Source organism: Schistocerca americana, chromosome 5 (assembly GCF_021461395.2).
Source record: "Schistocerca americana isolate TAMUIC-IGC-003095 chromosome 5, iqSchAmer2.1, whole genome shotgun sequence".
Taxonomy (NCBI): Eukaryota; Metazoa; Arthropoda; class Insecta; order Orthoptera; family Acrididae; genus Schistocerca; species Schistocerca americana.
In genome coordinates, this window is record NC_060123.1 from 241264547 (window position 1) to 241336635 (window position 72089).

Below are 72089 nucleotides of genomic sequence, written 5' to 3' on the forward strand. Positions count from 1 at the left end.
CACTGTTCGTGATAATTGACGCCAGAACACTGTCTCTCGATTTCATGCAGCGAATCTGAAACTTCAGGTGGAAAGTTTTCGAATACTGTTCTCTCGTATTTAGTGCGTCTCAGGACGTTAATTGTTTCTCGAAATTGCTTGCAGAGTAGTGAAAATCAGTCCTGGCCTTTCTGAAACCCGCTGGGAGGCATTCTGCGCAGATGGTTTAAAAATTCTAGTCTGTCAGCTTTAACAGTGTTTGGGAAACATTGGCGATCGTATTAAGAAAACGTAATTGAAAGTGTACACTTGTGTACAGCATAATAAATGTTTAATCCACATCTTTCGTGATATTTTCTTTACGCTGGGGCTTTCCGTTTGAGCAGCGCCTCGTAGTTTTAATTCCAGTAGACGCAACAGAAGAAGGAGTAGTACGGGAAGTTCTTACAAAGTAAAATAAAAGTTGAGATAGCTTGGGTCTGTGTCGTAATTGAGAGTGGAACAGCTAGTTGTTGCTAATCAAAAAATGCAATCAGACTACAGAGTCTTTATGAACGTCTCTCAAGCTGCTAAAAATGAGCGAATAAATAAATAAAAAGTAGCAATTCTAGTGATCAAGACTATGTAGCCATAATATTAGAACAGTTCAAATTCAAATTAGTGATGATGGACATGAAGAGTGTCCTTAACAGAGTCTTGATAACATATGTTCTTTTACTCCTTCAGACAAACCAGTTTACTCGCTCGATATATAAGAACTTGGCAATGAAATGATTGTAAAAGATTCATTTCTTAAGAAGCTGTAGCGGCTTCAGTAATTATCTTAGTACCTAACTAATTAACTGAGATGGTATGCAAGGAATGTTCCTGCGGTGACACGCTACTACGTCGGACTTGCTACGAGCGCAAGTTATTCCTCATAAATTGTTGCATGTAGAGGGCTACGTTGACCAGTTCGTATCAAGAAGGTCTAGCAAATTTCTTGCAGTTCCCCTTGTCCATAAGGAGGATGTTTTCTTACCTCGTGTCTTGTAAAGCTGTCCTCAATGGTTTTCTTATCTGCTGGTCGCAGATTCGAACATGCATACAAACAACTGTGAATGATGGATTGGCAAGTGGGAAAGTATCAATGCTGCTTCCATGGCAGCTTCGAAATAAAGGGACGCCAGTTTTTTTTAATAAAAATAAGGAAAAAATCTGTCTTTAGAGCCAGTCTGACAGCAATAGTTGAATCTAAGCCACGAAGGAATTAAAGACATTAGCTGCCAATTGGTACTGATTTATATCGATGGGGCAAGTTGAAACTTTTTGCCAGAGCGGTATTGGGATCCGGGTCTCTGCTTACTAGGCAGATGCGCCGAGCACTACACCATTCAGACTTAGTGGTCACCACAACTGCACGGACTATCTCGACACGCCTTCCGTAGGACCCAAAAATGGTTCAAATGGCTCTGAGCACTATGGGAGATAACATCTGAGGTCTTAAGTCCCCTAGCCTTAGAACTACTTAAAGCTAACTAACCTAAGGACATCACACACATCCATGTCCGAGGCAGGATTCGAACCTGCGACTGAAGCAGCAGAGTGGTTCCGGACTGAAGCGCCTAGAATCGCTCGGCCACAGCGGCCGGCCCTAAGACCCACACCGCACACTAATAATGTAGTGACCCTGCCCGTTAGCCTCATCACTCTTGGCATCAAGAGTTCAAGCTTTGTGTTTATCTGTGCTGAACCGTAATAATACAGGGTGATTCAAAAAGAATACCACAACTTTAGGAATTTAAAACTCTGCAACGATAAAAGGCAGAGCTAAGCACTGTCTGTCGGCGAATTAAGGGAGCTATAAAGTTTCATTTAGTTGTACATTTGTTCGCTTGAGGCGCTGTTGACTAGGCGTCAGCGTCAGTTGATGCCAAGATGGCGACCGCTCAACGGGAAAGTCAACCGTCACAATGTCTGTATATGGGGCACTGACAGTCCGCGGGAAACAACTCAGTATGAACGTGACTCGCCTAAGGTGAACGTTTTCTGTGCCATTTCAGCCAATAAAGTTTTTGGTCCCTTTTTCTTCGAAGGTGCTACTGTAACTGGACTACAGTATCTGGAGATGTTAGAGAATTGGCTGTTCCCTCAGCTCGAACAAGAAGCACAACAATTCATATTTCAGCAGGATGGAGCACCACCACATTGGCACTTATCTGTCCGTAACTACCTGAACGTCAACTACCCGAGGCGATGGATCGGCCGCCAGGCAGCCCGTGACAGAGCACTTCATCACTGGCCTCCAAGAAGCCCTGATCTTACCCCCTGCGATTTTTTTTAATGGGGGTATGTTAAGGATATGGTGTTTCGGCCACCTCTCCCAGCCACCATTGATGATTTGAAACGAGAAATAACAGCAGCTATCCAAACTGTTACGCCTGATATGCTACAGAGAGTGTGGAACGAGTTGGAGTATCGGGTTGATATTGCTCGAGTGTCTAGAGGGGGCCATATTGAACATCTCTGAACTTGTTTTTGAGAGAGAAAAAACCTTTTTAAATACTCTTTGTAATGATGTATAACAGAAGGTTATATTATGTTTCTTTCATTAAATACACATTTTTAAAGTTGTGGTATTCTTTTTGAATCACCCTGTATATCTGGTGTCTGTTCTTTCGGACATGTCTTAAAGAACAGGCACTACATATGTAGTTGAATTTAAGTTTGCGGATCCTAACCTTTGCTTATCAAGTACCATTGGGGGTTCATAAAATTATCTCCATTCGACTAATGATCAGACGAAGTCACACACACGCGACATTGTATATATACGTTCTCCGAGGCACTTCCAATCGTTAAATCACTTTTTCGTGAAGTACGATTCGTCCACGACAAGTAAGTGTTGCGTCTCCAAAAACTGAGTGCTAAACGTTTCCTGAGGCTAATACTTCAACTTAATTTGAACAATATAAAATACCCACTCACGTTAACTGCGTTGTGTCCGGATGAAAGTTAGTTCTAGACTGAATAGTGAGCTAGCTTCAGTGTTTGGCGGCTGCCTGCGCAGGGCTTTGTCAGCCAGTTATTGCCAACGTTATTACATAAAATTCTAATTGAAATGTGAGCTTTATTTTGGAGTTACTGTTATCATGGTTAGGTAACTGCCAGTGTGGATAATGTCGAGATTCTAGTTTGAGGCGTATATAAACATTCAATCTCTGTTCACTCCAGTACGACTCGCATCTTCGTTCTCACGCTTCGTGGCCATCCGTCGTTTTGTGGAAAATGGAATACTATCCATCACAACTGCTTGCGAACTTAAAGCAGTGTTTGTTTTGCTATACTGTCGGATGGAATCTAATAAAATGTGGACCGACCTGGAAATCAAATGCCACAAAGCGATCAAAAAGACATACCTTAAAATCCTAGTAATAAAATAACAATCTTGGTAATACGTATCACCAAAACTTGGCCAAAAGAGCAGCCTCAGGTGCTGAAGAGGAAAGGAACATTTCAGCACGTGAGACCATTACCTCGCGGAGGCCCGACTTTCATCTGTATTCAAGTCGTTCCCCGCATTGCCTTTTGAAATCAGTATTCTGCAGGGCAGTCGCGGCTTGCGACGTCGTGTACCCTTGCACGTCGGTGTCTGCGTCCACCATCGCTTGGTAGACACGGGCAGAGTCACTGGAGAACTCCAGTATAGGTATTTGTGGCAAAGATTTCACACCATATCACAGCTTTTTACGCATTTTAGTCCCTCTGTTGCCCTATAAAGATGGGTATTGCTTTATCACTCTTAACAGCACTGATTAGTCATAGGCATATATTTTACGTGTGTGCTACTTTTTGACGGAACGTCCATTAAGGAACTAGGCCCGCCCGGAAAGCTGACGTTTTAGCACGCCGCTTCCGGGATTCACGGATGCGCGACGGTCCTGAATTAAATCCGCCCCTTCGGATTAACGACGAAGGAACAAAGATTAGGGTTTAACGTCCCGTCGATGTCGAGGTCATTAGAGACTGAGCACAAGCTCGGATTTTTAAAGAATGTTCCCATGTCATTTGAAAAACCTATCCCAATATTTACTTGGAGCTACGGTCGCAGGTTCGAATCCTGCCTTTGGCATGGATGTGTGTGATGTCCTTAGGTTAGTTAGGTTTAAGTAGTTCTAAGTTCTAGGGGACTGACGACCTCAGATGTTAAGTCCCATAGTGCTCAGAGCCATTTGAACCATTTTTAGAATCCAGTGTGCTAACAACTGCGTCACCCCGCTCAGTCTGGTGTGCCGGCCAGCCTAGATGTGATTTTTAGGCGGTTTACCTCATCCGATTATTTGAATAACGGGCTGGTACCCACGTCCCAAGAAGGGCATTTGGCCACCATCTGCCGCTACCATTGTCAAATCCAGTAATTAACATGTCGACTTCATGGAGATTTGTGGTAAGTTCTATGGGACCAAACTGCTGAGGTCATCGGTGCCTAAGCTCAGTCATTACTTAATCTAACCTAAACTAACCTACGCTAAGGACAACACACACACCCCTGCCCGAGGGAGGACTCGAGCCTCCGACGGGAGGAGCCGCTCGAACAGCGACAGATGTATCGTGGGGATAAATACAAAGGTGAGGAGAAAGAAGTAGATTGATTAACGAACCATGTGGATGAACATATCACAGAGCTGTGACTCACGTTTGGTTCGAAAATCTATACGCTTTCTGTTGTTCATTGTCCCAAATGTTCTGGGTGGACCGGAGAACTCCCTGACTTGTTCGTGACTATTCATTGTACATCTTCACGTAAATGTACACCATTTGATCAAAACTACCCAGACAGCCATTAGTGGACATTAATATGTAGTGTGCCCGTTCCTCGCATTCATGATGGATTGAACTCTGCTGGGGACGCTTCAATGAGGAGTCATGGCAGTACATTCTTCCTAAAGAGGAAAGTAGTGATGCTGGAGACGACATTCTGACCCATCCCAAAGGTGTCCAATTGGGTTCAGGCCGTGACCCTGGTCAGTCCAGTACTTCCCAGAAACAGTTTTGCCCACAAACCATTATCACTGATGCTGCTTTGCGAAAGGGTGCATTGTCGTGCTGTTGCAAGCAGCCAACTTCTCCCAGATGTTCCTCTACTGTACACAATACACAGTGTTGTAAAATGTGTTGACGTTCGTCATCATTTAGGGTGCAACAAGGGGACCACAACCTAACCTCGAAAAATATCCCCATACTGTAGCACCACTTTCACCCTGCTTCACCGAGCGAGGTGGCGCAGTGGTTAGCACACTGGACTCACATTCGGGAGGACGACGGTTCAATCCCGCGTCCGGCCATCCTGATTTAGGTTTTCCGTGATTTCCCTAAATCGCTCCAGGCAAATGCCGGGATGGTTCCTTTGAAAGGGCACGGCCGGCTTCCTTCCCCGTCCTTCCCTAATTCAATGACACCGATGACCTCGGAGTTTGGTCTCTTCCCACAAACAACCCAATCCTACTTCACTTTTGACACCACACGCGATAGCAGGTGACATTCTCCACTCATTCGTCACACCCAAATACCTCCATCATGTGGCCACGTGGTATAACGTGATTCATCACTCCAAACCGCTGCTTTCCATTCATCCACTGTCCAGTGGCGTCATTCTTCTCTCCGCCTCAAGCATCGACTAACATTGTCTATAGAAGTGTGTGACTTACAAGGAGCTGCTCGACCATTGTGCCCATTCCTTCTTACCCCCTACGCGCCGTCATTGTGGTAGCTGTACTGCTGGTAACACATCAGAACTCATGAATGATTCCACTCACTGATTCCACGCGATTTTTACAACCACCCTCCTGAATGTTAGATGGTGATCCCTGTCTGTCAGTACATAATGTTCGCTTCGTCTTGGTTTAGCTGCAGTCGTTACTTTGTGTTTCCACCTCGCAATCACACCACCAACTTGGGGAGCCTTAGAGAGGTTTAAATGTCCCTGATGGATTTGCTGCTCAGTGACGTCCAATGATTAGTCCACACACCAACACTCCAAGTCACGGAGCTCTCTTACCAACCTGTCGTGCAGTTACTGCTCCTCTACTGCCAACACAATACTCCCTCTGTCCTTTTACAATGGCGGCTCCACCTCTCGTTTCATCTAATGGTGAATGTCGCATTATACAGAGTGATTCAGTTGTCCCTACCGATAGGTTTTCATATTCTCCTGCTAATTATGTTCACCTTATTAGTCCTACAGAAAAAAATGAACGACAACTTTCTGTAGAAAAAATAATGTAATTAAATTTTGTGCTGGGCTTCGTTTTTGCTGAAGTGCACAGTTTTCTACACTACTGGCCATTAAAATTGCTACACCAAGAAGAAATGCAGATGATAAATGGGTATTCATTGGACAAATATATTATACTAGAACTGACATGTGATTACATTTCCACGCAATTTGGGTGCATAGATCCTGACAAATTAGTACCCAGAACAACCACCTCTGGCCGCAATAACGGCCTTGATACACCTGGGCATTAAGTCAAACAGAGCTTGGATGGCGTGTACAGGTACACCTGCCCGTGCAGCTTCAACACGATAACACAGTTCATCGAGAGTAGTGACTGGCGTATTGTGACGAGCCAGTTGCTCGGCCACCGTTGACCAGACTTTTCAATTGGTGAGAGATCTGGAGAATGAGCTGGCCAGGGCAGCAGTCGAACATTTTCTGTATCGGGAAAGGCCCATACAGGACCTGAAACATGCGGTCGTGCATCATCCTGCTGAAATGCAAGTTTCCGCAGGGATCAAATGGAGGGTAGAGCCACGGGTCGCAACACATCTCAAATTTAACGTCCACTGTTCAAAGTGCCATCAGTGCGAACAAGAGGTGACCGAGACGTGTAACCAATGGCACCCCATACCATCACGCCGGGTGATACGTCAGTATGACGATGACGAATACACGCTTCCAATGCGCGTTCACCATGATGCTGTAAACAGAACCTGGATTCATCCGAAAAAATGACGTTTTGCCATTCGTGCGCTCAGGTTCGTAGTTGAGAACACCATCGCAGGCGCTCCTGTCCGTGATGCAACGTCAGGGGTAACCGCAGCCATGGTCTCCGAGCTGATAGTCCGTGCTGCTGCAAACGTCGTCGAACTGTTCGTGCAGATGGTTGTTGTCTTGCAAACGTCCCCATCTGTTGACTCAGGGATCGAGACGTGGCTGCACGATCCGTTACAGCCATGCGAATAAGATGCCTGTCATCTCAACTGCTCGTGATAGGAGGCCGTTGGGGTCCAGCACGGTGTTCCGTATTACCCTCCTGAGCCCAACGATTTCATATTCAGCTAACAGTCATTGGATCTCGACCAACGCGAGCAGCAGTGTCACGATACGATAAACCGCAATCGCGATAGACTACAATCCGACCTTTATAAAAGTCGGAAACGTGATGGTACGCATTTCCTCCTTACACGAGGCACCACAACAGCGTTTCGTCAGGCAACGCCGGTGAACTGCCGTTTGTGTATGAGAAATCGGTTGGAAACTTTCCTCATATCAGCACCTTGTAGGTGTCGCCACCGGCGCCAACCTTGTTGTGAATGCTCTGAAAAGCTAATCATTTGCATATCACAGCATCTTCCTCCTGTCGGTTAAATTTCGCGTCTGTAGCACGTCACCTTCGTGGTGTAGCAATTTTAATGGCTTGTAGTGTAAATTCTGTGCTGGGATACGTTTTCGTTTAAGTGAACAGTTTCCTAGTTATACAAGAAAAACGCATTTGAATGTCATTTTTATATGCTTTCTTGAATATTTACAAAACAATGCCCTCTAGGGAAGATGTACCCTAGCACAAAATTTAATAACATTACATTTCCTCCTGAAATGTGGTGTTCATTTTTTCAGTTGGGCTAAAAGTTTGTACGTTGCAAGAGCGAGTGTCCGAAAGTCTTGCTCGTGGTATTTGAATGTGTTGCTGGTTGCATGAAACCCATGGGTAGGGGCAGCTGAATCGCCCGGTATAAGGGTGTGTGATAGCGCAGGTGTTAGTCGCTGGCCGTTATAAATTCATTGGACCTTGAACTTCTCCTCGGTGTTTGGACCAGAGCTCAATCCATTGCAGTAACAAATGTTCAGGGGGATGCGACAAGAGCATTGATGCGCAGGTGACCGGGTCTCGTGCCGAGCTGGAGGCCGGTAGGCGGATGCAACGGACCAGTGAGATGAGGTGAGCTGAGCTGAGGTGAGGCGAGGCGGCGGTTACGGCGACAGGCAGACTGAGACTCCGGTCGGCAAGGCCGCGCGGAACTGGGCCACGGCGAGCCGGCCTGCCCGCTCGGCTGGGTCAGCCTTGGCTGCCGTCGCGGGATGGCTGGCGCTTCACATCCAGCCCAGCAGCTGCAACTTGCGGCGTTCCGTGTCACAGTGGTCTGGTCGACAGCTCCCCATCACCGTGGCCTCCACAGCCGAGGCTGGTAGCTCTCGCCTAGTCGCCGGCTCCCACCTCGGAGGTAGCCAGTTCGAATACTGGAGGTGGAACAGATTTTCGCTGCCATTACCAAGCCATCAAGGAAAGACGAGGCGGAGACGTAAACCAGCTGATACCATAATTTGCGGCAATCTTCTTGACTTCCTAACCTCTCCTCAATGTTTCATGAAAGTAGGGCTTACGACATTCTGGCGGCTATCCAATCGTCTGACCCAATAGGGTCTATCCGAAAGCAGTACTATATATAGCAGCACTGAGAGATATGACCAGCAGATTCGTACCTGTGTCAGTTACAAGAGTTACTTCAAGCAATGTACACTGAGATGACAAAAGCCAAGGGGTAGCGATATGTACACTACTGGCCATTAAAATTGCTGCACCACGAAGATGACGTGATACAGATGCGAAATTTAACCGACGAGAGGAAGATGCTATGATATGAAAATAATTAGCTTTTCAGAGCATTCCACAAGGCTGACGTGATACAGATGCGAAATTTAACCGACGAGAGGAAGATGCTATGATATGAAAATAATTAGCTTTTCAGAGCATTCCACAAGGCTGGCGACGGTGGAGACACATACAACGAGCTGACGTGAGGAAAGTTTCCAACCGATTTCTCATACACAAACAGCAGTTGACCGGTGTTGTCTGCTGAAACGTTGTTGTGATGCCTCGTGTAAGGAGGAGAAATCCGTACCATCATGTTTCCGACTTTGATAAAGGTCGGATTGTAGCCTATGGCGATTGCGGTTTATCGTATCGCGACATTGCTGCTCGCGTTGGTCGAGATCCAATGACTGTTAGCAGAATATGGAATTGATGGGTTCAGGAGGGTAATACGGAACGCCGTGCTGGATCCCAACGGCCTCTTGTCACTAGCAGTCGATATGACAGGCATCTTATCCGCATGGCTGTAACGGATCGTGCAGCCACGTCTCGATCCCTGAGTCAACAGATGGGGACGTTTGCAAGACAACAACCATATGCACGAACAGTTCGACGACGTTTGCAGCAGCATGGACTATCAGCTCGGAGAACACAGCTGCGGTTACCCTTGACGCTGCATCACAGACAGGAGCGCCTGTGACCTGCGACGGTGTACTCAACGACAAACCTGGGTGCCCGAATGGCAAAACGTCATTTTTTCGGATGAATCCAGGTTCTATTTACAGCATCATGATGGTCGCATCCGTGTTTGGCGACATCGCGGTGAACGCACATTGGAAGCGTGTATTCGTCATCGCCATTCTGGCCTATCACCCGGCGTGATGGTATGGGGTGCCATTGGTTACACGTCTCGGTCACCTATTGTTCCCATTGACGGCACTTTGAACAGTGGACGTTACATTTCGAATGTGTTACGACTCGTGGCTCTACGCTTCATTTGATCCCTGTGAAACCCTACATTTCAGCAGGATAATGCACGACGGCATGTTGCAGGTCCTGTAGGACCCTTTCTGGATACAGAAAACGTTCGACTGCTGCCCTGGCCAACACATTTTCCTGATCTCTCACCAATTGAAAATGTCTGGTCAATGGTGGCCGAGGAACTGGCTCGTCACAATACGCCAGTCACTACTCTTGACGAACTGTGGTATCGTGTTGAAGCTGCATGGGCAGGTGTACCTGTACATGCCATCGAAGCTCTGTTTGATTCCATGCCCAGGCTATCAAGGCCGTTATTACGGCCAGAGGTGGTTGTTCTGGGTACTGATTTCTCAGGATCTATGCACCCAAATTGCGTGAAAATGTTATCACATGTCAGTTCTAGTATAATATATTTGTCCAATGAATACCCCTTTATCATCTGCATTTCTTCTTGGTGTAGTAATTTTAATGGCCAGTAGTGTATTTTTAACAGGAAGTTTTTGGTCGTCCCCTCTTTCTATTCCCTATGGTCATGTCTTCGAAAATGTTTTGTAACAGAACGCTATGTCAAATTAATAGTCCAGAGAGTTTTGCTTTTCCTTCGCGTGCAACTTCCAACAGTATTTCATTGTCTCTTATTTCTAGAAGAACCATCCCATTTGTTTTTGTTGCGATCCAGCTAGTTCTTGTAATTCTCCTCTAGTATTGCATTTTCGCAGCTTCGAGGCGAGCTTTCTCCCGCTTTTGCTAACGTCCATGTATTACTTCCGTATATTAGGTTACTCCACACAATGGTCTTTATAAATGTTTTCTTGGGGTGGAAGCTGATGTGCTTCTCCAGCGTATTTTGGAAGACGGTTTTGGTCAGTGCTATTCATCTCTTGATTTACTTGAGACATCCTATTGTATTCCTCCACATTGTTACCGAGATGCCAAAATTCGGTCACTTCCTCGACTTGTTCACTACCTATTCTTACCTCGACCTCCTTTCCTGTCTGTAAAGGTGACTTTTGGCTTCTTGGTATTTCTCTTTACTTTTAGCTTTTTTATCTCTTTATTTAAGACCCTAAGCGTTTTCTTTAGTTCCATTTCTGAGTATACCACTACTGAAATGTCATCAGCAAATCTGATTAAGCCGCTGTTTCTCCTTTGTCTCTTTCTATGTAAAACAACAAATATAAGAAATTGCCCCTCACCTATTATGATTTAACTTCCCTTAGTACTATATTCTTCTCCATAGAATCTGTAACTGAGCTTGAAGACTTTACATAAACAGAGGCCATACTATCGAATAACTGCTATGGTATGCAAAGGAAGTTGTTAATGTTGTGGGAAGTCTCGGTAGAGAGGAAAGCTGAAATCCACCTGCTGCTTTCCCCAAATACCCGGTAGAAATGAAGGCAACAGAACATTACAGCCTCTAAGGAAATCACACAATCACTTGATCATGTCATAATATTTAAAACAAGAGTTAATTTGTAGAGTGGATGTAAAAAGTATTCTATCACTCAAAGATTTCAGTATTCTGTAACATTATTACGGTTACTGCGTTAAGAAACTTACAGGCTAGCAATTTTAAACGTTGTAATGTTCATTTTTTACAACAAATATTAAAGTTTATACACCAGCGGCAAGTAAAGTGAAAATATGAATAAATCTCCGTTTGCCCGCATCTCGTGGTCGTGCGGTAGCGTTCTCGCTTCCCACGCCCGGGTTCCCGGGTTCGATTCCCGGCGGGGTCAGGGATTTTCCCTACCTCGTGATGGCTGGGTGTTGTGTGATGTCCTTAGGTTGGTTAGGTTTAAGTAGTTCTAAGTTATAGGGGGACTGATGACCATAGAAGTTACGTCCCATAGTGCTCAGAGCCATTTTGAACCAAATCTCCGTTTCTGGTGCTCAAGATATATTCACCACATTCAAAAAGCATGCGGACACGTAAAATAACTAACCAACATTCTAATTTAGTTTTACTTCGAAGCACGAACAGGCATAAATTGTTGAGTTCACACGAATAAATTGTATTCACACACAGACAAAAAGGGTAATACAAACTGTTTTGTTTTGAAGTTATATGGAGACCAAATAATAAACTGTAACTAGTGTAGCAGTTACTCCCTTAGGTAGATGCAAACATATTTAAATAAAACAATATTGTAACACGTAAAGGTTAAGTACAAACGGTCCAGTTCCCTATTTCCTGCGATTCATATCTGCCTAACAGCTCCAGCAGCACGAAGCCATTACGTGCCAACTACGGTGGTCCGACCGTTTCAGACAAGGCAGGCGGTCGCTGTGAACTCGGACGGAATTAAGCCATGGCACGGGCGAGCAAACCGGGGAACGACTTCCTCCGCCAGTGATGTAGTTAGACCAATTAAGAAATTACGGCGGTTGAGTAACAGCTGATGAGGTGCCCGCCATGTGAGGGAGCTGGCGTTCTCTTGGGCCATTGGCGCACGTGCAGGGGTACTGGTGTCTCCAACACAAAGAGAACTGGTAGGCGAAGTAGAGTCCCCGTTCTCCTGCAGAAACACTTACCCGCAAAAACACGGATACGATTGTTAATCTGAGTAAGAGAAGCTGTCTTCATCGTTTTGACATATGTACAGGAGTCTAGGTCCATGAGAAATCTCTCCCCACTTCTGTTAAACATGATGTGTTACAAAAATTCATCAGAGAAAGGGGGAAAGAAATCGAGGACATAAAAGTAAAGTGATTAGCTTTTGCTAATAACCGAGCTACCTTCACTACGACTATAGAAACTACGTCTACCATTGAAAGGTCACACGAGACAGCATCAAAGACAGCCCTCCAAATATCAGGCTAGAACACCCATTTGATGGAAATGTACATCAAAATATCAGAAGATCTCCACTGCAAACAAAATATGCGGCAGTTTCACATGTGTCTTCACTTAAATATCTCGGATAAATTATAGTATCCTCCGAACTAGCCAATACATACAGTAAACTCAAGAAAGGGCACAGAATAACATGGAATCACTGAAATAAACGAGTGATATCCCGTAATATCAAACTTCGGCACTACAAGACAGCGGTTTTGCGTAGAGCCTCAGAAACTACATCTGTAGGAGGCCACTCAGTAATTATAAAATTGGAAAGGAAGGGCGAAAAATTCTCAGAAAATATAAATGGCGTATGGTGTAAAATAAAAGCTACAGATCTGTACACAGCAGTACACAAGTTCACTGATCCGTTACGTAGGTGATGCTTGAAGTTCTATGGGCACATCTACATAATGGACCACACTAGATTAACAAAATGAACTACTTGATGTAATAAATTCAAAAGCGGTAAAAATACTTGTTTGGTAGAAATTTAACAGAACTTAGGCGAAATGAACGCTACGGAAGATACCATCAGAGAACGTAAAGCCTCAGGAATCCTAGTTGCAAATCATATATTTATAGAGAAACCTAAAAGATCCACTGTAAAATATTGGACAGAGAAAGGCAAGAAATAACACAACAAATTCATAGAGAGATTTTGGGAAGAAAATGTGGAAAGGAAGGTGTCATACCAAGCTACAGTGGAGTATAAAACGCAAAGAATTCATCAAGAGATTGTGGGAAGAAAAGATGGAAACGATAAGATAACAAGTTCAAACACTCGCCTTAGCTGGGAATAAGAAATAAGGGAAAAAGCTATTCCAGAGATAAAAGAAGCAATAAATAACAAAACACTATACGAGGACCAACGTAGACTGCAGTCCTAACCTTTGCATTTGTACTCTGACACAGTATCCGCCGCGGTCCCTGCCTTGGACTTCGCCAGGCAGTGTATCGGTTGTAGACGAACTATTCGAGCTGATTAGTTTTTGTGTTGTTTACACTTCAAATAAACTGAAATAATGCTCAGTGTATTGTATTTATTAAAATTTACATAAAAGGCATGAAATGAAAAGTCGAAGGAAAATTTGAGATTGCAGATACACTGAAGCGCCAGAGAAACTGGTATAGGCATGCATATTCAAATACAGAGATATGTGAACAGGCAGAATACGGCGCTGCGGTCCGCAACGCCTATATATAACACAAGTGTCTAGCGCAGTTGTTAGATCTGTTACTGCTGCTACAATGTTATAGTCGGTGCAGGAGCGATGAGACACAGCATCTACGAGGTAGCGATGAAGTGAGGATTTTCCCGTACGGCCATTTCACGAGTGTACCGTGAATATCAGGAATCCGGTAAAGCCGGCCGCGGTGGCCGAGCGGTTCTAGGGGCTTCAGTCCGGAACCGCGCGACTGCTACGGTCGCGGGTTCGAATCCTGCCTCGGGCATGGATGTGTGTGATGTCCATAGGTTAGTTAGGTTTAAGTAGTTCTAAGTTCTAGGGGACTGATGACCTCAGATGTTAATTCCCATAGTCTCCAGAGCCATTTAAACCATTTGAATCCGGCATAACATCAAATCTCCGACATCGCTGCGGCCGAAAAAGATCCTGCAAAAACGGGTCCAATGACGACTGAAGAGAATCGTTCATCGTGGCAGAAGTGCAACCCTTAGACAAATTGCTGCGGATTTCAGTGCTGGACCATTAACAAGTGTCAGCGTGCGAACCATTTAAAGAAACATCATCGATATGGCCTTTCGGAGCCGAAGGCCCACTCGTGTACCCTTGATAACTGCACGACACAAAGTTTTACGCCTCACCTGGGCCCGTAAACACCGACATTGGACTGTTGATGGGTGGAAAGATGTTTCCTGGTCGGACGATCCTCGCGTCAAATTGTATCGAGCAGATGGGCGTGACGGGTATAGAGAAAACCTCTTAAATCCACGGACCCTAAGAATCCATGGGGAATGTTCAAGTTGGTGGGCGCTCTGTAATGGTGTGGGGCGTGTGCAATTTTAGTGACACGTCTAGATACGACTCTGACGTACATAGCCATCCTGTCTGATCGCCTGCATCAGTTCATGCCCATTTTGATTTCCAACGGACTTGGCCAATTTCAGCAGGACAGTGCGCCACCCCACACGTCCTGAATTGGTGTAGAGTGGCTCCAGGAACACTCTTCTGAGTTTAAACACTTTTGCTGACCACCAGAATCCCCAGATATGAACTTTACTGAACATATCTTGAATGCCTTGCGACGTGCTGTTCAGAAGAGATGTCCACCCCCTCGTACTCTTACGGATTTATGGAGAGCCCTGCAGGATTTGTGGTGTCAATTTCCTCCAGCACTACATCAGACATTAGTCGAGTTCATGCCACGTCGTGTTGCAGCACTTCAGCGTGCACGCGGGGGCCCCTACACGATAGTAGGCAGGTATACCAGTTTCTTTGGCTCTTCAGTGTAATTTTTCAGGAAGGGACTGTACTCACAGCGTTGAACAAGGACCCTGCAAATAACTTTCGAAGAAGGGATAGTAATGAAAGCGTACAGGACTTCGTACTCCGTTACTTTGATTGTGACCTTCACGGGACTGGCAGCTGTATGAGAACAATAGGTTCCCGGCGCGGGTAAAATCGGTCCATCGCCCGCTGCGGACAACACATGGAAATTTCTTTGCAGTCCTAAATTTGCCTTTGCTTTTCCTTTTCGTGCCCTTTATCAAAATATTAGTAGATGCAATATATTAAGCATCATTTCTGTTTATTTGCGCTTTAAGTAACGTAAAAATTGAAAAAAATTCAAAGAAATAAATTTTCCTCGTAGGAACTCGAACCCGCCACCCTCTGATTACCGTTCTGCTGTTTTCCTGCTGTGCCAGCCGCTGCCTGGACACTATGCTAACATAAATAGCTCATGCCTCTCCCGACCCGCGTCAAAAATGCTACTTTCTCTAAACGCTCTGCTATCTGGAGGTCCCACTTCAGTAACATTTCTGGCCAAATCCTTCATATGCTATAAATTTGGACGAAACCGGCGACGACGAAAAGGCACGGTTCCCTTTTAAGATTAAGTGTATTTGCTCTTGGCCCTACTTTATACGACATAGCTGAAAGGTGGAAGGAGTATATAGAGGGTCTATATAAGGGAGATGAATTTAAAGACAATATTATAGAACTAGAAGAGGACTAGATGAAGATGAGATGGGAAATATGACGCTGCGAGAAGAATTTGACAGAGCACTGAAAGGGCCCTGGAGTAGACGACATTCATCCAGAACTGCTGATAGACTTGGGAGAATCAGTCATGACAAAACTCTTCCATCTGGCGTGCAAGTTGTATGAGACAGGTGAAATACCCTCAGACTTCAAGAATAATATAATAATTGCAATTTCAAAGAAAGGAGGTGCTGATAGGTGTGAATATTACCGAACTACCAATATAAAAGTCATGATTGCAAAATACTAACATGTTTTCTTTACAGAAGGAAGGAAATGCTGGTAGAAGCCGATCTTGGGGAAGATCAGTTTGGATTCCGGAGAAAAATAGTAACACACGAGGTACTGCTAACCCAACGACCTCTCACAGAATATAGGTTAAGGAAAGACAAACCTAAGTTTATAGTATTTGTAGACTTAGAGAAAGTTTTTTACAGTGTTGACTAGAATGTACTCTGAAATTCTAAAGGTAACAAGTGTCAACTAAAGGGAGCGAAAGGCTATTTACGACTTGTAATGAAACCAGATGGCAGTTATAAAGAGTCCAGGGGCAAAAAAGAGAAAGAGTGGTGGAGAAGGGGTGAGACGGGGTTGCAGCTTATCCCCGACATTTCTCAATTTGTACACTGAGCAAGTAGTAAAGGAAACCAAAGAAAAATTTGGAGTAGGAATTAAAGTTCAGGTAAGAGATAAAATTTTAAGGTTTGCCGATGACATTGTATTCTGTCAGAGACAGCAAAGTACGTGAAAGAGCTGGTAAATGGAATGGACGGTGCCTTGAAAGGAGCGTGTAAGATGAACATCAACAAAAGCAAAGCAAGGATAATGGAATGTAGTACAATTAAAGCAGGTGATACTGAGGGAACGAGACTAGGAAACGAGACATTTAAAAGTAGTAGATGAGTTTTGACACTTCGGCAGCAAAATAAATGATTATGGCCGAAATATAAAGGTTATAAAATATAGACTGTCAATGGCAAGAAGAGCTTTTCTGAAGAATATAAATTTGTTAACATCTAATATAGACTGAAATGTTAGAAGTCTTTTCTGAAGATATATGTCTGGAATGTAGCCCTGTACGGAAGTGAAACATGAACGATAACTAGTTTAGACAAGAAGGGAACAGAAACTTTTGAAATGTGGTGGTACTGAAGAATACTGAAGATTTGGTAGGTATATCACGTAGCCAATGGGGAGGAGCTGAGTACAATTGGGAGACAAGAAATCTGTGGTACAACTTGACTAAAAGAAGAGATTGGTTGAACACAGTATGAGACATCAAGGGATCACCACTTTAGTTAAGAGGGAAGTGTGTGTGTGTGGCGGGGGAGGGGGGGGGGGGGTAAGAATCGCACAGTAAGCAGATCCGGAAGGTTGAAGGTTGTAGTAATTAACCGGAGATGAAAAGACTTGCGCAGAATAGAATAGCGTGAAGAGCTGCATAAAACCAGTCTTTGGACTGAAGGCAACGACAACAGATACATCGTTGTTTACAAGTGTTGTAAATGGAACTATACGATAATTTCTTGCGTATTGTTACGGCACGGTATAGTAACGGGTTGAAAATTGGAAAATTTTATTAAAACTCATTCAGCTAGCTACAAGCAAAGTGTGGTCACTCCAGAGGCAGAGACAGAACCAGGAAGTAAGCAAGGTGGTCAGACCGCGGCACGTTACAACACCGTGTCGAGAGAGAGCGAGAGGGATAGCGAGAGGGAGGGAGGGAGAGAGAGAGAGAGAGAGAGAGAGAGAGAGAGAGAGAGAGAGAGAGAGAGAGAGAGAGAGGGGGGGGGGGGGGGGAGAACGAGCTCAGTAGAAAATAGCTCGGGACAGAAGACCAACGGAAACGTGACACGCATATTCGTTAGCTCGTACGCAATGTTGAAGGAAACTACTTATTTTATAAGAACGGGTATCAATGAATCCATACAGCAGTTAAGAGTCTGTTTAGCGAATATAACAGAATAAGGAGGACACATGCGGACATACGAACCGAGCATCGCGTCATAGCCTCACGTTGACTCTCTTTAAATACTCGAGCTCCCCATCTCTTGGGGAGTTGATGACTGAGATCGATAGCGTTCACAGTAACAGGAGTCGATTCATTGATTATGATACTGTTGTGAATCCGTCCGAGATACAGAACAGTCCATAAACCAGCTGAACCTGGGATGATGGTCTTCGCCTGATAAACTTCAACTGCTCGCCGAGATCATTGCTGATTAGAAGCTGACTGTCTTCCGACAACACCATATCGCAGAGTGAAGACAAAACCGAACTTCAGTGCGGAAACCAACATTAGGGCTCGTGGGGTCCACGTTCCTGTTCAACACTTAGGCGCCTCTGGGAGCTGAAAGCTACCTAGCCGGTTGGAGGGAGATCGACGGACCACACGACTTCCGACAACTTCACATTGCGGATGGGTCATCAAGGGTCAAGATAAAATTCGGACTGGGCTCGAGCACACTCCAGCAGCTGGTACGAGACCATTCGTCCTGGACCAAAGCCGCGCCGGCAGGAGGTCTCTCACTCTTCGTCTGGGTCTGCAGACGAGAAGTGACTCGACAGCCGTCAGCGGGAATCCAACACTCAACTGAATGAGGTATCGGCTAGAAGGCCGGTTTGGAACAAGACGACTGTAAACATAGCTAATAATTGAACTTTGACAACGTTTTACTAGTGCCAGGACGCTTCAACTGCTATCCTGACTACTTGCAGAGGTATCTCCGCTCGGCCCCTCTGTCCTCTTATAAAGGATTTAGATAAACCATTTCAAACTAGAGACGCGCCTCGACGCCAGATAGGCAGCCCTAAGTATCTACAGGTGGATGACTTGTTTGGTGTAGTTGTAATACAGTACAGTGCTTCACAACTGCGAAGAACAACTGCCACTTGCTAAGAAACAACTGCCATTTGCAACGGAATAACTGACAATTGCTACGGAACACCTGACCGATCATAGTAAAAGGAAATGAAGGCGAGACTTTTTTTTTTCAGTGAACCCCGTCTGTACACAAATGCTCTGTATGCATTCAACAGTTCATGCAGTACGGTGTTTGACGAAGGCTGTTGTGGAATTGATTAGTGTTATATTCCATATGGTACAGCAAGATATCAAAAAAAATGGCTCTGAGCACTATCGGACTTAACATGTTATGTCATCAGTCCCCTAGAACTTAGAACTACTTAAACCTAACTAACCGAAGGGCAGCACACACATCCATGCCCGAGGCAGGATTCGAACCTGCGACCGTAGCAGCCCCGCGGTTCCGGACTGCAGCGCTAGAACCGCACGGCCACCGCGGCCGGCAGCAAGATATGATTTGATAGCTTACGATCATGGACGAGCAGTTATACGACTCAAAGACGGTCACAGTGCTACTACTGTGGCCAATATGTGTCATTTCGCTATTAAAAAAAGGCAGCTAAGGTGAAGTGCTATGCGAAAGCATGACGGCGGTCATAGACGGACCATCACAGCTCAAGAGGATCGATACGTAGTCACAGTGGCGAAAAGGAGCAGACATTCACCCCTGATCACACAATAAATTGATCTGGGATCTCACATTCTGCGGCAATTAAATCGCGCTGGTTTGCATGGTCGTAAGCCACTTAAATGCATCCCACTTTAACCACACCATCGTCGGGAAAGAATTCGTTGGTTAGGGAGCATGTTGTTTGGTGTCGTCAACAGTGGTCCATAGTGATGTTCTCCGACAAATTCCCCTTCAGTGTGACAAGTGATCTGGCCACCAGCTAGTGTGGACAGAGAGAGAGAGAGAGAGAGAGAGAGAGAGAAAATACACTCCTGGAAATGGAAAAAAGAACACATTGACACCGGTGTGTCAGACTCACCATACTTGCTCCGGACACTGCGAGAGGGCTGTACAAGCAATGATCACACGCACGGCACAGTGGACACACCAGGAACCGCGGTGTTGGCCGTCGAATGGCGCTAGCTGCGCAGCATTTGTGCACCGCCGCCGTCAGTGTCAGCCAGTTTGCCGTGGCATACGGAGCTCCATCGCAGTCTTTAACACTGGTAGCATGCCGCGACAGCGTGGACGTGAACCGTATGTGCAGTTGACGGACTTTGAGCGAGGGCGTATAGTGGGCATGTGGGAGGCCGGGTGGACGTACCGCCGAATTGCTCAACACGTGGGGCGTGAGGCCTCCACAGTACATCGATGTTGTCGCCAGTGGTCGGCGGAAGGTGCACGTGCCCGTCGACCTGGGACCGGACCGCAGCGACGCACGGATGCACGCCAACACCGTAGGATCCTACGCAGTGCCGTAGGGGACCGCACCGCCACTTCCCAGCAAATTAGGGACACTGTTGCTCCTGGGGTATCGGCGAGGACCATTCGCAACCGTCTCCATGAAGCTGGGCTACGGTCCCGCACACCGTTAGGCCGTCTTCCGCTCACGCCCCAACATCGTGCAGCCCGCCTCCAGTGGTGTCGCGACAGGCGTGAATGGAGGGACGAATGGAGACGTGTCGTCTTCAGCGATGAGAGTCGCTTCTGCCTTGGTGCCAATGATGGTCGTATGCGTGTTTGGCGCCGTGCAGGTGAGCGCCACAATCAGGACTGCATACAACCGAGGCGCACAGGGCCAACACCCGGCATCATGGTGTGGGGAGCGATCTCCTACACTGGCCGTACACCACTGGTGATCGTCGAGGGGACACTGAATAGTGCACGGTACATCCAAACCGTCATCGAACCCATCGTTCTACCATTCCTAGACCGGCAAGGGAACTTGCTGTTCCAACAGGACAATGCACGTCCGCATGTATCCCGTGCCACCCAACGTGCTCTAGAAGGTGTAAGTCAACTAGCCTGGCCAGCAAGATCTCCGGATCTGTCCCCCTTTGAGCTTGTTTGGGACTGGATGAAGCGTCGTCTCACGCGGTCTGCACGTCCAGCACGAACGCTGGTCCAACTGAGGCGCCAGGTGGAAATGGCATGGCAATCCGTTCCACAGGACTACATCCAGCATCTCTACGATCGTCTCCATGGGAGAATAGCAGCCTGCATTGCTGCGAAAGGTGGATATACACTGTACTAGTGCCGACATTGTGCATGCTCTGTTGCCTGTGTCTATGTGCCTGTGGTTCTGTCAGTGTGATCATGTGATGTATCTGACCCCAGGAATGCGTCAATAAAGTTTCCCCTTCCTGGGACAATGAATTCACGGTGTTCTTATTTCAATTTCCAGTAGTGTAGAACTCGTTACACACCACAGAATGTTCACGAACGTCATTGGCATGGTCCAGGCGTTATAGTGTGGTCAGGCATTATGCATAATGGCCGAACACAGTGCATATAATTGCGCGAGGTACCGTTCCAGCACAGAAGTATTGAAGGGAGCCTGTTCTGGGTCATGATCGTGTGATTAGACGTGCGATAGGTCCGACTTTGTTCGTGGGAGACAACTTCCCGTCAAACAGGACTACTAAGGTATCGGGCACACTTTAACGTGAAGACATTGAACATATGGAATGGCATGCGTACTCGTACGGTCTACACCCTACAGATCATGCCTAGGATGCTCTTAGCAGACACGTCTCTCAACAAACACCCCGTCCCAGAACAGTGCAAGAACTGAAAATTGCCTTGAGAGAGGAGTGGGACGGTATCCCCCAAGTACTCCTCAACTGTTGGGTAGCCAGCTTAAATAAGAGCTGCAAATTGTGAATTAGTGCCAGAGGAGAGTGTATTTCTTAGTGAGAGTCCGATATCAGCTTTTATTTTGGGAGTCTGTTATCCTCCTTTCCCTTGTGGTGAAATCTGTACCATTTCTCGTTATAAACGTACCACTCTATGTGTATTATTATGTTTCATGTTGTCCATCATTGCCTATGATTATTCGTGTCCAACAAAGTCTCTGTTCCTTAGTAATATTGTCAAGCTTCTTATAAACACAAACCTTCCTCTTGAATGAGTCTGTCTGTTAGTGAAAACCCTATCAAAATACCTTCAGTAATTCCTGAGGGCAGCGTTCACCTACAGACAGAAAAACACAGGGAAGGACTTTAATTTGTAACTTAAAGAAGATACATATACATTCTGGTCAAGCTTCGCTGCTCTATGTTGTAGCGGTTGTTACTGCTTATCCCGCCAGATACAGTTTTTTAAGGTGGGACAGATAGCAATACACATATTGTACACTGATTACTCTGAACAATAAATTATATACAAAAACCTTCTCATCAATCAGTCCACTAGTGGAAACGGTATCAAAATCCCTACAGTAGTTCCTGAGATTATTAGCCTTCACATACAGACATAAAACGCGGCGGGCTGCTTTAAGTTATAATATGTTTAGATGTGAGTATGACTTCATGTTAACAAGAAGTCCACACGGCAAACATATATATATTTTTTTATGTTCTTGGTACGTGATGTTCAGAACTCACATGTCGATAAAGCAAAGCGTTTAGATGCAACTCTCCAAAATTCTCAAGAAAATCTTCTTTTAAGTTCTCCGCGTGTCTTTAATATACCAAATAATGTCGACCTCTCGACGGGTCTCGTGGCTTTGTGGTAGTATGCAAGGCTGCGGTTTCAGTAGCGATTCCTGATGGTGACATGTTTAAACAAAGTTGCATGTTCTACGAGCATTCCCACTAAGAGTAAAATACATACAGATGAAGAAAATTAATTTGTATTTTTTTAATTTAAACAATCTTTGTTAAGAATCTTTTGTAAAAGATCGGTGGTTAATGCTTTATATTGCCAATGAGTTCTGGATTTTGTGTGCAATATGTGATTAGAAATAAGATGATGTGTATTTGTCATAAAAATGACGATTGCATATGTATTAATTATCATATAATTGATTAATTTGAAATTTAGTTGACGAAGGTTTTCGAACTTAACGCAGAAAACGAAAAAATAATTATCAAAACGAGAGTCAGACCAGATTTGCAGCGATTACCAGTCTCGAGCGCTACCGATATTTTTCCCACTCTTAATGTGTTACGTTTCATGGAAAAACTCGTAGATCGTGTATATTTTTATTAAAAAATTGCTTTGGTCAGGAGTCGAGCTCATGTTGCCCTTATAGCAGGAGGGCATTCTGCGACATAGCCACACTGCTTGTCGAAAAATCGACCGTAATTTAGGATATTAAAAAGTCCTTGAAAAACTTCAAAGTTGGTTATCTCGAAAATTTTTGAGAGCTGCATTGCTATGCTTTGGTAGATGCACATTTGACTTGTGAACTTCACATACCAAGAACATAAAAATTTACAAAAGTCCGATTGCAATGTGGTATCCTTGAAAGTGAACAGCTTTTCTGGAAACATATAAACGGTGGAAAGGCTTCATACAGTGGCAGAGCCTAGACACATGAGCGACACTTAGCGATATTTTCGCCGCTTCCGGCCTACTTGTCTCTCAGTTTTAGCACATTTCTCGAATTTTTTTCCAAACAGTTGCAATGCCAACATTAGCAAGCGTCGTACCACTGTTCTCGTGTTTTCAACAGCTTTGCCATTAAAGAATACATCATTTCGTTAAAAAACATAGGGTAAGATGAGGTACATTCATGATAATTTTACATTTTTGTCATTGTGTTGCACCTGCATCTCTTTATTAGAAATCCAACTGCACACATTAAGTTATTAAAATGTAGTTTAAAGGTGTGTAGAACAGTTTCGTTATTGTATTACCGTCAGGACTCTATGATTAAATTAACATTTTAAAATTCTGAAGGTAATTTCGTGATGGGGTTAGGTAACTTCGTGATAGTGGTGAGGCAAGACTGTGAGTGAAAGAAAATACGCATTATTATGCAAATATAGACATTTTTAAGCATGGCTCTTGGCTTCCACATAACCATAACGAATAACAAATGTTATTTCCTTTATTAACTCTTCTGTTCTGAATGGGAATATCTGATGCTGTCTTCTGATGCACATTTGTCACGCATGAAAACTTCTTCTTACGTAAATGACGAACAAAGAACACGGTATAATGTTAGCTAACAATTCCCTCCCAGGAACTAAGCTATAGCTCCTTCTGTATGAATGATAAATAAAATACATCACTGTGTAGAATTAGCTTATCACATGCTCAAGAAAATGGTATGTATTTTGATGCACGTAAATTGATAGATTAACTCTTCAGTACCGATTACTGAAAGCTTCATTTAAACTGTGAACAACTATAAGGAAAACTGACGGTTAGAAATAATTCTTTCTTTCACAGTCGTCTCTTCTCAAGTGGCACCGGCGAATTGCTATGCTGCCATCTATGATACACACATGAACTAGCAGGAAAGCCCCTGGACAATAGTTAAAGCCCTTGATACGCCACGGGAAAAATACCACGAACGCACATGTCTCACGAAAATACATCCCATTACCCTATTGCTTTTAGAATCTCCTCGTACAGCTCTCCCTGCCGTGATTTGCGGAACCTCGTTTCTATGTCATGAACCGTTCACTAAATAAAAAGTTTCACGTTGTTCACCGTGTATAATGTGGTGCTGTATCATTCTTTTGGGATGCCCCCGAAGTTATTTTTTCATCGGAAGATTTCACAAACGCCCGTTTGCCGTCGGTCACCGCGTATTTGCTGTTTCGGGCAGCGTTACAGGTGTCGGGCCGTATGATGTAGGAATGGGAAAAACCGACCAGTTAAAACCGATACCAGTATTTCACTTCTGAATAACCGGCATTTTTCTGTATTTGTTTGGTCTCGGTTATAACAGGTGTTCTTAATTTTTTACCTATAACAGAGTAGAAAAAAATCTGCCTACAAATTTGCCATACCAACAAAGCTAAAGTTTTTGGTTTTTAAATAAAACGTAAAGAAAACTAGTAACGCTTATTTGTAAAATTTTCATTGCTTTGCAATATTTTATTATTAAAAAAACAGGACCATTTTAATTACATGTTCAATTAGAAACAGGTAAGAAACACATGTCAGCCAGCCGTTGTGGCAGAGCGGTTCTAGGCGCTTCAGTCTGGAACCGCGCGCAGCTACGGTCGCAGGTTCGAATGCTGCCTCGGGTATGGATGTGTCTGAAGTCCTTAGGTTGGTTAGATTTAAGTAGTTCTAAGTTCTAGGGGACTGATGACCTCAGATGTTAAGTCCCATAGTGCTCAGAGCCATTTGAACCATTTTTTGAAACACATGGCATAAGACTCGGTACAGAATTGCAGACAATAATGTACCTGTTGCATTGTGGCGTGGCCTGTTAGACGATAGGAGTCTACGTGTTCAAGACTCCTGGTCTCCAGGTTAGTTTCTCTATATCGTCCTCGGATGTCTGATACGATAATGCAGTGCCTGTGTTATTCCGAATTACGATGCAATGCTCCTTTGGAGATGCATGCATGTCCAAAGGAAGAGGAACTGCGATGACTACAGCCGTTATGAAATACATGAAATGTATACGCAATTGTGAATATGGTCAGCCATCAGCTGTATAGTGCACGGCCAGACCCAAACTTCTGTAAGTCGTCAACCACGTATCTACTTGCAACATTGCATCGTAATTCGGAATATCACAGGCACTGCTATACAGTATTCATCAGCCGAAACCGGGCAAGCGACTTTCAAGTAAAATGTCTCGCCTGTATGGGAATATGCGTAATGGATTTACGAGTATAAGTTGTAGACACATCGTTGACGACATATGGAAGTTTGTGTGTGTCTGTGAGTCTTGCTTGGTTAGCCTAATAGGGCCGGCACGGGACCTCAGAGTGTTCGGTCAGAGTGGTAGCAACCCTCTGTATTAAAAAAAAAAAAAAAAAACCCTGAGTGAATGGACCAACGATGAAATTGAACGCGTGTCAGAAGACGTCCGCCTCGAACAAATGCAACGAACAACAGCGAAGAAACTGAGATAAACAAAAACAAAAAAAAAGTGAGGTGACCGCTCGCGACAAGCGGCAAATCCGGGTTCGAGTCTTGGTGCAGCACGAAGTTTCGTTGTCGTCATCCCATTATACAGCTGATGGTTGTCAATATTCGCAATTGTGAATACATTTCATGTTCTCAGACATCAGCTGTATTGCAGAACTGTACCATGCCAAGTTAAGATGTGCTTTATGAAGCGTGGTAGCAATGAAGTACAATTCTACATTTGCTTTAAAAGATAAGAAACTGGAGGAGGCACAACAGCCTTGCAACATTATATCAAGAGAAAACGTCCACAAGGTACAGTGAAAGAGAAGATAAATTTGCTTCAGTTACCTATATTTTTATTGACGTGTTCTAAGCTGGGGGTAGTAACTGAATCCTTAATTTTGTGGTTGCTTCGAGGTGCAAAACTGGTGCCATCCAAAAGTGGAGATGCAGGAAAATCATCATGTTGAGAACTTTCACACCTCGCTGTCGCCGCGCCCGCTTCTCCACCTCCGCAATCTTTGCTTGAGGCAATGAAACCGATTTCTGCCGCCGCTTCAACTGCATATCGATCGTCCTCTCCTACTCCTTCACGCTGAATGGAATTTTTCAGTCTTCGCTCTACGTGTAGTACTGGAAATACCTGGAATAAAATAGCAAAAATTCGGTTATTTCAGAAAACGGTTATTTTGAGCGGTTTTAACAGCCAGGTTAAATTCGGAACGAAAAGAACTGGTGTAACCGAATGCCCGTTGTTTCTGCGATAACAGTCATCCGTAGTGCCGGCCGATGTTGCCGAGCGGTTCTAGGCGCTTCAGTCTGGAACCGCGGGACCGCTACGGTCGCAGGTTCGAATCCTGTCTCGGGCATGGATGTGCGTGATGTCCTTAGGTTAGTCAGGTTTAAGTAGTTCTAAGTCTAGGGGACTGATGTCCTCAGATGTTAAGTCCCATAGTGCTCAGAGCCATTTGAACATTTTTCCATCCGTAGTATGACGTAGCGGAAGAAGTCGACGGTGGACACGGGAGCTGGTGGCTTCTGCGGTGAAGCCTTGCCTTCCGGACCGTGGCCGCGGCGACCTTGGACGCGCCTCGCGGGCGGGTAGGTGTTGCAGTCTCATCAGTCTCGCCTGAATGCGGGCAAATGTCAGCGGCTGGCGCTGCTTTGTCCTCAGCCCCCCCCCCCCCCCCCCCCAAGCCGCGTCTTAAATATCAGTTACCGCCGGCCACTGCTGCTGCTGCCGCCGCCGCCGCCGCTGAGCCGCTGAAAGCAAAGCACAGAAGAAAGAGCGCCGAGCAGCGGGCATAAAGGAGCGCGCGCGCCTCGTGCTAATTACGTGTTTATTCCGCCCATTACGACAGGGACCCTCGTCGTCGTCCTTATTAATAGCGCTCTCCGCCCACGGCGCGTGTACGACCGTGTTTGTGAGATCGCTTTGCCAGACGACTGGCCTTACTACTCTTTTCATTCCCGCCAGACGTCGCAATGAAATCACCTTCCGCCGCCACAGACGTCGTGTAATTTACGGGGGCGTTTAAAAAGTACTGCAACACATGTTTTGCTGAAAAGCAGGTTAGTCTTATTCAAGAGTCCAATACACCATATTATCCCCCACTCTCTTTGCTACAGAACCCTACTTTTCAACATAATCTTCATTCAATGTGACGCCTTTACGCCACCTTACTTCGAGCTCCCTACTTAGCACTCATATACAACCGCTCGCTCACCGATAGATCTGTACCTACAGATTGGAAAATTGCGCAGGTCGCACCAGTGTTTAAGAAGGGTAGTAGGAGTAATCCATCGAACTACAGACCTATATCATTGACGTCGGTTTGCAGTAGGGTTTTGGAGCATATACTGTATTCAAACAATATGAATCACCTCGAAGGGAACGATCTATTGATACGTAATCAGCATGGTATCAGAAAACATCGTTCTTGTACAACGCAGCTAGCTCTTTATTCGCACGAAGTAATGGCCGCTATCGACAGGGGATCTCAAGTTGATTCCGTATTTCTAGATTTCCGGAAATCTTTTGACACCGTTCCTCACAAGCGACCTCTAACCGAGCTGCGGGCCTATGGGGTATCGTCTCAGTTGTGTGACTGGATTCGTGATTTCCTGTCAGGAAGGTCGCAGTTCGTAGTAATAGACGGAAAATCATCGAGTAAAACTGAAGTGATACCGGGTGTTCCCCAGGGAAGCGTCCTGGGACCTCTGCTGTTCCTGATCTATATAAATGACCTGGGTGACAATCTGAGCAGTTCTCTTAGGTTGTTCGCAGATGATGTCTAAATTACCGTCTAGTAAGGTCATCCGCAAGACCAGTATCAGTTGCAAAGCGATTTAGAAAAGATTGCTGTATGGTGTGGCAGGTGGCAGTTGACGCTAAATAACGAAAAGTGTGAGGTGATCCATGTGGTGTCACCGCCAGACACCACACTTGCTAGGTGGTAGCTTTAAATCGGCCGCGGTCCATTAGTACATGTCGGACCCGCGTGTCGCCACTGTCAGTTATCGCAGACCGAGCGCCACCACAAGGCAGGTCTCGAGATACGGACTAGCACTCGCCCCAGTTGTACGGACGACTTTGCTAACGACTACACGGACGAAGCATCGCTCATTAGCCGAACAGCTAGTTAGCATAGCCTTCAGCTAAGTCAATGGCTACGACCTAGCAAGGCGCCATTAGCATTACATTGCATTTATCTAGAGAGAGTCTCACTTGTATCATCAAGAATGCTGTATACAAATGATGGATTAAAGTTAACTATTCCAGCAGCTACGTACTTTTCTTTGTAGCATTCATTACGTATCCTGTTTCAGACCTCACGCCATCCTTCGTGTGTTTATTGCGTGCATTGTGGTCCCCTCAAATCACACTGTGTCGGCACTTCTGTCGACACATCAATCCAAAAGAAATACGTTGGAATTCGATTACTCGATAAATAGTACAATTCTCAAGGCTGTCAATTCAACTAAGTACCTGGGTGTTAAAATTACGAACAACTTCAGTTGGAAAGACCACATAGATAATATTGTGGGGAAGGCGAGCCAAAGGTTGCGTTTCATTGGCAGGTCACTTACAAGATGCAACAAGTCCACTAAAGAGACAGCATACACTACACTCGTTCGTCCTCTGTTAGAATATTGCTGCGCGGTGTGGGATCCTTACCAGGTGGGATTGACGGAGGACATCAAAAGGGTGCAAAAAAGGGCAGCTCGTTTTGTATTATCACGTAATAGGGGAGAGAGTGTGGCAGATATGATACGCGAGTTGGGATGAAAGTCATTAAAGCAAAGACGTTTTTCGTCGCGGCGAGATCTATTTACGAAATTTCAGTCACAAACTTTCTCTTTCAAATGCGAAAATATTTTGTTGAGCCCAACCTATATAGGTAGGAATGATCATCCAAATAAAATAAGAGAAATCAGAGCTCGAACAGAAAGGTTGAGGTGTTCGTTTTCCCCGCGCGCTGTTGGGGAGTGGAATGGTAGAGAGATAGTATGATTGTGGTTCGATGAACCCTCTGCCAAGCACTTAAATGTGAATTGCAGAGTAATAATGTAGATGTAGATTTAGATGTAGAGCTCCTGTATGCCGCATGGTACCACTCTACGGGTAGGTATGGCGATTCGCTGAAACAACCACTATTCGTTTGTATTGGTTTTCTTCAACGCCAGTTTAGCCAGACTATTGAAAGCTCCCAAAATAACTGGTTTCTGAAGTAAGCGATTTTCGGTTTTTTATTACCGTTATTTTCCATATTAAACGTAGAAATCGAACACAGACAGAAAAATATTTTACTCCTGCAGTATTAAGATACATAGAATCGATATATTAAATTAAAGAGGCTAACAAAAGAAAACTTAGTCCATCCACAGTTCGCTGCTTTTCTCGACAAGTGATAAAGTGATTGACTACTAGAAAAAATCGGCAGTATTCTTCTGTTGATTTCAGGTTTTTTAAACTCTGTTCAAAAATCATGTTGTAATCGGGGATCATGCCACTATTTGGACATTATGACTAGTCACTGCTGGAGAGTGAAAACTGAGGTTGAAGGACTCTATTTTTTCGAGTCACTTTGTCCTTTTCAGAAGCAGATAAAGGCATGTTTTGTAGACACGGGCAGCAGATCAGCGGCTTTCCATTTTTATTGCAAACTATGACAGAACCAATAAGTTTTAAGTTTCGTCCTTACATTATGTCACAAGTTTGTTCTGGCTGCTCCCGTTTTTAACCTTTTAAAGCAAATACAGCATTATACTTCATTGATTCCGCATTCAAAACCTTCCACAATAGGGATGGTGCCATTCTGTGATACGACTGATGTCCTACGACGACAGTGAGAAACTACTATATAGGCCGGATGGGGCAAGTCCTGCAGATTGCATGTTCATACGTACCACCTAAATGGCCACACCACGTGGTATCAGGTACTCTATCGTCTCAGCAATGGTGTACCAATTCTTATGTCACGTGTTTGTTGCTCGTTTCTGTTGGCATCGTTCTTGAAATAGCACTGATCACTTTTTCCATTTTCCGTACTAACGTAATATTTCAAAGTGACGTAGATTTTACGAATAAAAGTTACTCGTTCTTCAAAACAGGTTTATTTAAAGAGGAAAAATTTAACACTGCTGCTATGACTAATTGATATTTCGATTTTTTTACACGGTGGTTAGTAAAAAAATTTCTACCGAATAGACAGACAGACAGGAAATCGACGTAATAAAAACGTGGTAAACTACGTACTCTCCACTCGTGGTCACGGCTGCCTGTTGCAGGCTATTTATCCTTCATGGACTTGGACTACTGTGGTTATTATAATCATTAATCTCCAAGCATCGATTTTACATAAATACAGAGTTTTACAGGTAAATTAATTGGACGATCTGCGTATTTCAGAATCACTTTTATTCACTTTTAGCAGTTCGAGTAGATGTAGTGTTTTCAGTTTTAGTTTCTTCGCGGCTACGACAGCTTCTTCCAGCATATCTCCAACATGCTGCAGTCCTGTTCTTCACATACGTACCTTCCAAACTTGCCACCTAATGAATCTTGTGGATATTCATTGGACAGGTAATTTGTAAGTATTTAAAAATACTCGACAAGAGCTGACATAGATATAAATATTCTGTCAGTCTTGGTGTCTTACGATTACAAGCTGTAATTACTTAAATGCTTGGCGCTCGTTTTCTAAATAATACGAATTATTAACTCAATTTGGCAACGTTTTACTTTAATTAATCGCCGCCTAGTGACATGCAGTCAGTGTTCTTACATCATTTAACAAAGATATGATACTCCCATTCACTTTAGGGAGTACGTCTAGTGGTTTTGCTTAAAATAATTATCTACTTACATATGCAGTTGAGACTAGATACCCTTTCAAGTTAAATTTTACATTTCAGTTCTATCTGCGTTGTACCCCTGTAGGGGATAGAATTTATTAATTCCCTTCGTTTGCTCCAGGGCTTCAAAAGACACTTTATCGCTACACAAAGGGTTGAAGATTATAAATTCACTGTTTGCTCTGTCAGCATATCTAAGACACGCCGAAAACTTTATAATAGAGATCTTCCTCAAATAGTGATCAGTGTGATCCAAATAGATAACAAATGTTTTATACCAGAAGCAAGCACTTCGGCAGAAACATTCCTCTCGTTTATGGATTTTCACAAAAGAATAGGCTTCAGTTTATACAATAATCACTCATGTACGTGTAATGATCCCGACAATGAAAGACACTTCTTGTAAGGAATATCTATACTTTCAACAAAGCTTAATTTCGTTACTTAGACATATTTAAAATTAAGCTGCAAATGTTTCGCAGATAATCATTTCGCAAAAATATTATTCTCTGTGTAAATAAAAGCTTATGATGATTCATAGGATTTAATTTGTGGAATACACAAGTATGGAATAAGCTCTTAGATGTTTTAAACACGTCACATTTAAAATTCACTTTCACATAGCTTGAAGAGGTATGAAACTGACATCTTCAATCCCACACCCCTTCAAGAAAAAAAAAGAGTTATTAATCTGAATGTTAGTTTCGACATTATAATGTTTTACTAGATCTGGTAGTTCCTCTGTCTTGTGAACTGACTCTCACAGATTAATGTAGAGTGGAGAGAGTAGGGGTGGGGGCATGCCAAAGTTCAACTTGCAGTACCGAAGCACCAGACCACTTGGTAATTTTTCATGGCACAATGAAGTTCCAAAGATTGAAGTCTCAGGAAGCGTCAGAAGAGAAAAATCGTGAAACCTATCGGATATCAAATATCGATTTTTACGAATTTTTGTCTAGAATATTATCTAGCAAATTGTTACTGTATCACAAATGACAAGGTAGATGACTAATCAGTAATCACTTAAAAGATCAAGGCTATATTTCTTTCACAATGAATCTTGTTGACCTTGAATGGTTGGTGACTTCTTGTTTTCTTTGCTGCTGGCATATTTCACAACAGTATTTAACACAGCAGTTAACAAATATGATGAAATACATTTCTTTTACGCTGCTGTTACAACTAAAACACCATGCTTGGTAAACAGAACAATCGTGACTGCGATAACATCAGTTGCAATGTTTTGTCCTGAGGAATAGCTGCTGCCGGCCGCTGTGGCCGAGCAGTTCTAGGCCCTTCAGTCCGGAACCGCGCTGCTGCTACTGTCGCAGGTTCGAATCCTGCCTCGGGCATGGATGTGTGTGATGTCTTTAGGTTAGTTAGGTTTAAGTAGTTCTAAGTCTAGGGGACTGATGACATCAGATGTTAAGTCCCATAGTGCTCAGAGCCATATGAACCATATAAATAGCTACTCACATCACGTGAAATCTCGCGGAAATAAATTAAATTCGTTGGCACTGTTGTCGGGGACAACCGGACAGTATGTCCAGTCGCATTGCTGGGAAGGTTTTCTTTCTTTGCGGACGTCGGACATAAGGGAAAACAAATGCTTTGTACTGTATTATCTGTATGTTATTGATGCAAATGAATGCCTTATTAAACTCCAGAAGAGGCGTCTCCCGTATCAGGATCGGCGAAGCGTCCAGTGTACCTGCTGCTGCAACTGTGGCATCCACGTTTCAGGTCCTCTCCTTTAAAACCTCGGGTACGTTATACCCTCCGTTCTTATATGCTCTGCAGATTGGAAACTGCGCCATCCTCGGCGAGTTTCAGCCGCGGTCCGCGGACGGCACGTGTGACCGCAGGCTACACGATTGTTCTCGCCGCACGGGGCGGAGTATCGGACAGAGCGTGCAGCGAATGACCAGCGTCACAAAGAACTACGCGTTTCGGATCTCTCATCTGCTGCGATCCTGGGATTGCGACGCTTATGCAGCAGTATGTGAACATTAGTATCAACCGTGGACTTCGTACAACATTTCTTTGCATTCAAACGGACAATATTTTTTCAAGGGCGTTGAGGAGGGAAAAACAATTGACCAGTTGCCTTATGATCATAATTTACTGCTTATACTTAAACATAGCGCTGAGTTATTAACTGGAAGAGAAGTACCACATCTAGACTGAATCAGAAACATACAGTAAGTAACATCTTTGCAATGAAAAAGTAAAAGCTGAACAGTACATAAATAACACTGGAGTAGACAGGAAAACCTTTAGCACAAAATAGGAATAGCATGCCTACATAACAGTTTCTATGAATAAACAAAACTAATAAAATAAAATAAAATTAGTACTAGACAAGGCTGCATCAGGAGGTATGAAACATGGAGAGTGATGCACAACCAATTAAAAGAAGAGACAGTTATCAATGTAAACACAGAATACATAAGGTAAATCTTTAGAAACAACTAGATGGCTTACCTATTGGTTCCCCTCTTAGTCCACTGTTGGCTGAAATATTTATGGACCATTTTGAACAAAATTTTCTAAAAACAGAACCTTTGAGTGCAAACATCAAATATTGGTTTAGATATGTAGATGATGTCCTGTGTATGTGGACTGGTACTACAAGACAATTCAACACATTCTTGAAAAACCTAAACAGTCAACATAAAAATATCCAGTTCAATATGGAGATTGGCAACAAATCCATAAACTTCTTAGATCTCACCATTGACATCAGTACACACACACACATTATTTCTAAATTTACAGAAAAACAACAACTACAGACACAGTAATACCTTCTTGCTCACAACACCCCATCGCTCACAAACATGCAGCTTTCCACTCAATGGTACACCGTCTCATATCTATCCCCAGGTCCAGAGATGATTTTAAAGCAGAGTTAGATACAATAAAATTTATTGCCACAGCCAATGGCTACAATCCAATTCTTATTGACCACATCTTGCACAGGAAACAAAAACAGAAAATTATACCCCTCCTCTATGCCCCACCTGCTTCCCCATCCACTGTCTGCAAGAAATGGGGTACACTACCATTTCTAGGTCAGGAATCACAGATTGTAGCCAAGGCACTAAAATCCTGCAAGTATAGGCTTTCCTACTATGTCAGGAACACGACAGCCCAGTGTGTTTTTAATAGCAAAGACAAGATCCAGTTATCAGCCAACAGTGGGGTATACAAAATCACCTGTTCTGATTGTGACAAATTTTACATTGGTCAGTCAGGCAGAGAAATATCAACTAGGCTGGCTGAACATGAACGCAGCTGGAGGTTTCAGAATTCAGACTCTGCATTTGCTGAGCATGTACTGAGTGAGGGTCACAACTACCAGCCAGTGTCCCATGTACTTCACTTAGCAAACAAAGGCCATAAACTCAACCTACTGGAAGCCCTGGAAATTAACAAACATCTTGCTCACAGTCTAGATCTCATCCTAAATGACCAGTCACAGCTCAATACGTCCCCTCTCCTAAACTTCATATAATCATCTTTGTTGTTCATTACTTCCCACAGTCTCTCTTCCTACATATTCCCATTTTCCTGTATTCATTAAGTTGTTTTGTTTTGTTGAAGTTGTCTTTGTATTCCACATAGACTGTAGTTTCAATAGTTAAGGCTTTCTTTTAATTGGTACTTGTTTTACTGTCCATATTTAACACCCCTTGAAATTGTCTCATGAATTACTGTTCATATTTTACTTTTCTCATTTATTTAATGAAAACTGCTACACAGCCACTGCTTTGATTATAATGTTAATGATAAAATGCAGTACCACCACACTTTCAAACTGTAGGTTCCCTCAAACACCTCCATTTTCCTGCATATATTTATTTCTGTTTATCTTATTGATATTGTTTAAGTTCCTTATGTATTTTGTATTTACATTGATAACTGTCTCTTCTTTTAATTGGTTGTGTATCACTCTCCATGTTTCATACCTCCTGATGCAGCCTTGTCTAGTACTAATTTTATTTTATTTTATTAGTTTTGTGTATTAATAGAAACTGTTATGTAGGCATGCTATTCACATTTTGTGCTATAGGTTTTCCTGTCTACTCCATTGTTATTTATGTACTGTTCAGTTTTTACTTTTTCATTGCAAAGATGTTACTTACTGTATGTTTCTGCTTCAGTCTAGATGTGTTACTTCTCTTCCAATGTTGTGTGCTAACATTTAACTTCTTTGGTGATAATACTCAGTAAATGTCTGAAGATGGCCTTGTAAGCCGAAAACCGGTTAACAATAAAAGTAATATTGTAGAACAAAAGCAAACTGGTGCTTTTCATTTATTAGTAATTTTATTCTCCTTCGACCCTTACCTCGATGTCGGGATGATCTGCTGATTTACTATTGAAATCTGAAATACTAAAATTTTTTGTTTAAAAGATTTTGTGTAAATGTATTACGTATTTTGTGGCGGTATCAACACAATGACTCAATGACACGTACTACGATACACATCCTACCTAGGCTTGGTCACGTTAATAACAGACGTACGATAACTCGTTAATAACCAGGTTCAATTACGCTGATCGGATCATTGGACAATATTTGCATCCAGGCAGCTCAGGTGACCTCTCACTATTGTTCTGTGTCAGTTACATCTTTGAGGGGCAATAGTAAGACGTTAACTCTTGGCAGATTGTTTAATCTTCTGCTCTTGGACGCAATATCTGTCGTATCTCCGGAGAAATTTCTAGTATTGCAGGTCCCGTGTTCCACGGATCAGGGGCACAAACTCTTCTAATATAATTAATGAGCAATATTTAAGCAGAATCTCCGGATACCAGCGTAATCTATTTTCAATGTTTCTTCCGTTGCTATGGTTCCCAGACATTACAGCTTCTACACCAGGCCAGTAAAGAGTGCACCTATCACACTAACGTCTCTGCTCTTACAGCGTGTCATACTGCTTTAAAACTTTCTGTGTTGAGTCTGACATTATTTTAGGCTGCTATGACTTAATTTTTCATCGAAAGTCCCACTCACAATATTCTAACGTCACAGAGATCACTCTGCCTGATGAAAACTTTCAGCTCTTTTAACTAGTACTTTTCAAAGGTGTGACACGTGGTGGTAATTTCCTTTCATCAAAATATCACACGGTCATTCAGTTTAAATCCTCTTGTTTCAGTTGGACAAGGTGTAATAAAATTCACAACTCACATAAACATTTCCGGTAACTGCATGGTCTCGGATCATCGCAGTAGTTTTTTGTAGTGCCTTCGATACTAGGACAGGTAGAAGTATGAACATGGCACCGGGAAGAGAGAAGAAAGCAGAAATCACTCCCCATGGTTACTGTGGTGGAGTTGGGTTTGATTGATTCTGGGTTAGGTCTAATGGAACAGATAGGATGGAATAAACCACTGTACACATACGGGGCTGTTGTACAACATTTCACACAGTGGACACAAACTGGCGACAACTAGTATGAATTAATAAATAAGCATGTCAAGGAAAGAGGCTCTAATTGTAGGGTTCTGAGAAGCTACTAGCTCGGTCATTTGAAAATAGAACCGGTTTTCTCACGAACTGGCGTAACGTGCACGCTCACCTCACGTGGTTCTCACACGCGTTTCCCACACTGCCTCTTCTTTACTGGTAACTGGTACCCAAAGAACTCGATGTCAGTCTGTTGTTTCATTCACTTACACCTCCTTTTATGAAACTACCGTCTTTCTTTACCATCAATATCGATTACAGGTAAGTATTTCAGGAAAACTAATGATTCATTCACGACGCTATGACAAAGAAGCGACACACCGAAAAATTGTTTTTAGTTTCAGGTAGTCTTCTCTTTCCGAATAACTTTTCCAAGTGGAGGAAGGTGAAGGACAATCATGTGGAAAACCTAATTCTTTCCGTGAAGAACTAGAAAACAGTCATCACTTTTCCATGGTTACAAGTTATATGTAATTTTTATTGTTTGATTTCTAGATACAAAAATACGAATCGCCCAGTAATTTTCTAATGGTCTGATGGTCTAATGGTCTGAGTAACTTAATTTATATTTCAACAAATATTACAAATTTCCCAAAATATAAACAAAATGAACCATTCTCTGATTAATAACTGTAATTAAGTTTCTGTAGTGTGCCATACAATGAGGAATCAAAGATAGGCAGTTTATTTACTATTACCATGTACATATTTTCTGTTCAGGGACGCTGCTGTACCATGTGACTGTCTGTAGACTAAGGTAATTTTTTCCTTAATGCATACTCTTGGACACCGTGACTGTTCATTTAAAGCATGATGTTCAAGAAAGCTAACGGATTTGTAGACTATCTGGACATACCGATAGTGCTGCTTTTAAATGTAGTTACGTGATGTTTATTTCTCCGATCTGCATGTTGTTCCAAACACGACGTCACTGATGTGGTGTGTTACTGATGCCTTGAAACGCAAAAGTGCTTTTTGATGACTGCACATTAGCTACGCCTCATCTGTCTATTCTGTCTATACTAATAATGCCTGTTTGTCCGTTTGAACTCGTTAATCTCCAAAATTACTAGACGAATTTTCTTGAGGTTTTGACAGGTAACGTAAGATATCGTAGCTAAGTTCTCACTTGGCATGGGTAAACATATTTATCCCTTGAAAGAACTCTTCATTCTTTGACGTTTGAAGCGTATCATTTTTAAAATTCTTTTATTTATTGGTATGTTCTACGTAACGCGACGCAACGTAGTGCTTATACAATGCTCAAAGTGTTTAATCCACATTTCTGTACTAACATTACTAAGTGCAAAAGTAACTTCGTTACGTTTTCACGAATAAAACGCTGAATCGATTTCGATACTGGAACACAGCCTTCACGGGTATGAATGTAAAGTAGGGCCTCGTGAAAGAGCATACTATAACACATTCTAAGATATAAGCAAATATTATCTTCAAGGAAAACATATGATTTTTTTTTTAATGGACGCGCGTATTATTTCTCACGCAATCAATAACATGCAAAATCACAAAAAAGAATGGAGTTGGTTGCATCGAGGTACAATTACATTCTGAGAAATCAGAAGGCGATGTCGACGCTTTAAATAAACGAAACGCGCACCTGTTGCACATCCATAGATGCAAGCGTGGACCCCACGTAACCGCGGTGTACTTGACGTACTACTATGCAATTAACGCTGTACTTATTGCTATTTACACCTTAATTTATTGGACTACCAACAATACAGATGTACGTACAGTCACACAATTACGTACAGTCACACAATTACGTACAGCTACCGTCTATCCCTCCGATAAATCCTTCGTCAGCCATTAATATTGTGTTTACCCTGGCCGGTGACATTGGCTTTTTCGTTACCCTTATGTCCATTCATGCACAGCAGTAAAGATCAATGAAGCACGAATGTGCAAATCCTTTCATTGTGTGTGACTGAACATCTGTATTGTTTCTAGTCCGCCTAACAACAGTGTAAATAATAATAAGTACAGCGTTTGTTGCAGCGCAGTCCACCACTCACATCGCGATTACAAGCAACGTGGGGTTCACGTTTGCATCTCGGAACGTGCAATAGAGGTGCGTTTCGTTTATTTCAAGCATCAACTTCACTTTGTAATTTCTCGGGATATAATCGACGTATTGCGATGTACCATTGCCATTCTTTTTGTGATGTTTCATGTTATCGATTGCGTAAGAAATAATACAGGGTGTCCATTTAAAAACATAAGTTTATGTTGAAAATAACATTTTAGCATTTCTCATGGTATTTACCTTCATGACCCCGTGCCTTACATTCGTACCCGTGAAAGTCGATTTTCAATATCTATAGTTGATCCATATATATATATATATATATATATATATATATATATATATATATATATATATATATATATATATATATATATATATATACCGCCCTAAGTTGTGAAGCAGGGAATGGCACATCTTTTTTAATATCAGTAAACATAAAATATGTTAAAAATTATTAAATTAGTTGTATGATGTGTAGTTACTTCAGTGGCACAATGTGTAGACGCGCTCTGCCACCCACACCGCTGCGCACGGTCCGCTCGGCAAAATGCTCATGTATCATTGGGACAGTGGAGCAGCAGAGGGAGTGGGCTGCACAAATCACTCGGTATGCTTGCCGGAACAGGCAGACAAGTGAGGGCAGCTGACATTGCACATACAATAGTTTACCTGCCATTACTCATCATAACTAGTTACTGGTACGCGAGACAGCTGCAGGTAACGAATAGTTACGAATAACTGTGTGACGTGAAGCGCAATACGATTTACGCTACAGTGCGACATAAATTGCGCGATCGCGGTGTAGAAATGTGATACCTTTACTTTTTGTCCACCAGCAGTCATGGACATTCTCGTTGCAAGTGCTGCTGACACTCTGCCACTAAATTATGTGATAGTACTGGGTTCTCGAAAACATACACTTCTGCAAACTGTGGGCTTACTGTCTGGTCAGTATGGATTTGCTTAACCTTATCAAAACCGATGAGGGTCCTCCCAACTGTCGATTAATAGCTCAAGCTCGCTTGAGATCGCCAGAGGAGTAAACATTACGTGATTGACACCTGTTGTTGTGATCAGGATACTATTTGTAAATCTGTGTTCAAGAGACTGCAGAAATACTCGCAGAATTTTACAGGAAGGCCTAGTATGTTTTTGTAGCGTAGTGTCTGTAGATTCTTGCTTGGTGTCATAACGGGTACCACATTTACACACAGCCAAGGATAATTTTCGCACTTGTGATAACTTTCACCATTACTATGCTTTGTGATTCAGATTCCGCTTTGTGATTAAGATTCCGCACTGAGGTGTAGATCCCCCAGTCACTTGCTTCCTGATAAAAGCCATCCATATGCTGTACCTAGACGATGACGACTGGGGCGCCGTTTTTTTAACATAAGTATTTCAACCAGACTCAATCCACAGTAATGTTTACAGCACGACTTAACGATGAGCAGTGTCATATTTCCTTCCGAAGAAAGAGGAAGCCATACAAATGAATCTATTTCTTGATGAACGTAGAATCTTCATCTCTTGACAGTTTTTGAGTAAAGATCGCTTTCCTTACGAAGTTCGTAAAATACATTAATGGAAAAACTAAAAAAAGTACGGTACTGACGTAAATAGTAAACAAACACACGCATCGGAAAGAAAGTCTTTTCAGAATGCTATATTTTTGAGCAGAAGTATATAGTAACTTAAAATAGCGCGAGGTCTGTTGTTACTGAGACTTCGTGCAGTTCAATTTAAGAAGAACTATTTATTGAAATTGAGCAATGTGCAACATCCAGCTACTGGTTCAATATTGTTCACATGTATGGCATTGAGCCAGCTGTAAACCTTAGCGGCCCTGGGCCCCTATCCTGAACACAGCGGAAATTTGCAGTTGCGCGTTTCTGTCGCAACGGGCGTTTTGATTTATATCTGACGTCACACCGGAATAGAACGTTTCTTGCTTCCACATGAAGTTACACATAAGTAAACCTACTGACGTTAGAGCTGTCAGTTTTTTTTCCTTTATTGAGTTTCGATTCCCCCTAAAGGGGGCGGTCTGGCAGCAGCTTACTACGCCGCTCTTAGGCCTACAGAATTTGTTTCAAAAAGATGAAGATAATAATAAAAATAATAACAGTTGGCGATAAAATCGGTGACTTAAAGGTAAAATGGCAGAAAATTCTTGAGCTTAAAACATAAAACACAGGGTGGATGATGCTAATAAAATACACAGGAAGCAGAAAAATAATAGACAGACAATTAAAAAACACGGCGACAGTCTGGGTTCTGTTCGCAAGAGATATAAAAAGCACACCCAGCGACACCATGATTTCTGTTCGCAACACTGTGGAAGGACACACAACACTGAACACTCACTTAAACACTGCGCTAAAAGTTGGCACAAATATGACATACCAGACCCGAGAGCAGGTGGGGGGAAACTGGTCAGATGACGGGAAAAGGGGGGGGAGGAGAGAAAAAGTGAAGGGGGAGGGGGGGAAAGGAGCCAATGGAAGAGGAGGATCCATAAGAGGGGTGGGGGGTGCTGAGCAGATGTGCCAGGGAGTGGGGAAGGCAGAGGAGGGGAGTACAAAAGGACTCGGGGGGGGGGGGAGAAAGGAAATGGGAGAGGATAGGCGGGGAGAAAACACAGGATGGAAGGGGGAGGAAGAGGGAGCCCAGGGAAAGGATGGAGGAAACGAGGGGGGTGAGGATCAGAGTTGATAGGAAGGATAAATGGAGGGAGAGAGGGCATCATCCGGGAGGGGGAGTTGATGGAAGCCACCTTGGGAAAGAAGATGTAGGGTGTAGAGATGGAGGGTAGGGGGGACACAACGGCGAAGACGTGGCAGGGGGCGGGGATGGGAGAGGAGAGGAGCAACCAGGGGGTGAGGGGGTTCAAGACGGCGGGAGGTGTAGAGGATGCGGGTATGTTCAAGGAATAGGAGCAGATGGGGGAAAGGAATGAGATCATAGAGGATCCGCGTGGGGGACGGGAGGTGTATACGGAAGGCGAGGCGGAGTGCATGATGCTCAAGGATCTGGAGGGACTTATAGAACTTGGGGGGGGGGGGGGGCAGATATCCAGGCAGGACTGGCATAACATAGGATGGGACAGATTAAGGATTTGTAGGTGTGGAGGATGATAGAGGGGTGCAACCCCCACGTCCGGCCAGAGAGGAGTTTGAGGAGTCGGAGGCGGTTGTGGGCTTTGGATTGGATGGAGCGGAGATGAGGGATCCAGGTGAGGTGACGGTCAATGGTGAGGCCAAGGTAGGTGAGGGTGGGGGTGAGGCGGACAGGACGGGCGCAGACAGTAAGGGAGAAATCCAGGAGCCGGAAGGAGCGAGTGGTACGGCCTACGATGATTGCCTGGGTCTTGGAAGGATTGAGTTTCTGGAGCCACTGGTTACACCATGCAGCAAAAAGGTCAAGGTGATTCTGGAGAAGGCGTTGGGACCATTGGAGGGTAGGAGGGTAGGAGCGAGGGCGAGGAATGCGGTGTCATCAGCATATTGCAAGAGGTGTACTGGAGGGGGGGGGGGGGGGTTGGGGCACATCTGCCGTGTACAGGAGGTAGAGGAGAGGGGAGAGGACAGAGCCGTGGGGCACACCTGCAGAGGGGTAGAAGGTGTGGGAATTGGCATTATGGATGGTAACATAGGAGGGGCGGTGGGAGAGAAAGGAGGCCACCAGACGGATGTAGTTGATAGGAAGGGCGTAGGTTTGGAGTTTAAACAGGAGACCGGGATGCCAGACACGGTCGTAGGCCTTTTCGAGGTCAAGGGAGAGAGCTGTCAGCAATGCTACGACATTATATAAGATTGCAGCGACACCCAGACGATTTATTCAGCTGTGCCCTGCTGCAGAGCTGGCCTCCAGTGCCGTTCATTAATGTTTTATTAATTTACCATCAATCTTATACGAGTAAATGCGTTTCAGATTCATCCTTACACAGGTGGCTTCGTGTGATATGATTCTTTTTTAGCGATGAGGTACTTCGCACGTAATTCAATATACACTCGCCACGAGTCATGGTGTAGCGATATACACACATACAGATGGCGGTAGTATCCCGTACACAAGGTATAAAAGGGGAGTGCATTGGTGGAGCTATCATTTGTAATCAGATCACTCGTATGAAAAGGTTTCCGACCTGACTATGGCGGCACGAAGTAAATTAACGTTTTTTGAATGCGAAATGCTAGTTGAAGCTAGGCGTATCAGACATTCCATTTCGGAAATCGTTAAGGAATTCAACAATGCGAGATCCACAGTATCAAGACAGTGCTGAGAATACCAAATTTCAGGCATTACCTCTCACCATTGACAACGCAATGGCCGACGGCCTTCTCTTAATGACCGAGACCAGTGACGTTTGCGTAGAGTTGTCAGCGCCAACAGACAAGCAACAAAAGTGCGTGAAATAACCACAGAAATGTGGAACGTACGTCGAACGTATTCGTTAGGACAGTAAGGCGAAATCTGGCGTGAGTGGGTTATGGCAGCAGACGACCGACCCGAGTGCCTTTGCTAATAGCATGACATCGCTTGTAGCGCTTCTCTTGCGCTCGTGACGAAATCGGTTTCAACTGGCCGTGAGTCGTACTCGTACAGCCTAACGGTAGGCGACCGCTCGTGATAAGCGGGAAATACTGGTTCGAATCTCAGTCCGGACCAAATTTTCATTGTCGTCATTCCATCATACAGCTGAAGGTAGTCCATATTCGCAATTGCGAATACATTTAATGTATTTCGTAATGGCTGTAGCAGCCGCAGTGCCCATTCCTTTGGAAACGCATGCATGTCCAAAGGAACATTGCTCCTTAATTTGGATATAACAGTGGCACTGCAATATAGTATTTATGGGAATAATCGAGAGGTCAGTTGCACTACTCCAGGCAAAAAGAGATCCAACTGTAAGTAGCGTGACTAAAAGATCGCTATGTGTAAGAAGCATGAAACGCACTTTGAATGCATCCTGATGGCTAAAAGAGCCACGCGCACTTTGAATAAGAAAATGCTATCTGACATTGAAATCAGCGTAAAAGATTGGGTCGCCACCAACTCTAGCCACACGACAAATAAGAGGTTGCGCTGAGTCGGAAAATTACTTAATTTATTCATAAGAAAAACTAAAAAAGAACATTCATTGTAATGTCACTGATAAAGAATGGAATGTAATTATTAATATGATCCAGGCATCGTTGACGTGAATCAAATATTGAATAAAGTAAAACGTGCGTGAACACTGTGCATAAGTGCAGCTTGCAGCAACATTCCTGAAAACAAGATCTATTCCAAAGCATTTGTTTCAAATAAAAAGGGACACTAATTATTAGACCTGTGCGCATGGAAACGCTATGGACGGGCTAACAAGGAAAACTACAAGGTAAATGGCGTAGGAAACGGAGACGTAACATCGGTACACTGGATAAGATTGGAGGTAAAATTTTTTATTACTTAAAACATTGATGTAATGCATCTATAGAACTGCTGCTGCCTGGTAAATAAGTACAATTGCATGTGAAACGCTATACGTCTCACAAAAGACTCTTGCGTCCACGTGGTTCGCGGAGACACAATTTCTACATACCGTGGCCAAATTTGAGTAACATCAAGCCACGCAGTCGCGAACAAATAACATTTTACAGAGGACACATTTGAATAGGCAAATGATAATGGCAGAGGGCCAGCAAACTCTAATATTAACCCATGTGGATGGTTTCCACCGGACATAAAGTAATGAGACAAAGAAAATTCACAACGAAGCAAAAATTTCCAAGATTCGGAAAAGATTAGAATGCACACACACGCAGTTGCAGGCACAAAAACATTCATACTGAATCGAGAGCGCTTCAACATATACAACACCTTTGTGCTATGTTCTTCTTACGGATCAAAGTCAAGTCTGCATTAGGAATCAAATTGAAAGTCTGCAAAAGCCTTACATTCCTTGCTACGACCCAGGAAATCAATCTTTACAAGATGAAACGCGAGACCAAAAGCTAAAAGCTCCCCTCTTGTAATGAGACAACGCGCCACGTGTTAAGTCAAGATGATGATGATGATGTTTGGTTTGTGGGGCGCTCAACTGCACGGTTATCAGCACCTGTACAAATTACGAACCTTTGCTCAGCCCAATCTCGCCACTTTGATGAATGATGATGAAATGATGAGGACAACTCAAACACCCAGTCATCTCGAGGCAGGTGAAAATCACTGACCCTGCCGGGAATCGAACCCGGGGCGGTTAAGTCAACTCACCCTTCTTTGAAGAGACTTCAGCTGCAGACCCTCGCCGAGCTGGAAGCAGACCGAGTGTCACACACACTCCAACGTCGCCCACTCGATTCCGTGGCCAGGAAAACCCAGAGATGAGGCTTTCACCACCAACCTGACACCGGTAACTTTCACACAAGGGTGAGCAAACCTCTTTGCCTACCTGAAAACTACAAAGGTTGGCCATTCTGTACGACTACCACTGATTCTCTGCAGCAGACTGAACCACCGTATAGCAAAATGAAACACACCACATTCATTCACTCACGCATGCCAGAGAGTTCTGTATCACTGGAGAGCAAATAAAATGATAATGAAAGGGGACCACAGGACCCTTTCACAACATGATAAGGTATCTCATGACTTATGTCGCCTCGGGGTGTTTCATGCAGTAAAAGGCGGGACGCTTTTACGCAATATTTTTAAAGGTATAAAGTACTATATAAAGTGATATACACGCCGATGAGCCAAACCGTAAACACCACTGCCCACTGCGAGACTGAAAGCGACTTGGTGGCTTTGTTGGCACGTAACGCAACAAGGGAGGTATATAAGCGAAACGGATATGAATGGGGCACCATTCCACCTCCGATGCGGAGCACAAATGGCGAAATCCGCTGGCATAAGCCACTTTGACAAACGGCAGCCGCGCGGACTGGCCAAGCGGTTAGAGGCGCCATGTCACTGACTGCGCGGCCACTCCCGTCGGAGGTTCGAGTCCTCCCTGGTGCTTGGGTGTGTGTGTGTTGTTCTTAGCATAAGTTAGTTTAAGTAGTGTGCAAGTCTAGGGACCGATGACCTAAGCAGTTTGGTCCCTTAGAAATTCACACACATTTGAACATTTTTGAGAAACGGCAGATCGTTATGGCCTGGGTCCTAGGAATGAGCAACTGGAGGCGGCGAAGCTCGTCGACTGTCCGCGTGCATCTATGGAAAGTGGTTTAAGGATGTTGAAACCACGAGCAGGCGTCAAGGTATTGGAACTCCACGTCTCATCACAGAGGGGGGACGTTGGAGGCTTGCCCGCTCTATAAAGCGGCATAGGCCGCGATCTGTGGCAGATCTTGACAACAAAATACAACGCTGGTGCAGACATAAGTCTTTCGGAGCACTCTGCTTAGCCCACATTGTGGGAGCCGGCCGCGGTGGTCTAGCGGTTCAGGCGCTCAGTCCGGAACCGCGCGACTGCTACGGTCGCAGGTTCGAATCCTGCCTCGGGCATGGATGTGTGTGATGTCCTTAGGTTAGTTAGGTTTAAGTAGTTCTAAGTTCTAGGGGACTGATGACCACAGACGTTAAGTCCCATAGTGCTCAGAGCCATTTGAACCACATTGTGGGACATAGGGCTCCGCAGTGGACGACCCCATGTTTACCCAGGCATCAATAGTTACGACTGCAGTGGGCAGTTAGATTGGATCGTAGATCAATGGAACGTGTCTCCGGGTCAGGCGAATCGCGTTTCCTGTTACACTAGATTGAGGAATCGTGTCCACTTATACTGTCATCGAGGCGGACGGCTGCTAAAATTATTCATTGCTGGGAGGGCTTCCATGGGACCTGTGGTCGTAAGAGAAGGTATTTTGACAGCTGTGGACTATGCGAAAATTATTGGGGATACTCTGCATTTCTTTATGGGTAATATATTCCACGACGGTGAAGGCATTTCCTGGTAGGATAACTGTCCTTGTCACAAGGCGAGAATGGTTTGAGGATACACGTTGATGTCTTGGCCACGAGATTCGTCAGATGTGCACACGATGGAACACATAAATAACGTTACCGGGTTCCAGCTCCGTCCCCACAAACCACCTGTCTTTAATTTACAGGAATTGCACGATCAGTGCATTGTAGATGTCTGATGCCCCATACCTCCAGAAATCTACCAAGGACCTATTGAATTTATTGCTACACACACTCTCTTCTCTCTTGTGTTCCAAAGCTAGATCAACACGCTAATAATGTTTTGACTCATCAGCATAGTTCACCACTATAAGCTTCGCTCCGCCCATATACAGAATGTAACAGGTATTAGTGCAAATATTTTTAAATGTGATACCGTAACATATACGCGTATAGGTGCGTTGGTTGTTTTATTCTTGCATGGAACTGTCTTCCCACAAACACGTCACAAACTTTATGATCTGATGTTTTCTGCACAGTCGTAACTCTGCCACTAAGTGGACTACGGCTGTCAGGATAGACCAACCGTTTTGCGTCCACACATCCACGTTGCAACACTTGACCTGCCCAGGGATAAATAATCATTAAGGGGCTGCTCTTGCCACACTTACTTTTGCATACTACCCAACTTAAAACATAGTGAGAGAGATGTTCTAGAAATATGTTTTTAGGTTCGTAACACGTCTCATGCACCGGTCTGTTCATGAGTCATAACGTAGTAATTGTCAAAGGGTCTTATCCACTTATTTACTGGATGTCGCGTTATTTATACGTACTTATTGCGCTGGTAGTGCTCTGTCTCATGCCGTTTTCATATAATAAAATTGATAAAAAAAAGGTTGATTCTCGTACCTTAAATATATATGCAGCTTATGTTTTAAATGTTTAAATGTACATAAGTTCCATTACGCTCTATTACATAGTGTTATATGTGACATATAGTCTAATGGCTATTAATAGAGTTCAGGTAGAGTTTAGGTAACAGGTGCATTTATTTTTGCAGTGTTGAAACTTCACATGCTTGATGTATCATACAGTGCTGGCACCTGGCGACATTAGCTACTACTTGAGTCTAAATGATCTGCGGCAGTTAGTCTGCGTGTTTCCATCAGCGGGACAACTTCAACTGGTCCCCATGTCACGTAGGTCGGCGCGTTATATTGCTTTGGTTATGATGTGAGAAAGTGAAAATGATCATGCTCATAGGATTCTGCGCCGGTTTTTTCCATTATGAGAGAGTGCTCAGTACTGTACACAATGTCTAATTGTTGCAAGTTCCGGGATTATTAGGTAGCTAACATACATATAGCACAAATGTGTAACGTTAATTATGACTTCGGATCAGTTTAGTAAATTATTGCATTTTAAGTTGTTGTACACAAACATGCGACTAGTTACTTAACTGCATTGGTATTACCGTGTAGGTTATACATTCTGCTTGAGTATATTACAACAGTTTTGGTTTAGATAAGCCGTATTGAAATGTATTTCGTTGTAAGCCGTTACAGATCTGAAGATGGCCATTGAACTGACTGAAACTGGTTATGTATGTAATAAAACTAGCGAGCTAGGCAATTGAGTGTTCTAAACGGATACTAGACTCTGAAATATAGAAGATCGCCTCTTACTTCCACTGACGATGTCAGCTAATCATAACACCTGTCTTCGATCACCACGGTCTCCATTTCTCTTGTAATTCCCGGTTCTGCACAGTTAGATGGGCTCCTCACTTCGTTCTTCGTGATTCAGACTTGTTACCTTGCTGTAAAGATCTGCGTCACACGGCCACAGTGTCAGGTGATGACGGATTGTTGCCGCGCACTTCCATCAGTTCAGAATAAGTTTTTGCAGTGTTGTCCTCCTTCGAATGCAATAAACGGATCACCGCGCGTTACTCCACTTCAACAACGGCCAACGCTATTTATTTATTTATTTTTTACTCCATTAGCGATGTACTAAGGTCCTGTGGTGTGGGGCTTTTAGTATGTACTAGGGCTGCAAACATGTACTCGTAAACAAACAAAAAATATTATGAAACTTTATTTTTTAGGCGATAATTAAACCTTAATAACTACCACTTTATTATCGATACTATTACTACTGCTGCTACTGCTGTTACTACTACTACTACTACTACTATTACAAGGATAAAAATCGCAAGGGGTGAAAAACATTGTTGTAAAGAGAACTGCGTTAACCAAGAGAGTAAGTCAGAAAGTGAAGCCTTCTATTTTTACTTTTTATTTTACAACAAAAAATGGTATATACATGGGACAACAGTTACAACATTCACTATTAATTTGTCACTTTTCAATGTAATTGCCGTCTTTCTCCACAGTTTTTTCCCGCCTTGAAGCAAGAACATGTACGTGTAGACGGTAAAAACGTGGCATCCAGCGTACCCAAACCTTGAAGTAGCGCAGTTTTTCAATAATGGCCACCACATTGCCCTAAGTTTAGTTTAGTTATGTCATGTTCCGTAGATCATTTTTACGATTATTTTATCGATATGATGTGGAACAAGTCAGATCAGAAGATATTTATACACACATGAATAGTGCTAATATTAATATCACTGAAATTTTTAGTTCTGCGCATGCAACTACATTTAGAGGTACAATTTTTTTGCCAGTTCTGAAACAGAAACTCGTCCATGGAATAGAAGGAGTTGTCCAAAAGAAATGCTTTTAAGCTATATTTAAAACTGCCCGACACTTTATGTTGTTGGGCAGATAATCAAAGATTTTTGTTGCTGAATAATGTACTCCTTTTTGAGCAACTGACAGCTTCCATAATGGATAGGAAAGCTCATTTTTCCCTCTAGTGTTGTACTATGAACATCACTGTTCTTCGCGAATTGAGATGGATTATTTATAACGAATTTGTAACTAATCGATGGATAATTGGCGACACAATTCATTGTTATCCGGAGGCTGTCATAGATGATTTGGTCGACACGCTGGATGCTGTGTGAAGTTACTGCAGTCGCTGGCCAGCCGCCCAACTACTGTGTTTGTCCTTCAGCTTTTCTACAGCGCCGAATCACGAGCCCTGCCTCATGAGATGCCACAGCAGCTCGCCATCAGGGATGACGGACGCAAGCATGGGACACAAGTGAGGGTGCCGCACCTGGCACCTACCCCAGTGTGGCAGTTCTGCCGCGAGGTTCTGCCAACAGCTCTGACAGCCAGGCAGCAGTGCCAGTCGAACGCACGGAGGCTTACGGCCGCCCCCGCATCAGAAGGCGAGGGGATTTGCCAAGTACAACCGCCCACTCTCCCGTACGTACTTCTCCTCACCTGCTTGAGTGCTTTGGATAGTTATGACAGCGATTCTTTTATGTGCAAGATACAAATGAGATCAGCATTTTCGGACATTCCATCTCAGAAGGATTCAAATCGCGACTGAAGGAAAGCGTTTTGGAAATCACGAAAATCATAAATGAAACACAGTTCGAAGAATAAGCCCCTGCCGGCCGCGGCGGTCTCGCGGTTCTGGCGCTGCAGTCCGGAACCGTGGGACTGCTACGGTCGCAAGTTCGAATCCTGCCTCGGGCATAGGTCTGTGTGATGTCCTTAGGTTAGTTAGGTTTAAGTAGTTCTAAGTTCTAGGGGACTTATGACCTAAGATGTTGAGTCCCATAGTGCTCAGAGCCATTTGAACCATTTGAATAAGCCCCTCCACATTACAAACACCTTCAAACAATTTACAATTATCCACTTTCCAGACACTGGACGGCTGGAGACATAGAAATTATCGCTCCTCAATTTCCTCACAACCTGCTCCTGACGCTCCACTCCAGTGACAAGAACTTTACAACACACACAAATCATATTACTGTCCGGGATATGTAAGTTTTCCCCAAAACCTACTTCCAGAACGAAATAGCACGGCAACATCTCCTACTCCAGCAAATGATGCTAATGAGTCCGGTACATCAAATGCTGTAGAATTATTTTAAGAAATTAAGATGTGTAAACAAATCAGGCAGGTTTCCTACATTTTATCTAACTTCTGACATATATCTAAATTGAATTTGAGTTTTCAACTAAAAAGTAAAAATCACTGATGTGTACACTCAACAGTTACAACTGAAATTGTAAATATATAACTGCAGACAATAAATAACTAGCAACTAAAAAGGCAAGTCACAAAAATCTTTTCTTGTGACAAGACTACTTTCCTTAAAACAGTGTCCTTTTTATTCGGTTCATCTCGGGAAATTTCAAATGAAAGTACTGACATTCTCATAAAACTCTAAATTTAACAATATAATCTCTTATGTCATTGCAGAAAGTGTTAAATAGCCGAGTTATGCCGCGGTCAGTAATCAATGAATATGCCGAGTACTTTTTCCTCCATTAACTCTGAATAAAAAGTCGCACGTAAAGCTAAAAGTTGTTCCACTAAGCGCAGACCGAAAGAATTCCTCTAGTGTTCTCTGCTGGCTTCTTGTGCTGCCAGAACTGAGCGCTGGAAGCAGATCTGTCCTGGCGTGCCAGACCGTTAGGGCCCTATCGTCTAACGGTGCTAACATGCACCGCAGCATGTTCATGCACCTTCTTCAGCCTTTCATGAGTGTAAGTGGGTATTACACCTTCTGCAGTAAGAAATTCAAACACAGAACCCCATATTATACGTACAGTAGGTCAATATCGGCCATTTTCTGTACTTAACACAATCCTACCATCAATTGATGTAGGACGCTGTTACTGTGTGGCTGTAGGAGGAGGTTTTGCGGAAGCGCACCCAATTCGTGATTATTACATTCCTATTTAATGAAGGAGAGAAAAAATCAGGTGGCAATTCTTTCTGCTGACACTCATGTAACAGCAAGAATGACGTCGTGCGCAGTTGCCCTGACGTGGATGTTCGGCCAGAACTGTTGCTAGGTATATTTCCGCCCTATGCCAGATTTGAGAAATGACGCCCCCTCTTTTTTTCTATCATACGACTCCCTGACAATTCCCCCCCCCCCCCCCCCCTCCTGTACCACCACCAATATCCAGCGCCACAATAGTGCAAATTTCCTATTATATTTGTAATCATTAAACTAATGAGAGCAGATGTTGTCGTATTTTGGGGACAGTCCTCAGTTTTCATGCTTTGTCCTCAGTTCCTCTAAAAGTCATTGAGAACAACAAATATCCTTAATTACTTGTTTTTTGTCTTCAGTTTTCGAAATTTCCAAAATAATTGAAACAGGAAGAATGTACTGAACATTTTAAACTATATCTCATCTGAATATACCTGTGCAACCAAATTTGGCATCAATTATTTCTTTCATTTAATTACAAGAAAATAGACTAGTGAAGGTGAGAAACTATTTTCTGGCGCAAATAAATATTTCCTTAAATTTAGAAATTATGCTACACTGATGGGAAACATGCCGAAGCATCAAACTCTACCGTATGGCGTATGGATGGACGTGGTGTTACCTCATTTCTGATTTAATTGATATTTTTTCAGCTCGAGGAATAAATCTCACCTTTTTCAGCATCCACTTTTTTTCTGAAAAATAAATAGATGATGTCTTGTTTCCATAATCTGTTGAGGGTTCTGGGACTCTTACAAGTCCTAGATGGGTCCGGGCTCGAATTCCGCTGAGGCATGGATGTAGTATTTGTCTAAAGGTGATACGCAGAAACAAAAACGGAAAGAGGGACAAAGGGAAGTATGGTTGCAACATGATCGGAAGTCAACGCACGGGCATCGTTCCAGCGCTCGACATAGCTGAATCAAGGTCATCTTTGTTTCCGTTTCGCACTTAGTAACGGCTGCTTCAGATCCGAGGTAGATAGAAGCTATGTGTTTACTTTCTTAAAAGTAAGTAAGTTGACTGGTTTGGGGGCGGGAACCAAACAGCGAGGTCATTGGTTCCATCTGATTAGGGAAGGATTGGGAAGGAAGTCGACCGTACTTTTTCAAAGGAACCATCCCGGCATTTGCCTGAAGGGATATAGGGAAATCACGGAAAACCTAAATCAGGATGGCCGGACGCGTGTTTGAACCGTTGTCCTCCCGAATGCGAGTCCAGTGTGCTAACCATTGCGCCACCTCGCTCGGTAGAAGCAAGTAAAGGCTTATTAAGTAACTGTTCCGTACGCTTTTGAGAACAATTTGGCGGTTACAATCTTTCTTCTAGTTCGTTCTCCTCATGTGGCAAATCATCGAGTAAAAGTGAAGTGATACCGGGTATTCCCCAGGGAAGCGTCCTGGGACCTCTGCTGTTCCTGATCTATATAAATGACCTGGGTGACAATCTGAGCAGTTCTCTTAGGTTGTTCGCAGATAATGCTGTAATTTACTGTGTAGTAAGGTCATCCGAAGACCAGTATCAGTTGCAAAGCGATTTAGAAAAGATTGCTGTAAGGTGCGGCAGGTGGCAGTTGACGCTAAATAACGATAAGTGTGAGGTGATCCACATGAGTTCCAAAAGAAATCCGTTGGAATTCGATTACTCGATAAATAGTACAATTCTCAAGGCTGTCAATTCAACTAAGTACCTGGGTGTTAAAATTACGAACAACTTCAGTTGGAAAGACCACATAGGTAATATTGTGGGGAAGGCGAGCCAAAGGTTGCGTTTCATTGGCAGTATACTTAAAGATGCAACAAGTCCACTAAAGAGACAGCTTACACTACACTCGTTCGTCCTCTGTTAGAATATTGCTGCGCGGTGTGGGATCCTTACCAGGTGGGATTGACGGAGGACATCGAAAGGGTGCAAAAAGGGCACTCGTTTTGTATTATCACGTAATAGGGGAGAGAGTGTGGCAGATATGATACGCGAGTTGGATGGAGTCATTAAAGCAAAGACGTTTTTCGTCGCGCCGAGATCTATTTGCGAAATTTCAGTCACCAACTTTCTCTTCCGAATGCGAAAATATTTTGTTGAGCCCAACCTACATAGGTAGGAATGATCATCAAAATAACATAAGAGAAATCGGAGCTCGAACAGAAAGGTTTAGGTGTTCGTTTTTCCCGCGCGCTGTTCGGGAATGGAATGGTAGAGAGATAGTATGATTGTGGTTCGATGAACCCTCTGCCAAGCACTTAAATGTGAATTGCAGAGTAATCATGTAGATGTAGATTTGTTCAATTTTTTCGCCGCCTTATTTGAAATTAATTGTTTCCGCTCTTTGCCGCCCGTCAAATTTTGCCGCCTGAGGCAGCCGTCTAGTCTTGCCTACTGGTAGAAACGGCCTTGCCTTCGACCGTAATATGCAGCATACTCGTGTAGTGACCACCGTTACGAACGGGAAGTGTCGGCGGCAAACTCGCGTGCCTGCTGCCGGGTTCCCGGCCCCGCCGCCTGCAGACTCCCTGAGAAGCGCGCGGCAGGCGGCAGCAGTGAATGCGGTCGCGGCGAGGGCGGTCCGGTCTAATTCCGTTAGCCGATGGCGGGCGCCAATTTTTGGCGGAAGTCCCTCGGGAGCGCAGCTGCCACTCGGCGCACTCTGCCGGCGCTCTAATTGCTGAGCCCGTCCCTCCCCTCCCGCTCCACCACACCAGTAGACGCCGGCTCCCAGAGATTTAGTGCCGACACACCGCCTCGGCCGGAAACCCACCCACCTAACGAGCTTTTAAGGCAGCTCTGGTCAGTGAGCCGCGTTTGGCCCCAACAGTTTGGTCCAGCTCGTGTAAATGTAGTCTTACGTCATGTATTTTCAGCAGAAATAACTAGGGCAAAGATAAATCAGTTTTTCTTTAGGATTATTAACTTCGTCTCTGCGGTACCTCCGTAAACTTCAATAAAACGCCTCACATTCTGTTCCGTGCTCCACACGATTATACTTCCCATTTCGCCTGAACTAAAATCAATGAACGAAGCTAAATTTAAGAAAAATAATTACACCACTGGCTCTTAAAATTGCAAAATCGGGAAGGACAGCAAATAACAAAATTTTGCTTGTTGGGCGTATACAGCATGGTAGGAAGAATACATACACACTTCAACAGAAACAAGAGTAACTTCAGGTGTGCCCCAGGGGAGCGTTATAGGTCCTCTGCTTTTTACGATTTACATAAACGATCTGGTTGATGGTATTGACAGCGGCCTTAGACTGTTTGCCGATGATGTTGTAGTCTACACAGTCTGGAGCCGAGCGACAGCTACGGTCGCAGGTTCGAATCCTTCTTCGGGCATGGATGTGTGTGATGTCCTTAGGTTAGTTAGGTTTAATTAGTTCTAAGTTCTAGGCGACTGATGACCTCAGAAGTTAAGTCGCATAGTGCTCAGAGCCATTTTGTAGTCTACAGGAAAGTAGTATCACACGAAAGTTGTGAACAAATCAATGAGGATTTGCAAAAAATAAATGCGTGGTGTAATGACTGGCAGTTATCTCTCAATATTAGTAAGTGTAACCTACTGTGTATAACAAGGCGAAAATCCCCATTAATGTATGAGTACAAAATAAATGATCAGTCTCTGGAAGCGGTAGCATCAGTCAAGTATCTGGGTGTGACTATTCGAAATGATCTCAAATGGAATGATCACATTACACAAGTAACGGTTAAGGCGAACTCTAGATTGCGGTTTATTGGTAGAATCTTGAAGCGATGCAGTCCTTCAACTAAGGAAATACGTTAATACGTTAGTTCGTCCAGTCTTTTGTTCGTCTGTATGGGACCCTTACCAGTTGGGTCTGATTCAAGAAATTGAGAAGGTCCAAAAAAGAGCGGCAAGATTCGTGAGTGGTACATTTATCCATCGCGAGAGCGTTACAAATCTCATAGAAAGTTTGAAGTGGGACACACTTGCAGGTAGACGACGCGCTAAACAGAAGGGGTGCTCACTAAATTCCGAAATCCAATCTTCACCAGGGATGTAGAGCATATATTATTACCACCAACTTTCAAATCGCGTTATGATCATCATTCAAAGATAAGGGAAATAAGAGCTCGTACTGAGGCGTTCAGACAGTCGTTTTTCCCTCGTGCGATCCGCGAGTGGAACAGAAGGGGGGAAATGTGACTTTGGTGTGAATTGTGCCCTCCGCCACACACCGCTTGGTGGCTAGCGGAGTAAATATGTAGATGTAGAAGAATACATGATTACTTTTCTAGGTGATTTGGGGGTGTACAGTATGTGAAATTTAGTACAGTTCGGCCACGATAATTCTTTCGTGATATGTCGTACTTTTTTTTAATATATCTGTTCAAGTCTTTCTACAGTTTCTTACATTCATCCAGCGCCGATGTCTTCCTGTACGCAACAGCTCTGCTAGTGAACAATCATATGTCGCTGCTGATCCCGTCTGATACATCTTTTATGAGCACTGAAAACATTTGAAGTCCAATTGCTCTTCCTTGAAGGGTGCACTCTATGACACCTTCGTTTCCGTAGAACATTCGCTGTGCAGTGTGAGTTGGCTCCACTTACTTGTCGAGCTAATCATGTATGTGCGAAGATACTCCGTATGACACGGTCTTCATTAGTAGTCGACAGCGTGGTACGTCGTCGAAGTCATTACCGAAATGTAGGAAAACAAAATCTTCCCGTTCACCAACACGCATCGTGTGCAAGACATGTATGAATAAAAGAAGCTGTGTTTCACACGTCGCACACCATCCGTCCAAAACGTACCGAGACTGAATTTGCTCCTGGCGTACAAGCGACGCCGGTGCAGTAAATACAATGGCAGCTTCAACTGTTGTTGTTGTTGTTGTGGTCTTCAGTCCTGAGACTGGTTTGATGCAGCTCTCCATGCTACTCTATCCTGTGCAAGCTTCTTCATCTCCCAGTACCTACTGCAGCCTACATCCTTCTGAATCTGTTTAGTTTATTCATCTCTTGGTCTCCCTCTACGATTTTTACCCTCCACGCTGCCCTCCAATACTAAATTGGTGATCCCTCGATGCCTCAGAACATGTCCTACCAACCGATGCCTTCTTCTAGTCAAGTTGTGCCACAAACTCCTCTTCTCCCCAATCCTATTCAGTACCTCCTCATTAGTTATGTGTTCTACCCATCTAATCTTCACCATTCTTCTGTAGCACCACATTTCGAAGCTTCTAGTCTCTTCTTGTCCAAACTATTTATCGTTAATGTTTCACTTCCACACAAGGCGACACTCCATACAAAAACTTTTAGAAACGACTTCATGACACTTAAATCTATGCTCGATGTTAACAAATTTCTCTTCTTCAACTAACAAATGCGAACTACAGCCGTGCATTCGACCAGTCAATTGTAAGGAGTCAGTGTTAAGCAGTGGATGTGCAGTCATGTCAGCATTGTTGTGTTGCAAATAGCAATGGAGCAACACCTCAAAATCAAGTGTTCAGCACATTCTCCAGAAACGAGGATATTTCTTTCCTGGAAAGAGTCATGACGGACGGCGAGAGTTGGGGGTATCAAAACGTACGTACTACAAAAAGACGAAGTTCAGAAATTCACATAAAGAGCCAAAGCTTTGGCGACATAACTGCCATTCAAGCTAATGCAACGCGAAAGTGGAATAATATCCCCAAAAATGAATTTTCTGACAGTTTCACATGTTTGTATGAAAGTTCAAATGTTTCCATTTGAAGAAAGAAGAAAAGGTCTAACGCAGTTTCTGATTATTCAATGTAATGTGGTACCAATAGAATTATGTGACACCGTAGTGGAAATTTATCGATGATCAGTGACACTAAAATGGCCTATCGCTAAAATACAACAGAGAGTATGGAAAAGTTTTCACTTATTTTTGTGTAAGAGTGCCACCTAACTCTGCCTTGCTTTGTCTTACTCCGGTAGTTTGTCGTAGTGAACACACAAGCTTATTTAAGCTGTATTTAAAATGTGTCGAATGCTGGCTTAAAGTAATTAAAAGTGATATCTTTTTATAACTATTGTTATTGTTTAAAATTTACTTGCTCCTAGTGTGGATGATTACATGGGTTCAACTATTGTATCATACGTTACCAACTGGAACCAGCGAAGTCGGCAGATCATTCTGAAGAGGTATAATGAACAACCACGTATAGTGTTCAGTCATTAATCAGACTTTGCTCAGAGCAGTCAGGGATGCCAAGATTAAATGACGATCGTTTTCACGTATTTTACATCCATTTCATGCAATAGATGTTACGAATGATTCATTCATTAGTCTCCGTACAATGATGCTGTCTGTCTTTGCCCATGTCAGAAACCGGCGGTTATGTCGTCAAAGTATTAGCCCTTAACGCGAATTTCTGTACTGTGGTGTTTTCCGGTATGTTCGTATTGGTACCACCAACCCTCGTCATCGTGATGATTCTTTCCAGAAAATAAATCTTCGAAAGAATGTTTCGATCGTCCTGAAGTAGTTGCTTGAGTTACCTGCAAATTTCTATGCTCTGTAGCTTCTGATCGTCTTGAATCAAGCGTGGCACAAAATTCACGGAAATCGCCCTCTTTTTCAGTTATTTATCAGAGTAGGAGAATCTTCACATGTCACCATCATCATATCATTTACGAGCTCTGAAGATCTACGCCGACCTTGCAATGTTCCTACATAGATGGCGATCTTGTGCACTTTGAATTCAGTTCTCATGGGCACCCAGCTCTACCTGCTGAAGATCGTTCTGCATCCATTACTTCCTTGGTTTGCCAGTTGGGCAGATACCATCAGGTTTTCCCGTAAGCGCAGTTTCGGCTTGGCAAGTATCCGACCTGCTGGCAACGTACTGCACTTTGAGAAAACGTATCATACCTTATTCCCAAGAGCGTTGCAGAGGTCTTGGTTGGACTGCCTACGATATTGCAGCATCAGGTCCGCATATTCTGAACATTTTCTGATGTGGTGCCAGTTGACGCCCTACCAAACCAGTCGTCATAATCAGCTGACGTTTACCAGTCGTAAGTCTGTGCCTCGCCAAAAGCGTTGTCTCTATAAACTTGCGTCGACATTTGATACGTTTCTGCAGCCGCTTTCCGGAAGTTAAAAGAAAACTTTATACAGATACGTTGCCCTGTCAGATGAACCAACCGCAAAACCGTGAACTCCTGGAAGCAAAATAGACATTTGCTCAACAAAAAACAACCAAGCAACTCACCTCATTGCCACTTACCACACTGGTTGAAAATACGTACCTGTGTTAGAGTGTAGGGGAGTGTCTTTAACCTGTAGTGTATCTAGGAAGATACGTTTCCTGGACGCTGTTTCAGTCTGGTGACCGGTTTTAGAATCACATGATTAGCAGCTACCGGCATTTTTTACTGCTTTCGTAGTACACACACACACACACACACACACACACACACAGTACAGAGCTGCATCGCATCCACGTTACAACAGATGTTCCAGGTGGCCTCCGTGGTCGCACTCCAGCGCACTTTCCTGCCTCTCTCAGAATAGAGTTGTGAATACGCTGTTGAAGGGTCTGTGCATCAAGAACGGTTCCGCACACACAACACTTCCCAGATGCCCCCAAACGTAAAAATCTAGAGGGTTTAAGTCCGATGATCTAGCAAGCCATGCTACGGGGCCTCTGCGTCCTATTCAACGTCCGGGAAAGATGTTGTTGAGGTGTCGGCGAACTGCAATGCGTAAGAGGTGCTCCGTTATGCAGAAACCAATAACGTGTCTTATTGCCAAAGGCATATTGTCAGGCAGTCCAGGCAGAGTATCCCGTAGGATGTTCAGGTACGTTCCCCCGTCGAGGCGTTGTGGAATAATAGCCGGTCAATGTATGTGGTCGCCAAGAATCCCTGCCCACAGATTGATGCTGAACCGATCCTGATAAGACGACTCAACCATTCCCCGAAGATTGTCTGAAGTCCACAAATGACATTATGCAAATTGATGATGCTAGTTCCGGGGAAGGTTGTTTCGTCGGTAAAGAAGAGTGATGACAGAAATCCCATAATTGTTACTGTCTGGGGCACAAACCATCGACTGAATCCTTGCAGTAGATGGAAATGAGCTGCTGAAAATCAATAGGGATAATAGCAGTTGTCATGCAGAATAAACATAATAGTCCTTTGGCGTACAACATATTGGCGGGCCACAAACCTGGAGCTTGTACTAGGGTTCGTCTCAATATCCTATAGAACCGGTCCTCCAGATCTGGTGTATGCACAGTCTGCCGCCTACCTGCACGTTCGTTTGTCTGAAAGGACCGACGATCACACAATCTCAAAAAGAACTTGAAAAGTTGAATAATGATTTGATTCGTTGCTCCATTTACAAGTTAATTAGCGATGAAGTTAGCCAATCAGGAAGCTGCGCGCGCGAATACAAGCAGCCCACCAGAGACGGTGTCGCTAAATAGACACATCAAAAAAAAAAAAGTTTTGCATCACCTCGGTTCCCAGAGTTCCGGAAAAAAATTGAAAGAGAGATCAACATAAACATCATACCCACGCTTTTTATTGCTCATGAAAACCACACATTGCATGTTGTACCACCGTACAGAGAGACCTTCAGATATGGTGGTCCAGATTGCTGTACACACCAGTAACTCCAATACCAGCAGCACGTCCTCTTGCATTGATGCATGCCTGTATTCATCGTGGCATACTATCCACTAATTCATCAAGGCACTGTTGGTCCATATTGTCCCCCTCCTCAATGGCGATTCGGCGTAGATCCCCAGAGTGGTTTGTGGGTCACATCGTCCATAAACAGCCCTTTTCAATCGATCCAAGGTATGTTCGATAGGCTTCATGTCTGGAGAACATGCTGACCACTCTAGTCGAGAGATGTTATCCTGAAGGAAGTCATTCACAAGATGTGCACGATGGGAGCGCGAATTCTCGTCCATGAAGACGAATGCCTCGCCAATATGCTGCCGATATGGTCTCACTATCGGTCGGAGGATGGCATACACGTATCGTACAGCCGTTACGACGCCTTCCATGACCACCAACGGCGTACGTCGGCCCCAGATAATGCCACCCCAAACCAGCGGGGAACCTCCACCTTGCTACACTCGCTGGACAGTGTGTCTAAAGCGTTCAGCCTGACCGGGTTGCCTCCAAACACGTCTCCGACTATTGTCTGGTTGAAGGCATGTGCGACATGCATCGGTGAAGAGAACGTGATGCCAATCCTGAACGGTCCATTCGGCAAGTTGTTGAGCCCATCTGTACCGCACTGCACGGTGTCGTGGTTGCAAAGATGGACCTCGCCATGGACGTCGGGAGTGAAGTTGCGCATCATGCAGCCCATTGCGCACAGTTTGAGTCGTAACACGACGTCCTGTGGCTGCACGTAAAGTATTGTTCAACATGGTGGCGTTGCTGTCAGGGTTCCTCTGAGCCATAATCCGTAGGTAACAGTCAACCACTGCAGTAGTAGCCCTTGGGCGGCCCGAGCGAGGCATGTCATCCACAGTTCCTGTCTCTCTGTATCTCCTCCATGTCAGAACATCGCTTTGGTTCACTCAGACTCTCCTGGACGCTTCCCTTGTTGAGAGCCCTTCCTGGCCCAAAGTAACAATGCGGACGCGATCGAACCGCGGTATTGGCCGTCTAAACATGGTTGAACTACAGTCAACACGAACTGTGTACCTCTTTCTTGGTGGAATGACTGGAACTGATCACCTGATGGACCCCCTCCATCTAATTGGCGCTTCTCATGCATGGTTGTTTACATCTGTGGACGAGTTTAGTGAGATCTCGGAACAGTCAAATGGACTGTGTCTGTAATATAATATCCACAGTCAATGTCTGTCTTCAGGAGTTCTGGGAAACGGGGTAATTCAAACCTTTTTTGATGTGTGTATGTCCTACGTTTGGTTTTCTAAAACCGAACAAGAGAGCATTACAAATACTGAACATGGGAAGGTAGTAAGGATGGAAAGCGAGCCAAAGGCTGAGCAGTCTCGTCCGGTGTCATCTATGCTGTGAGAACAACTGACATTAACTGAATCTGGTGGCTCGTTGAAATTGCTCGTTCAGCGGTCTGATTGGCTAACTTCAGTGCTACTTAACTCGGAAGCATCGCAACGTATCGGATTTTTTTCTTAACAATTATTTCTCAGCGCAACCTGCTTTGCAAAACCCTTACAAACTTTACAGTCTGTTTCTGACTAACCTTTACGTATATAATGCTAGACGGGTCGATCGCACCGGCCGACCACCTTGTCAGTGGCGCCAATGGATGCAGTATGCAGGGGCGTGTGGTCAATATACTGTTCTCTCGGTCGCTATGGGCTGTTTTGACCTTGGATCTGCTATTAACCGGTCTAGTAGCCTGTCAGTTGGCCTACAAGACTTACCGCACCCTGCACCTGTCCTCCTGCCGGCCGCGGTGGTCTAGCGGTTCTAGGCGCACAGTCCGGAACCGCGCGACTGCTACGGTCGCAGGTTCGAATCCTGCCTCGGGCATGGATGTGTGTGATGTCCTTAGGTTAGTTAGGTTTAAGTAGTTCTAAGTTCTAGGGGACTGATGACCTCAGATGTTAAGTCCCATAGTGCTCAGAGCCATTTGAACCAACCTGTCCTCCTATCAAGTAAAATCTGGCAGTACCGGGAATCAAACCCGGATATTTCGTATGGCCGTCAACCGCACTGACCAATCAGCTACGGAAGCAGACAAGTACTTCATTAAAGTTATTTTGAGGATATTGTCAGTTCACCAGTTACAAGTTTTACAGTGAGTAAAATATTCTTCTGTGTATTTTTAAAATTAGATGCATAACGTGTCGACCATTAAGCGATACTTCGTTGGTCATGCATCATCTTGTACCTTGAAACGAATGGGTTCTACAGTGGAACACGTGATATTTGCAAATGTACTTAGTTTTAGCTTGATGTGTAGTAAAGTAAAAATGTATTACATAGGATATTAAATAAAACACAGAGAAGGTTTTTTTCCGTTCCAACGCTTTTAAATTTAAACAAAAAATTTTTTCTTAAGTACACCTCCATGTCAGCCTTGGAATAGTTTCCACATTTGGAAAAACCTTACTTTTCTTGTAACTGCGGGAAAAGACTGTAGCACACATAGTGAATGCTATTATTTCAAAACAGAATAAGAAAATATATTGAACTTATATCAGAGAGCAGGCTGCAGACGAAAATCTGAAAAGTATTCCAAGGTACTAATCGCAATCATTTGCGCGGTAAATTAAAATAGCTCTGAGCACTATGGGACTTTATATCTGAGGTCATCAGTCCCCTAGAACGTAGAACTACTTAAACCTAACTAACCTAAGAACATCACACACAACCATGCCCGAGGCAGGATTCGAACCTGCGACTGTAGCGGTCTCGCGGTTCCAGACTGTAGCGCCTAGAACCGCTCGGCCACTCCGGCCGGCGGTAAATTAAAGTTGCAGGGACTTCTGGTACCTCTCGCAACTTCAGTGGCGCTCCTCAGTTGGGTATAGCGATTACAAAGTCACACAAACACCGAAGCCCCTCCGTGCTGTTCGTTTTGTGGGAAGTTGCTGCGTGGACGGCGTGGCAGCCACGTAACGAGCGCACCGCTCCGCCGGAGTGGCGGGGGCGGCAGTGGCCACGTGGCGCTCTTTCAGCAGACGCCGACGGCGCTGTTTCAGCTGAAGCCTACCTCACCTCACCTCACCACGGCACACCTCACCACGGCGGCCCACCACGCGTATTGATCCGGGCCGCCCGAAATAGGCGCACCCGCGGCCTGACCTTCCCACTCGCATAAACTGCATTTGGACTGCTGCCAGCCCGCCCTCGGCCATGAATAAAAAAGATGGCCGACGCTTCGCTACCTGCCCTGCGGGACGCACCAGCAGCCGGTGATCCACCTTTCTCCTCTGCGCCGCCCCGGGATTTCTGGTATCGGCGCGGCGACGGCTGCTGATGCTGTGAGGATGTACACTCCGCCGCGAAACGTCGTCGGCTCTCACCCTGCCGTTCACAACTCTCGTTTTTTCGCTTCTTTCTATCTCACCATCCGTGTCCTACAATCAGTTTGTGCTTCCCCCCGATCTCTATCCTATCCTATCCCTGGTCTCATGCTACTACACATAACCTGCCCTACCTTACTGTTCACCACCATAATTTTCCGCAGTATCACTACTCTTTCGAAGGCTGTCGGACATAAGTTGCTGTCGTAGATAATGCACAGTAGTTCAACAGCTGTCTACTCCTCGTCATCAGGTGCGACTGTGGAGAGTTGTAGTGACGCGTAAATTGGCTGTAACAGCATACGCCTTCAGTCCAGAATAGTTTCGAGTCTGTGCTAATAAATAACAGAGGAAAGTTAAAACGATGGTTTTAATGCTTGATGTCTAAATACTCTCCCCATCCCCTCTCGTCCACCTCATCCTCCCCCCACACATCCCCAGCAAGCCACACAGGACGTCGATGCGTTCTTACGTCAATTTTTACTTTACTTTTACTCTGCACTTATACATACAGGCTATTAAAATTGCTACACCACGGAGATGACGTGCTACAGACGAGAAATTTAACCAAAAGGAAGAAGAGGCTGTGATATGCAAATGATTAGCTTTTCAGAGCATTCACAACAAGGCTGGCGCCGGTGGCGACACCTACAAGGTGCTGATATGAGGAAAGTTTCCAACCGATTTCTCATACACGAACAGCAGTTCACCGGCGTTTCCTGGAGAAGCGTTGATGTGATGCCTCGTGTAAGGAGAAGAAATGCGTACCATCACGTTTCCGACTTTGATAAAAATCGGATTGCAGCCCATCACGATTGCGGTTTATCGTATCGCGACATTGCTGCTCGCGTTGGTTGAGATCCAATGACTGTTAGCAGGATATGGAATCGGTGGGTTCAGGAGGATAATACGGAACGCCGTGCTGGATCCCAATGGCCTCGTATCGCTAACAGTCGAGATGACAGGCATCTTATCCGCATGGCTGTAACGGACCGTGCAGCCACGTCTGAATCCCTGAGTCAGCAGATGGGGACGTTTGCAAGACAACAACCATCTCCACGAACAGTTCGACGACGTTTGCAGCAGCATGGACTATCAGCTCGGAGACCATTGCTGCGGTTACCCTTGACGCAGCATCACAGACAGGAGCGCCTGCAATGGTGTACTCGACGACGAACCTGGGTGCACGAATGGCAAAACGTCATTTTTTTGGATGAATCCAGGTTCTGTTTACAGCATCATGATGGTCGCATCTGTGTTTGGCGAAATCGCGGTGAACGCACATTGGAAGCGTGTATTCGTCATCGCCATACTGGCGTATCACCCGGCGTGATGGTATGGGGTGCCATTCGTTACACGTCTCGGTCACCTCTTGTTCGCATTGACAGCACTTTGAACAGTGGACGTTACATTTAAGATTTGTTACGACCCTTGGCTCTACTCTTCATTCGATCCCTGCGAAACCCTACATTTCAGCAGGATAATGCACGACCGCATGTTGCAGGTCCTATACGGACCTTTCTATATACAGAAAATGTTCGACTGCCGCCCTGGCCAGCACATTATCCAGATCTCTCAACAACTGAAAGCGTCTGGCAATGGTGGCCGAGCAACTGGCTCGTCACAATACGCCAGTCACTACTCGTGATGAACTGTGGTATCGTGTTGAAGCTGCATGGGCAGCTGTACCTGTACACGCCATTCAAGCTCTGTTTGACTCAATGCCCAGGCGTATCAAGGCCGTTATTAAGGCCAGAGCTGGTGGTCCTGGGTACTGATTTCTCAGGATCTATGCACCCAAATTGCGTGAAAATGTAATCACATGTCAGTTCTAGTATAAAATATTTGTCCAATGAATACCCGTTTATCATCTGCATTTCTTCTTGGTGTAGCAATTTTAATGGCCAGCAGTGTAATTTCACGGGAGGATAACACGTAATTCCAAGATGGTGGACCATCTAACTATTAAAACCGAAGCTAGTGTCTGACGAAAGTCGAATTTTATTGTACGATCGTGAAACTAAGCAGAAATCGCCGCAATGGAACACTCCTTCACCCCAGCCAAAAATGCTCAGTAAGTCAAGAGTAACATTTAATGAGGACAGAACATAAGGTGCAGAAATATGCCTAATGCCCCTACAAGAAAAATTACCGAGGATGAAAACCAAGTATTGGCCAACAGTAAGGTTTAATAAAAGGAGTCGGAAAATTCTAAGTAGGTGACCCTGTGTTCTGGTAACTGGCGCTCCGACGCCGGTACTGGAAGCCACCAATGGTCCGTACCATCAGTTACGCCAATGTAGGTCCCGGCAGTGGTGTTTCCGTGACGATAAATTCGCCACTTCTTCTGCTGGGTCCGGGTCAGCGAACTAACAGTCTGCCGCGCTGCACTCGCCGCGGTCACGATTACTCTGTCCGTTACGTCTGCTTTCACGGACACTTTACAGCCTCCGTGGACAGGCCACGGGTCCTGGCTTAGTAGATCAATTCTGAATATTTTAGACATTCCAGACATGTAAACTTTTGGTAGAACGTTATAGAATCGACTGAGGTGGCAGAATACTAACATCCTCGACTCATAATCAAAAGGATGGAGTTTAAATCTCTATCCACTCTGCCAAGCAGATTCACATTTCTCGTCATTTTCGTAAATCGCTCGAGGCAAATGTTTTGACGGGTCCTTTAAAAAGACGCAGCCGATTTCCTCCTCCGAGCCATCCTAAATCCTTGCTTGTGTTCCGTTTCTAATGTCCTCTTCTTCGAGGGGACGTTGCAAGCTAACTTTCTTGTTTTTCTATTTTTTTAGAACACTTTAAATATTCATATTTTATGCTTAGAAACTCTGTAATACGGTTATGTTTTTACCAACCAACGTCTTTCAGTAACAGGTAAGTGACAAACTTGACTTATTACTATCTTTTTAAACCCATTTATTCCCTTTTTTGTTGTATACCGTCTCTAGCTAGCTGTATTTGTTGTTTTCCTCCAGTCGCAACCAAAGTCAAACCCTGAAGACTTTCTCCTCAGGCACGTGGTGTAGTAATCGATATATTACACAACCACAAGTGCATCACGTAATCACCGCGGGGTAGCCATACGTGGCGATGGATAAGACGTGCCTTATGGTTACATGACACGCTTGTGGATGTGTAATACTTCAGTTACCACTCTCTGCGCCAGAGAGTGAAATCTTTTGGCTTTGAAATCGGTCGCAGTTAATGGAATAAATAAAACTTTTTGAACCATAAAAAAATAATAAAATAATGAATAAATACTTCTTATTTTCCGTACTAAGAAATTTAGCAGAGACAGGCTCTTTCATCGCTGTGAGAACGATAAGCTAGTTTACTATCAGTTAGGGTCTGACGATATATTTACAATGATTTTGCAATCGGTGCATTACTCATAACCTACTCACCATTGAAACTGGTTTGGCGAGGACGACTTTCTAATAGAGTTCTGAAAACACCAGCAGCATGACGAACAGTATCTCATTCACCTAGCAGCAACTATTTATTTACCCAGTTTTTTATTTACGTTCTTTTTCAGTCTATGGAGACATGTCCTTGTAGCGTAACGCTACATGTCAAGTCTCATTCATATGTTTGTTCGACTTCCTCCTACGTCTTAAACGTAGTCATTTTACACGCTACCAAAGTACATTTGATGGGTAAGCGATGATAACACTTATAACAATTACAATAGGGAGAGGGGTTACTGGAGGTTTCACAACGCCATTATGAACCCTGGGTGAACACAGCTGCCATCCAAGTAAACAAATAGATGGGTGGATTGTTTTTCACTGAAACGAAGTCTGATATCTGGGATGTATCACATTGTACAATGGTAGATGGGAATACTTAAATCATGGCATGCACCTGACTAGGAGGTGGACGAACAGATTAGCTGAGCATCTCGCAGAATGTGCAAGGGGGACCACACGTGCACACACAAAATTCGTTTGATTAATGAAATCAGAGGGGCACATTTTTTACTATGGAGTCAAATTACAGACGGATAGCCTCCTAAAAAATTACAACACAACGCGAACACAACAGCAGTTTCCAGAAAAGGTAGGTTAGTTAGTTGCACTGGGATATTAGGGGGCTAAAAAAGCTGTAGAAGAGTTTCTTGTATGTCTAGTGGGTGCGGAAAATTCTGATCTCGCAGATGTTCTGTGCCTCTCCGAACACTTTGTGACCACAAGGATAGAAAAGTTCTTATTGATGATACCAAGGCACATTGTTTTCAGAAAAAAGTTAAAAAAGGTGACATGAGATTAGGTATATATGGAAATAGACGCCAAAGTGAAATTCAATATGTTTCGTAGTAAATTTGTGTTAGTACCTGAAAGTAACTTCCTACTAGTTATCCAGAAAGTTCATTAGAAAAAACGGGTAAGCATGGATAACTAAAGCAATTAAAATACCGCGTAAGACGAAATGGGAAATTTATTTAAAGGCCAGAACAAGTCAAGATTCAGACTTACTAGCATTCTTTAAAAACCACGTTTTAAGAAAAGTCATTAAAATGTCCGTAAATATGTACATCATGATATAAATTAATAATATAGATAAAAAGAATGAAATAGTACGAGATGTTATGAAACGGGAGACGGGACAACGAGTCAGTTCACAAGACACTATCTCAGTTAAACTGAATGACAATGATGTGACTTACAATTCACAAGTTGTAAATATATTTAGCAGTCACTTTCCAAACGTAGCAGCATAAAGCAGAATTAAATGGTTCATTTGAAGAAGTAAGAGGATATATTAAAATCTCATTCACAAAACTTTAAGCAAATGGAACTAGCGCCAACATCTTCATTGGAATTATCAGAAGTTTAAAAGTTTCTAAAACCAAAAGCTCCTGTTGTGTTCACGTAATTTCAAACATAATTCTGAAGAGTTTTTCTAACTTAACAAACGGGAATGCCATAAGTCACGTAGCTAATACGTCATAGACACAGGGAATTTTTAGACAGACAGATTAAAATATACCATTGTTACCCCTCCTAATAAAAATGGCGACAAGAATGGTGTTAAATAATTTTCGTCCAGTTTCCTTACTGAAGTCTTTCCCAAAGCATTCGAAAAAGTAATGTACTCAAGAGTAGTCTCATATTTATGTAGAAAAAATTTATTTAGCGCCTCACAGTTTAGATTCCTGAAGAGTTGCTCGATTCAAAACCTATTTAAACATTCGCTCAATACAAATCTTATAAAATAAATGTCACCAGTTGGTATTTTTTATTATTTTTCTCTCTCTCCAAGGCATTAAGATGTGTATATCACATTACAACCCCAGAAAGATGTAAGTTGTATGACATTGATGGCTTTTACAAAACAGCTGGTTTGAATCACATTTATCAAGTAGAATGTACAACGTTGTGCTCAATAACTAAACAGTGTTGAAAGGAGAGAAAATTATATTGATTTGTAAGAAATAACGAAGAGACTCCCTCAAGATTCAATTTAGAGTCCACATCTATTCCTTATATATATGTCAATGACCTTCCACTTAACATTCATTAAGCAGAATTGGTACTTTGCAGATAATATTAGTGTTACAATAAGTCGTATTAAGAGAGAAGGGAAAAACAGAAATTGTTTGTTATGTTTTTGAAGAACTGTGAAGTGGTTCTCTGAAAAAGGTATCTCACTAAATTTTGAGAAAATGTGCTATATTCAATTTTATATAACAGTCATACCAATAATTGATGTTAACACGAACAGAAATCTGTAAACAGAGGCGAATGCTACAAATTGTTCGTTGTACATCTCGATGAAAACTTATGTGGAAGAAGCGTATTGCTGAGGTACTCAAACAATTAAATCCGGCAACTTTTACTCTACGTGTAGTTGTTAGTCTTGGAAACAAACGATTGGACCTCCTGACATACTTCGCATATTTCAACTCTATAATGTTTTACGGAATGATTTCTTGGGTAACGCATCAATTAGAAGGAAAGTGTTGCACAAAATCGACCAGTAAGAATAATAGATGATGATCACCCGGAGAAATGTTATATGGTGTTCACCCGAAGTCATCTTGTAGGTATGCCTTCAAAGAGTTAGACACTTTAACTAGGCCATCACACTATACATACTTCCTAATGAAATTCGTCATAAATAATCCATCACAATTGGAGAAAAATAGCGATGTCCATACCTACAGTACTAGAAGCTGTCAGAGGCTCAGATAGGAATTCGGTATACAGCAACAAAAAGTTTTAATCATTTGCCAAACAACATGAAATATTCCACAGGTAAAAAAAGCAAGTTTTAAGTATAACATAAAATCATTTCTTCTGGACAACGCCTTCTCGTTAGTGGAGGAAATTTTATTTAAAAATTGGTGGCCTATGGAAATTCTTCGTTTTTAAGTGTGGTTGGATGAGTAGAATTGAAAATATGTTCTTTAACGCTAACGTTTTTCTTGTATACATTTACTGTAAATTGACTCTTTCCAGACCATTTCGATAAAATAATCGTTCATCCACCGGCATCCGAAGAGTTAGTCAGAAAATGCAGTTCCCACAATGCCCGAAGATTGTAGGTAATAAATGTTGATGCGACAGTAGTTAGTCTCTCGATCAAGAAAAGTAACACCGTTGAGGCGGTTTAAGATGTTGTCAGTCTCTTTTTTTCCAGCTTACTGTGTCTGTGATAACGACGGCTGTCTCTGGAATGTATGTCAGACGCCATAAACAAGCACATAGTGTTATTTTACAAAGAGAAATTTTTATATTCTGCGAAATGTCCGTGGCGAGAAGCACTTTTGTCGATCATTCCTCTCATAGCGACCTTGTGGGGGAAATTCGACAGCACATTGAGGAGAATCAGCATATTACAGTTAGTGGATATGCCAGCCATTATTGCACGTATTTCAACGATAGAAAAAACAAGGGGCGGTTTAGAATAAGGGGCTCGGTGTATGTCGTCTTCTTTCACAATACTCCCCTACGTATAACTCGGTGCATTACACATTTGCTGCAGATCTTACGTTGGGATGCGGTACAGTATCCATTAAGTCCTACTTTCCTTACCATTCTTTTAATCCTGAGCAAATTATTTAAACTCTTCTTTAACTTGCGCTGCCAACGGCCTTGCCACAGGGGTAATACAGGTTCCCGTCAGATCACCGAAGTTAAGCGTTGTCAGGCTTGGCTGGCACTTGAATAGGTGACCTTCTGTGTCTGCCGAGCGCTGTTGGCAAGCGGAGTGCACTATGCCCTTGTGAGGCAAACTGAGGAGCATCTTGATTGAGACGTAGCGGCTCTGGTCACAAAAACTGACAACGGCCGGGATAGCGGTCTGCTGACCACATGCCCTTCATATCAGCATCCAGTGATGCCTAACGGCTGAGGATGACATAGGGGACGGTCGGCACCGTTGTGTCTTCCGAGGTCGGTCCGGAAGGAGTTAAACTGCGCTACAAAGTTTTCATAAATGTCCATGAACTGCGAGGGTCTTCAATACGTAATGCAACACTTCGTTTTCGCCCGTGTGATACCACTCTACTGGTAGATGTCTTGCAGCATCAGAAATCTCCCTATCATCCACATACTGCTTCCCACGGAGTACAGACGGTACGTATAGCGCCACCACTTAACGGAACTTCGTGAAACGGTAGCGGCTGAAACTGGAATACTCCACGTTGATGCACAATAAATTCCGAATTTTTTTCAGTCGATACAGGACAATAAAGATTTTTGCATTTTGTTATGGTTGTACGTAAAGAAACGTCGCTGCTCAGTACTCTCATAGTATCGAAAATATGCACACACTTATCACACGCTGGTTCGAATTTCATGAGGCGGATATCTGTGACACAGAATTCCATTAAATAGCAAGTGTGTTGAGACGTATTTCAACGATTCCTGTGTATCTGTTTCAATAATATTTGCGAGCAATTATATTTTATTTCTGTTTGACAAGGGCACATGGAAAAATATGTTTACCTAAGGTGGGAAGCGGTAACTATTGGCATCAGACTGCTAATGCAAAGGTCCGGCATTTAATACCTAGTAGGTCCAGGGAATTTTTGTCATTTATTTATCACGTTTTTTCCCTTTGGCATTGAGTTGTAAATGTAAAAACTTCAAGATGAACCGCAGTTCGGAGTCTACGTATAGTCATACGTCCCCTATAACTACCTGCGTAAGACCTGTCAGGTTCGAATCCTACCTCGGGTATGGATGTGTGTGATGTCCTTAGGTTAGTTACGCTTAAGTAGTTCTACGTCTAGGGCACTGATGACCTCAGCTGTTAAGTCCCATAGTCCTCAGAGCCATTTGACCATTTTTGAAGACCTTTCACAGGTCGGAGGAAGCCAAGGGGCACCACATCCCAAATGAGCCTATATAACAGAGTACTCTTGTGTTTTGAAACTGCCCACCAGCCTGATGATGTCTTCACTTTTTTTTAATGTCCCGTGTATGGAACTCCGAGATCCGCCACAAGTTATGAGGGACGTTCAATAAGTAAGGGGATACATTTTTTTCTTGGCGAGTTCCGGGTATGCGAAATTTGTTGTGGGATATCGTGGAATATTTCCGCTTCAGCCCCTATAGTTTCATGAAGGCACTATAGGTAGCCTCCAAAATGACGTGTGTAACGGAGCTGCAATCCAAGCAGTCATCTGTCGTTTGATTCTCTTTTGGCGAAAACCCAGAGCATCGCAGACATTCGTAAGTG